Here is a 72,089-nt window from a genome sequence, read left to right as displayed (position 1 = left end):
CGGTGTTCCAACTTGCATCGGTGTAACTTGTTACAACGAGCTCTTGGTCACCTCCATAACAAAGAAACATATCCTTAGTTCTTTTCAAGTACTTCGAGGATATTCTTGACCGCTGTCCGATGTTCCATTCCTGGATCACTTTGATATCTGCTAGTCAAACTAACGACATGCGCTATATCCGGTCTTGTACATAGCATGGCATACATAATAGAGCCTACTCGCCGAAGCATAGGGGATCCGACTCATCCTTTCTCTTTCTTACTGCCGTAGCCGGTCCTTGAGTCTTACTCAAGACCTTGCACAGTAACATAGGTAAAAATCCTTTCTTATTTTCGTCCATTCTAAACTTCTTTAGAATCTTGTCCGAGTATGTACTCTGTGATAGCCCTATTAGGCGTCTTGATCTATCTCTATAAATCTTGATGCCTAATATATATGATGCTTCACCAAGGTCTTTCATTGAAAAACTGTTATTCAAATAACCTTTTACATTGCTTAATAGTTCTATATCATTCCCGATCAATAATATGTCATCTACATATAATATCAGGAATGCTACGAAGCTCCCACTCACTTTCTTGTAAATACGAGGCCTCTCCATGACACCTTGTATAAACCCGAAGTCTTTGATCACCTTATCAAAGCGTCGGTTCCAACTTCTCGATGCTTGCTTCAGTCCATAGATTGAACGCTGAAGTTTGCATACTTTGTCGGCATTTTTAGGATCGACAAAACCTTTGGGTTGTACCATATACAACTCTTTCTCAATGTCTCCATTAAGGAATGCCGTTTTGACATCCATACGCCAAATCTCATAATCGAAAAATGCAGCTATTGCTAACAAAATCCTCACAGATTTTAGCTTCGCTACGAGTGAGAAAGTCTCATCGTAGTCAACTCCTTGAATTTGTCGGAAATCCTTTGCGACAAGTCGAGCTTTATAGACAGTAATATTACCATCGAGCATCTGTTTTTCTCTTGAAGATCCATTTATTCTCGACAGACCTTTCGGCTATCGGGTAAGTCTACCAAAGTCCATACTTTGTTATCATACATGGATCCCATTTCGGATTTCATGGCTTCTTGCCATTTGTTGGAATCTGAGCTCATCATCGCTTCTTCATACGTCGCAAGGTCCTCATCATTGTTATCCACAATCATGACATTTAGACAAGGATCATACCAATCAGGAGTGGCACGTTCCCTTGTCGATCTGCGAGGTTCAGTAATTTCCTCGTTCGAAGTTTCACGATCATTATCATTAGCTTCCTCTGTTGCCGGTGTAGGCGGTACAGGTACAACTTCCGTCATTGCGCTACTCGATCAACGAGTATAGATTCATCAATCTCATCGAGTTCTACTTTTTCTTCCGAGTCACTTCTTTAGTGAGAAATTCTTTCTCAAGAAAGGTTCCGTTCTTAGCAACAAAGATTTTGCCTTCGGATCTGTGATAGAAAGTGTACCCTATAGTTTCCTTAGGGTATCCTATGAAGACGCATTTCTCTGCTTTGGGTTCTAGCTTGTCCGGTTGTAACTTTTTTACATAGGCTTCGCAACCCCAAACTTTAAAGGAACGACAGCTTAGGTTTCTTATTAAACCATAATTCATACGGTGTCGTTTCTACGGATTTTGATGGTGCTCTATTTAAAGTGAATGCGGCTGTCTCTAATGCATAACTCCAAAATGATAACGGCAAATCAGTAAGAGACATCATAGAACGAACCATATCTAAGAGAGTTCGATTACGACGTTCGGACACACCGTTTCGTTGTGGTGTTCCCGGCGGTGTCAATTGTGAAAGTATTCCGCATTTCTTTAAATGCATGCCAAACTCATAACTCGAGATATTCACCTCCACGATCGGATCGTAGAAATTTGATCTTCTTGTTACGTTGATTTTCTACTTCACTTTGGAATTCCTTAAACTTCTCAAAAGTTTCGGATTTATGTTTCATGAAATAGATATACCCATATCTACTCGGATCATCTGTGAAGGTTAGAACATAACGATAACCACCGCGCGATGCTACACTCATTGGTCCGCACACATCGGTATGTATGATTTCCAATAAGTCGGTAGCTCGCTCCATCATACCGAGAAAATGGAGTCTTAGTCATTTTTCCCATTAGACATGCTTCGCATCTATCAAGTGACTCAAAGTCAAGTGATTCAAGTAATCCATCGGTATGGAGTTTCTTCATGCGTTTCACTCCAATATGACCAAGACGACGAGTGCCACATATAAGTAGAATTATCATTCAATTTAATTCGCTTAGCATCAATGTTATGTATATGCGTATCACTACTATCGAGATCTAATAGAAATAAGCCATTCTTTTGTGGTGCTCGACCATAAAAGATATTATTCATAAAAATAGAACAACCATTATTCTCGAGACTTGAATGAATAACCGTCTTGCATTAAACAAGATCCGGATATAATGTTCATGCTCAACGCAGGTACATAATAGCAATTATTTAGGCTTAAAACTAATCCCGAAGGTAGATGTAGAGGAATTGTGCCGATTGCGATCACATTGACCTTGGATCCGTTTCCAACGCGCATCGTCACTTCATCTTTCGGCGGTTGTCGTTTATTCTTTAGTTCTCGTTTCGAGTTACAAATATGAGCAACCGAACCGAGTATCAAATACCCAGGTACTAGAACGAGAACCGAGTGAAATGAACATCTATAACATGTATATCGAGATATACCTTCTTTCTTCTTCTTGACAAGGCCGCTTTCGAGATCAGCCCGGATACTTGGAGCAATTACGCTTCCGGTGTCCCTTCTCCTTGCGAGTAATAGCACTCGGCATCGGGCTTAGGGCCGTTCTTAGGTTTCATAGGAGGCGTGGCAGCTTTCTTGCCACCCTTCTTGAATTTACCCTTAGACTTGCCCTGTTTCTTGAAGCCGGTGGTCTTGTTGACCATCAACACTTGGTGCTCTTTCTTGATCTCAATCTCAGCGACTTTTAGCATGCCAAAGAGTTCGAGGTAACTCCTTGTTCATGTTCTGCATATTGTAGTTCATCACAAAGTTCTTGTAACTTGGTGGCGGTGATTGAAGGACACGATTAATCCCCGGTCCGTTAGGAATCACTATTCCCAAGTCATCGAGTTTCTTCGCATGCCCGGTCATGGCGAGCATGTGCTCACTAACGGAGCTGCCTTCTTCCATCATGCAGGTGAAGAATTGTTTCGATGCTTCATAGCATTCCACGGCCGCATGAGTCTTAAAAATAGCTTTCGGCTCTTTCATCAACTCATGAGGATCGTGGTGCTCAAAACGTTTTTGAAGATCGGATTCCGGACTGCACGGGATGGCACACCGAACTTGAGAGTACCGAATTTTCCGAGTCTCGTAAACATCTTTTACTTCATCGGTTTCGGTTCTGCAGGAGGGTCACCTAGCGGTGCATCAAGCACATATTGCGGATTTCCGCCGGAGAGGAAGATCCTCACATGACGGAACCGATCGGTGAAGTTGCTACCGTTGCTCTTAAGTTTCTCTTTCTCTAGGAAGCTGATTAAAATTGATTGGGGACGCCATCTCTACAACATATATTTGCAATAGTTTAGACTAAGTTTATGACAAATTGAGTTCAAATTTTAATTCAACATAATTAAAAACCTAAGTGAACTCCCACTCAAAACAATATCCCTCGCATTGTCTTAGTGATCACACGAACCAAATCCACCGCACCTAAACCCGATCATCACGAGAAAAGGTGTGATTTCAATGGCGAACACTCAAAGTGTTCATCATATCAATCATATGATTCATGCTCTACCTTTCGGTATCATGTGTTCCGAGACCATGTACGTACATGCTAGGCTCGTCAAGGCCACCTTAGTATCCGCATGTGCAAAGCTGTCTTGCACCCGTTGTATGTACTTATTGAATCTATCACACCCGATCATCACGAGATGCTTCGAAACGACAAGACTTGATAACGGTGCTACTAAGGATGAACACTTTATTATCTTGAGATTTTAGTGAGGGATCATCTTATAATGCTACCGTCGCGATCTAAGCAAAATAAGATGCATAAAAGGATTAACATCACATGCAGTTCATATGTGATATGATATGGCCCTTATGTCTTTGCGCCTTTGATCTTCATCTCCAAAGCACGGACATGATCTCCATCATCTTCGGGCATGATCTCCATCATCGTCGGCGTAGCGTCAAGGTCAATGGCGCCGTCTCCATGATTGTCCTCCATGTAGCAACTATTACAACTACTTTGAAATACTACTCAACATGAAATATAAAGACAACCATAAGGCTCCTGCCGATTGCCACAATACAATAATGATCATCTCATACATATTCATCATCACATTATGGCCATATCACATCACCAAACCCTGCAAAAACAAGTTAGACGCTCTCTAATTTGGTTTGCATATTTTACGTGGTTTAGGGTTTTCGATATAGATCTAATCTACCTACGAACATGAACCACAACGTTGATACTAATGTTGTCAATAGAAGAGTAAATTGAATCTTTACTATAGTAGGAGAGACAGACACCCGCAAAGCCTCTTATGCAATACAAGTTGCATGTCGAACGAGGAACAAGTCTCATGAACGCGGTCATGTAAAGTTAGTCCGAGCCGCTTCATCCCATTATGCCATAAAGATGCAAAGTACTCAACTAAAGATAACAAGAGCATCAACGCCCACAAAACCATTGTGTTCTACTCGTGCAACCATCTATGCATAGACACGGCTCTGATACCACCTTGTAGGATAACGTTGCATAGAAAACAAAAATTTTCCTACCGCGAACACGCAATCCAAGCCAAGATGCAATCTAGAAGACGGTAGCAACGAGGGGGTATCGAGTCTCACCCTTGAAGAGATTCCAAAGCCTACAAGATGAGGCTCTTGTTGATGCGGTAGACGTTCACTTGCCGCTTGCAAAAGCGCGTAGAAGATCTTGATCACGATCGGTTCCGGCGCCACGAGCGGGCAGCACCTCCGTACTCGGTCACACGTTCGGTTGTTGATGAAGACGACGTCCACCTCCCCGTTCCGGCGGGCAGCGGAAGTAGTAGCTCCTCTTGAATCCGACGGACACGACGGCGTGGTGTCGGTGGTGGTGGAGAAGTCCGGCGGAGCTTCGCTAAGCGTGCGGGAAGTGGAGGAGCGGGGCGGCTAGGGTTTGGGGAGAGGGGGCGCCGGCCACTATGGGGTGCGGCCACCTTGGTGGTGTTTGAGGTGGCCGGCCCCCTCCCCTTGGCCCTCATTATATAGGTGGAACCCCAAGAGTTGGTGTCCAAGTCTTCGAATAAGACCCGAACCAAAAACCTTCCAAAGGGAGGGAAACCTAGCCAAGCTAGGACTCCCACCAAAGGTGGGAGTTCCACCTCCCATATGGGGGGTGGCCGGCCCCCTAAGGGGAGTCCACTTGGGACTCCTCCCCCACTAGGGTTGGCCGGCCATGGAGGTGGAGTCCCATGTGGACTCCACCTTCCTTGGTGGTTTCTTCCGGACTTTTCTAGAACCTTCTAGAACCTTCCATAGAACCTTCCGCGACATTTTAATTCACATAAAATGACATCCTATATATGAATCTTATTCTCCGGACCATTCCGGAACTCCTCGTGATGTCCGGGATCTTATCCGGGACTCCGAACAAATATTCGAACTCCATTCCATATTCAAGTACTACCATTTCAACATCCAACTTTAAGTGTGTCACCCTACGGTTCGTGAACTATGCGGACATGGTTTGAGTACTTACTCCGACCAATAACCAATAGCGGGATCTGGAGATCCATAATGGCTCCCACATATTCAACGATGACTTTAGTGATCGAATGAACCATTCACATACAATACCAATTCCCTTTGTCTCGCGATATTTTACTTGTCCGAGGTTTGATCTTCGGTATCACACTATACCTTGTTCAACCTCGTCTCCTGACAAGTACTCTTTACTCGTACCGTGGTATGTGGTCTCTTATGAATTTATTCATATGCTTGCAAGACATTAGACGACATTCCACCGAGAGGGCCCAGAGTATATCTATCCGTCATCGGGATGGACAAATCCCATCTGTTGATCCATATGCCTCAACTCATACTTTCCGGATACTTAATCCCACCTTTATAACCACCCATTTACGCGAGTGGCGTTTGGTGTAATCAAAGTACCTTTCCAGGTATAAGTGATTTACATGATCTCATGGTCATAAGGACTAGGTAACTATGTATTGAAAGCTTATAGCAAATAACTTAATGACGAGATCTTATGCTACGCTTAATTGGGTGTGTCCATTACATCATTCATATAATGATATAACCTTGTTATTAATAACATCCAATGTTCATGATTATGAAACTAATCATCCATTAATCAACAAGCTAGTTAAGAGGCATACTAGGGACTCTTTGTTGTTTATATATCACACATGTATCAATGTTTCGGTTAATACAATTATAGCATGGTATATAAACATTTATCATAAACATAAAGATATATAATAACCACTTTTATTATTGCCTCTTGGGCATATCTCCATCAAGTTATTACTTTCTAGTGATTTTTTTACATTTGTTCTTCCTATATCCGCCATTTGGCTGCAAGCTAGTCCGTCGTCTGCCACGGGCTGGTGCCTTCGTCTGACTCGATTGGTGCAAGCCAACACCAACGTGGTCCACGACAATGTTGTCAGGCCGTATTCAGGAATTCAGCTCGCTAGATCCCTATTTCTTTTCCATGGTTCCTTCGAGTTTGTTATGGACCATCCGGGATGATGTTACATCAATGCTTTCTCATGACTTTTTTATGTTGCATACTTGTGTTAAAATTGTAACGAACTCGTATAAGGTTTGTTGTAAAGGTAGTTCCCATATGTTGCAATTTTATATGGGCGCTTCCTAGAACTTTTGCTTTCCTCATATTTTCAATGGTGCACACGTGTTTTCAAAATGTAACAACATAGTACAATTTTTTGTTGTGAAAGCAGACTCGAGATGTTACGATGTTTTTATGTGAGTTTGCTAACACTAGTGTTTTTCTCAAATTTTTGAAAATGATACAAACATATGATTTTTTGTTGTAAATGTTTGTGATTTTTGGTAAAATAGTTGGTGGTTTTTGTTGTAAATAAATGTGCAGAAAAATTTGTTGTTTAACAATTCTTTTATTATTAAAAACACATGATTTTTTGTTGTAAAAACTTATGATTTTTGGTAAAATAGTTGGTGGTTTTTGTTGTAAATAAATATGCAATTTTTTTTGTTGTTTAACAATTCTTTTATTATTAAAAACACATGATTTTTTGTTGTAAAAACTTATGTTTTTTGTTAAAATAGTTGATGGTTTTTGTTGTAAATAAATGTGCAGAAAAATTGTTGTTTAACAATTTTTATTATTATAAACACATGATTTTTGTTGTAATTGTTTGTGGTTTTTATTAAAATCTTTGATGATTTATGTTGCAAATCAATCTCTACCCAAAAATGTTGTTTAGCCAAAATTTGCTTTTGTAGTATTACTTTCTTCAAATGATGATTTTTGTTACAAATGGTGAAGCAAGGTCTACTTATTTTCTAATTTTTACCTATGCCTTTGAGTTACGTGTGTGCATATGTACAGTTTGTATAGCAATGGGATTCTCTTAATGCATTGTCTGGCCAGCTAGCTAGTAGCAACTAGAGTCTAGGATTCGTGCGAGGCATGCAATAGCTAGCAGCTTCACGCCTTCACATGACTGCATGCGAAGAAAAGGTCAGCAGCATGGCACGTCGTGGGCTAGCAGCGGCACGATGTCCACAGGATCGAAGGCCGGCATGGCAGAAAGCAGCTCACTTTGCGCGGTACCTCCTGAGCAGCAGTACGATGGAAGAAAACGTGCATGCTTTTCTATCCGCAAGATGCTCATTAGACGTGCCATCTTGTTCACTTATCCCAATCACACCTACCGTGCTCTGCCGCTCAAAGTGCCACTGATTAAAAAATATATCGTGCAAAGAACCAAGTTGCAACCAAAAACCGCGCGGACAAGGTGAAAATAGATACAAATTCAATCTGCAATAGACTTTCCCATAAACATGTTATATATATAACCAGACGTACTACACCATAAGTGTTTTAATAAAGGTAAACACTATACACCGGAGGCCGATGGGAAACAAATCATCGGACCATTCCAACACCATCCATCTCTATTGTAATCCTATGGTCCACATGCGATTTTAATTTTACCGGAAAAAAATCGCTGCCTAATTCCCCAGACGTTTGACCACCTCGGTCCCAAAATCATGGGCAGTTATTGCTCCACAGATCTTTTTCCCCACCTCACGATTCCCCCACCACGCCACCACTCCTCGCGATTCAGCCACTGCGGCACTGCGTCGCGATGCAGCTCCTCTCTCCACCGCGTGAACACTCCTACTCCGGCCCTGACCCGCGCGTCCACTTGGATCAGTTTCTCAGCTGCCACCCATGGTGTTCATCTGCCCTGAATCGCTACCGGAGCATCCCTGATCGCCAGTGGTTGGCGCATTAGATTGGAGGCGGTTTACTGGATCATCAGCGCCACGGAGGATGCTTCCGCTCGTCCTTGGCACCGTCTCTATCCCTGTAACCAACACAAATCGACAGAAGGTAACTGTCACAATCTTCTCATATCAGCAACACACCACGAAGGATGCTTCTATTGATCTCTGTTTGTGGCTAGCTAATATTTGCTCCCCCACGTAATGTTTGTTATGCTTTGTGATCATGATATCTCTATGTTTCGTTCTGAACATGCTTCCGAAGCCTTTATAAATTGATGATGAATGTGGTTACAAGATAATTTTTTTACTATGCTTCCAGGATGGATGAGTTATGTTGAGATGAGACTAATATCATGCTTCCTAAGTATACTATGTGTTTCTTTGGTCTACAAAATTGTTTTCTACTTCCAACCATGACAGTGACCATTGTGTGTGCTTCTTTTCTCGTATAGGCATTTTGCTTCAACTTCTAGTAGTGTGTGCTTCAACCACGACCAGTATTGCTTCTTTACTGAAATTATGGTACATACATTTTCCTTGTTTCAACAATATTGGTGTGTGATTCACTTTTTCTCTTTGATATTTCCATGAAAAAATTGCTTCCTAACTTAATTTCTTGCATATGTTTGGTAGTGAATTTGTGCTTCAGCCATTCAAGTGTGTGTGCTTATTCTATTAGATAAACAAATTACTTCAACAAATACTAGTGTGTGCTTAAACCAACACTAGTGTTGCTTCTATGTGCTTCTTGTTTTGTTGCTTTCCATGATCTGCTAGGCTACCATGTGAAATAAGTTTAACCAGCCTTGTCCCTATATATTTTCATATTGCTTCCATGAGATGCTTGTTTTGTTGTGTGGAGTTTATACTCATGCCTCAAGTATACAATGTTTCTCAAGAATTATGCACCGGTGATGGTGGAGTTGGGAGCACATCCAGATAAATTGGTGGCGACCATTGTATATAGTACATTTCAAAATTGAGTGCTTCTACATAGCTTGTAGTATGCGGCGCACAAATAAACTGATACTTCTATTTTTTCATGCTTCATATTTATAGTTCATATATTTCATAACTACTAAACTTTTGCTTCTATAAGCTGCCCGTAAATAAAAAAAAAATTGCTTCTATGGATATATTGCTTCTACATAATTTTCTTGCAGCTAACATTCTCGCATGCTTCCGAGCTCTAGTTGCAGCACATCTCCAACATGGTGAAGGATGTCGAACCAGATTGCATAGTGAAGAGTCGTTTTGTGATGGCTGATCCTTGATTCTAAATTACTCCACTACATATGTACATTGTATTTTTTTTCTTTGATCCAGATACTTTGCTGCATGTAACCATATTTCTCACTTTTCTTAAATATAAACCATTGTTTCTTCCTTTTTCATTCTTGACATTTTCATTTTCATAAACTATGTAATTTAAATATTGTCTTGTGGTGCTAGTTTCAGGTTTATGTTTCAGGTTTCAAAACTTCTACATGGTACTAGTTTATGTTGAGATAGCATAACACTAATGCTTCCAAAGCATGTATGTGTTTCTTCCTATAAGTTTGCATAAATAGAAATAATCTTCTATCTTTCTTTGTATTTGTTGTTAAAATTTTCAGTAACATTGTATTTTTAACAATGCCTCATGCTTCATACATTTCTCATATATGTGCTCATGATTCAAGTTGAGACATTACATGTTTCCTTTTTTCCAATGGCTGTTATCGCCAGGCTACAATGATGTTAACAATGAGGATGCAGAGATCGACATTACGTTGTTGGATGTCTTTTGTTTGAAGCACCACTAGTGGAGCGAGCAACTTCATGTTGGCAGAAGCAGGCCGGTGTGCCAGTTGGAGTAGGCACCGACAGGCAGGGAGGGTTGCCAGTGGTTGCATGAGGTCGCTATTGCAGGTCATCAACGAGCTTCTGATGTTCCCTGTCCACATGGATGAGACATTGCTATGAAAGCTGGAGGGCGGGCAGCCCGATAACACACACCCTATGACCGAATTGTGATATTACTTGAAGCAAAAGCTACTATTTTATTTGGAAGAAAAGTATGTCCTGTACGAAGGACTGATGATAGAAACAGATACTTGTTTCATTTAAAGCATATACTTTCCTTTAGGAAGAAAAATTTATGCTTATTTGGAACCAATGTTGATAGAAACAATTTTTTATTTGGAAGCAAGCAATATTTACTTTGTAAGAAAATCATATTATCTATGGAAGCAATGCATCTTTTGTATGGTAGAAATAAATGGCTAGAATATGACAACCTGCAATTATTTTTGAATCAATCGAGCTGGCCAAGGTAATCAAAATATTCTCCGTAGGAAGCAAAGTTTGCTACTGAAAAAAAAAATTCCCGAGGATTAGAAACAAAATTTGGATATGCCATGATTATTCCATGGAAACAGAAATAATATTTTCCTAAAAAAAAAGACGCTTCCAATGTTGAACAGCAATGTTTCGTATTTATTACCTTGTAGAATTTTATTAGTCAGAAACAACACGTAGTTTCCCAAATTTATCTCTAAATTTAGGAGATTTTCTTTGGTAGACCTAATGTGCATCAGGGAAGCACAGATTAGACCGAAGCATGTAATGCGAATCTGTTACTTTAATCACGGACGAGGCACACAGACAGCACTTCGGAGAGGCTGGCATATTAATGATACGGGAATCGTTTACGGAAGCATTAAATCAGTCCTCAATCAGGCCTGGTCGCCAGGATGAGATCGTACAGTCGTGTTGCTTCCAATCCTACGGCCTTATCCTGGTCCGATGGGAAGAAACAAATCGGCGTCCGATTCCTAGTACTGCCCTTTAATAAATTAGTTTCGGAAGTACATGCCATAATTATCAGCGAACTATTCTTGGTACACAATAAAACCACGTCTCCTGGGGCTGAAAATATCTATATGAGATATGCAAGCTAATCAACTTCCGATAAATCTACATATACACTACTAGAAATCCCTTTCTTCCCGACGATGCATTCTAATAGCCAACGGCCCGTCGGATAATACGCTAATAGTCGACGGCACCATTAAAGACCGACTGTTATTGGTAACCTCGGGTATGGACACTAATAACCGATGGTATAGTTTATTGCCAGAGATGAAGAAACTAACTCTCGGTTATTTAACTCCATGCCCGAAGGTGCAGACTAATAGCCAACGGTTCAAATTTCACGGTCGGGTATTATGGTTTATAATCGACGGTAAACGTATACCATCGGCTATTCACGGGAATGGTCGACGGTCAAATTGTAACTATCGGTTATAAGCACAAATAGTTGACGGGGATAGGTAATAACCGACAGTTTAACCCTCGGTAATATGTTTCAATGGTCGACTCAACTAAGCATGAGAGATGACAATGTCAACTGCAATTGAATCATGCTGCCCATATTGAGAAATTGAAGTGCTGGAACTGATTCCTAACCGGTGGAGGATGATATATATGTTCAGGAATCCATATAGAAAGTAAAGACGACTCGTAGAGGAGGTTGTTTGTTAGTAAGTACTAGTAATGAGGAATTGTACAAAAGTACTACACGTGAGAAACATAAGAAGAACTTCAATGATCTTTTAAAGAAAATGGCACCACAACGGGTAAAAAAATGTGCTTTGCCTAGTTTGAGCACTTGGTAAAGGACTATTCGTTTCTTTTAGATTTGTATTGAGAATTTACATTGCCACATGTTAAGCAATAAGTTTTTTTCTAATTTTTTAATAAGTAAATAAGGGACTCTTCTAAATTAAATTGCAAAGAAATCTTAATTGCCTCAAAATCTGAATTATAAAATATGATAAACAATCGAGATTTAGATACAAGTTCATTTGACATTCAAAATTTTCGTCCATGTTTGTAACATAAACTAATACTCCTATTTTCGGATATGTGCATAAATTCGGAAGGATGGAGAGCTCCTACAGATACATCCAAATTTGAACAAACCTTCAACATTTTCTTGTGGGACGGAGGGAGTAGTATATATATACTAAAAATACGAGCAGCATCTTTTCGTACTAATTTATTTCGTGAACATCATTTTGTAAGTCTCCTCACCTCACCTGTGCTCAAATTTCTCTTTGCCACGCGCGGAGGCCTGACCCAGTTGCTGGCCCCGCGCGGGTACTCAAATTATCTCGATGTATCCCTTTCTTCGACACCACGCCCAGAAATCAGCGCCGGCTCCCCCGCCCTCGGACTCTTCGTCTCTCCTTCCCCCCACGACCGACCACGAACTCCGAGATTACTGGAAACACTAGCGCCGCCATGGATTTGGCTCCTTCCCTCGGTGGTGCATTGCCTAACTTCCCCTGCCGAGCTCTCCTCTTCCCTCTCCACTTCATATGCTTTGATCTCGATCTATTTCGTGCTCCTGCAGTTGACTGCCGTGATCTTGGTGAGACCTGGCGCGGTCTGATCTTGGTGAGTTTATCCGGACATTGGTCGCTGACTCAAGATCGGAGGAGAAAGGACCTGACGGTATTCGGTGCTGCTATGCCATTGCTCTATTTCGAGGCTTCCATGTTCAAAAAGATAGGGTCTACCTCGTTGGCCATGCGTTGGTATGTTCTCCCACAGTCGCACTCATATAGTATGTAGGCCGTAAATCTGATTTCTGGATCCAGTTATGAACTACTGATTGAACAGGTCACGGATCTAACTGGTATTCTGCCTACAGGTTGATGAAGGAGGCACGGCGCCCGGTAGTGTGCGACATGTGCATGGACAAACTTATTTAGGTCAGTGGCTTCTCTGCATTTTTGTTTGTTTCCGCTCGGTGGTGTTCTAACCGGAAAAGGCATCTGATTTTTAAGTCGTTCTGGTTACTACCCACGAGTTGTTGATATAATATACTACATCGGTGGTATCCAGAAACCTGTACAAGTTACTATTCACGGGTTGTTGATAGATTATGCAACTATTTTATCGGCAGTATCCAGAAGCCCGTTCAACAATTATAAACAGTAAACGTTTTTTTTTTCGTGGGAGCGATTCAGCCATCTAAATATAATTGCAATCCCATGTGCACCAACAATCGCCATAGATCTCTTGTTTGCTGCCGTGAGTACATGGCAATCATCATGTATGATGTTTCTACAGTGCCCAACTTTTAGAACTATTGCGACATGCATATAACCATTCATTAACAAATCTTGCCATAAGTCAAGATCTAAGAAAGTAATAATCGAGAAATTGCTGCGGATTAAATAATCTACATACCTCCCTGATTTTTTCATGTTACTACTGCAGTATTAGACTCAAAGACATATTAATTTGCTAAACTTTGACTGCAAAGTATGAATATTCTGTCTGCCATAACAGTACACGCCTAAGCATGTTTTACTTTTATTGTCCCTTTCGCAAATGCACAACTGACTAGAAATAATATTTTGGCTTGTTCTTTGGCAGTGGCATTTAGCATTATGGTAAGATGATCTATGGCGATGAGCATTATGATCAAGATGGCGATGGGCATTATGATCAAGATGGCGATGGAATTGGTGATTAATGTGGTGATGATGGTGAAGATTACTGAAGGTCTAACGACTTTTAAGTCACTCAACAAACAGATGTGCTGCAAAATATTTGGACCATTAGTTGTTGTTATCTTTGTATTCCACAGTTCCTAGATGAACATATACTTTGTGAGGTTACGCTGAATATAATATATGTTCCTCATTCATGTGTCATTGTCTAATTATGAGATGTTTTTGAAATGCTAATATTTTTAAATATTCTTGCCTGGATCACATTTCTCTCTTGTACGACACCCCTCCTTGTAAGCAAATATATGAAAGTCCAATGGTATACCATATGCAAATGTTGACTTATGACCGTCATTATATTCATAAAGCAACAGCGTAGACTGGCCTAGCTCTCAGTTATAAGAACACCAAAGGGATGTAATAATACTAACCGACGGTTTGGTTCTATTCTCGGTTATAACTATGAATGGCGGGTCAAATATACCGTGGACTATTAGAAAAATCGACGGGATGTAATGATCGTCGTAGGAAAACCTAATCGACGGGGTTCACCGTCGGCTTATTACCGCATGTAAATATGTTATCCGACCATACCGTCAGCTAGTATTGTAATGACCGACCGAGCAAAGCCGACGAGAGATAGCCGATGGTGAACCGTCGGTTAAATGGGTATCCGACGGTAAACTTTGATAGCCGACGGTGATTTGGCCCTCGGTTAAAATGACACCTAGTAGTGATATGAAAGTCACAATAATTGGGATGAAATTTAGTGGGTTGATAGTGGGTTGATATATACTAAGTAAATTCCTACATAGACATCCAAAGGTGATGCTACAATTCCATGGAGGTTAAAATGGCTTTCAACTATTTATACTAATTTTTTTCACTTCTCCTAATGTATTTGGCTGGTATATTTTTCATCGTATATAACATTTCACAAAATTTATTATACCTAACTAATTAAGTATGATTTATCGCAGATGTATGGCGTTTGATTCGGTACTAAGACATGCTAACTTATATTCCATTGCAATATTTTAAGGGTCCAAATGATTATTATTTTGTGGTGAACTAAGAAGCTATTTGTTTTTATAAATTTAGTTTTGGTTGTTCAAAATAAAGTTGTTCTCCCCAAATCTTTGAAATTGTCAAATCACCTCAAGTGACAAATAAATATGTCAGGTAGTGTATCGATATATGCTAACAAGTATTCAAACACAAATATCATAAATGTATTGGTAGAGTATTCTAGGACAATGCAAATATCTTGACAAACTTTATTCAAGTACATGCATGAGTATTAACCATAGAAGAGAAATAAAGAAAAAATACTTCTTTTGTAGCCAATTGATCTGGTTTGTCGGGTTATCATCAACAATGGTGGACCTATGAATTAGGGTCGAGAAAATCTCAGTTGGCCTCTCTAGTCATTTAAACGATTTCATCTTTATTGGGCCGGCGAAACTTCCTTTCATCTTAGCCAGATATCTTCTTCTCATTAGGTCACAAAGTCCCTAGTAATGCTGTTTTGATATACAGTATCAAAGATATAAATGTGACCACTATATGAATATGTTGCTAAGTATTATCATATTGCCTAATGACAATATATTTTTCATGAAAAATATATAACAACATTGTTTTCTTTTCACCAATACCAAACATGTGTATAAACAACACCAGTCAAATCCATGTCTACATAAGTAATTAATTAGGGGTTCTAATATGCCAGATAAGTTATATCACTTTTACAATCTTTTACTCTCTCGTTATTACCTCACTATTTAATTTATTTCTCCAAATAGTATTATACATTAAATATTAATAATGAGGAATTTCACATTTGATCTTGGGTGCATATGCTATTGCCATTGGAAAAAACATTTTAACATGTCAAAATAAAATCCCATGAAAAATTTCACACGTATACATGATAAACCTCACTCATACTAGATGTATTTCTCCACCGAGGACTCGTTATTTGTCCTCGGCAGCTACAGGGCACCAGGGTGACAAGGCGCTGCATGTTGACCTTTGAAGTGTTTACATATTTTTGAAGGATATCCGCGGCAGAAAACAAAAAAATTCCTTGGAAGCGTGAATACCGATGCCCCAGGATCTATCTACTAGCACATATGTACGGTATAAAGGTGGTGAGCATCGTATTCATACCTCCGTTGAAGACCGAAGCTCAGCGTTACGTTACGTTCTTCCCTACAAAATTACAACCACAACACCGGCTAAACAATTGTCTCTATGACACCCCTCTCAGGGTCCTCTTTGCAAAAGTCACAACTACTACCACGGAGATAAGTACACCCCCGAAGCCGCATATACGGTACAAGCCGTATGTCAAGTGCGGAACCGGTCTCGCCGAAGCGTAAAGTTGGTAGGGGGCAGCTTCATCCATGATGCCGCAGTGTAGAGCAAGTGCGCAAAGGGTAACAATTGTAAATTGGATGCCCGCATCTTGTGATGCGTTCTACTCATATATATACACCTACGCATAGACGGCTCTAATACCACTGAAGGGAATCGTAGCGAAAAACAATAATTTTTCCTATCGATATTACATATCCCAAGCTACGCTATGCGGATGTACAGTAACAAATACGACAATGAATACAGTATTCATACCTTTGAAGACCGAACACGGGGATTACGGTCCCGCACAAGCGTTGTCGATGTAGTCGTACGTCGATGCCGGCCTCAGGGTCGCGTAGTCGCGTACAGCCTGATGAGGAGTACCACACGTGCAACACCTCAAGGCTCCACAGGCTTGCGGCGAAAAAGACTTCCCCTCCGTCGTCTGGATCAGTGGAGCGGAAGAGGGCGATGCAGATCACGGACCGCTCCACGGCGCAACAGAAGTGCATCGAAGCAACTATCTTACAAGAGAGGAGAGCCAGTACCGCATCAGCATACGGTCCAGGCGAACTCAACCCCGAGCCTGCTCCATTCGAGGGAGCTCTCGAGCAGAAGAGAATAGGGAGAGGAGAAGGCAACCAAAGGCCAAGGTGTGTTTATTCCTTTATTTTCAATAACTTCTCAAATGCCTTGTCACATATACCAACCTCTGCCTTCCATTGCAGCAACTCTAGTGTGGTACAGAGCTTTGTGTTGCCATCTTCGCAATTTAGGTATAATTTTTTCTGTGATCCTCTAACATGCTATTTAACTTCCGCTTCTTGTTTGCACTTTCTGCTTCTCTGTGTGCATCAGCGATGGTCCGACGAAGATCATCAGTGGGCTCATCTCGATGCCTCCTCATCTTCAGCTTCCCTTGGCTCTTCATCTTCAGCCTGCCCCGTTGCAGTATCACCGTATTTAGGGTACATATTATCATTCTCTTATTCTTCTTCATTGTCTTCCATCATAACCCATATTTCTCCATGCTTGGTCCAACAATTATAGCTGGGCATGAAACCTTTTCAAAGCAGGTGGGAGTGAAGGACTTGCCATCTAGAGTATTGTTTTAAGTTCAGACATTTAAAACATGGGCAACACATAAAACCATCCACCTGTGGGTTTTCCTCAGCCACACGGAGAAAATCTTTCAGGCCCACAGTGAACTCGGGTAGGCGTGTACATCCATTGCCGCCGGTTCATCTGCATCATATAATTAAGTTTATCAAAAAAACTATTACAGAACATCATAAATTATAACCTATATAAAAGACAATCAGTTTACCACGTCTCATATTAATTTTGCTTGTGATAAGTTGTTCGGTGGTGTAAGGCTTCATATTAATTATACCACGTCTCATATTAATTTTACCACGTCTCATATTAATTATAACCTATATAAGTTGTTCGGTTGTTCGGTGGAGACGACGAAAACGAAAAGGATGGGTAAGTTGTTCGGTGGTGTAAGGCTTGTGATATCTTAGCAGTGCTACGTAGAATAAATGCTGAGGTGGAGGAAAGAGAAAGATAAAAAAAAGACTTTGCCTTCTCTTAGCTAAGAGATCATCTCTTAGCACAATCTCTCTCGCCACAAATTTAGGATGTCTGTTACTAAAGATAAGACTGAAAAATAACTCATTGTACATCATATTCTATTGCTATATCTAGATTACGTGGCAGGATTAAGATAAGACGGTCTTATCAACCATTGCACATGTCCTAACATACCATCACCGCTTTGACCGAGGAAGACTCCAGAAAAACCAAGAAATAACCTGTTCGATGGAGTTGAAATTTTTATCCACAACCGGTAACAAAAATAACGCAGATTGGATACTGTAGATAGGCTACAGTTTCAAAAAAAAAAACTTGGATAGCTCTCCTTTCAGCAAAAGGGGTCAGTTTTGATATAGTTAATTATTATATTGATCAGAATGTAGACTCTAGGAAAGAGGAATTTTACATGCACTTCAACCAGACATGATGGAGCTACCACCGTATATTTCTGCCTTATATATGCACGCCACTCTCAGAAAAACACCAGTCTCGATATAGAACATTGTCGTGCCTTGTTGGTTTTTATTTTCAAGAAGCTGATAAATTGTGACGGACAAGTTGTACAGAAGATGGGTGACATGGCGATGAGCTGTTCAGGTCCGTCGCATCTCCTCTCATCTCTTTGTTTATCATTCCTGGTTGTCAATCTATCAAGCATTCATACATACATACAGCTTTCCTTGATACCCCACAGCGGAAAGTGGAGCACATGATGATGCATCATCATAGTGCCATACGCATGGGAAGAAGAGGTTACTGTACAAGACAGAGCTAAGTGTATTATGCTAACTATATATCAGTAAATTCAGTTTGGGTGCTGAAATCCAGATGGCGCATTTGAGCGGCGTCTTGCCGGGGAAAATGTAATGATACTCTTTCGGGATAATAACCTGCTACAGTAATCATAATCAGCAACGATAATCAGCACGAACGGTCAGAACTCAGAAGGTGGGCGGTGCTGTTTGGAAGGAATTAATGAGGTGAGGTGAGCACGACGGCTAAAGAAAAAGTCGGCCAAAGCAAAGAATCCTAGAAGGAAAAAAGGCAGGGAGGCAGTGCAGCACCCTGTCTCCGACCTGTCTCTTTCCTTGGACTTCCTTGCTTTCCCCTTCCGCTCTTCCTCCACCTTCACCTGCCTCACGCAGCTGCTGGGGGTTTCGGACTTCCTGGTTCTTGACGTCGCCGGCTCACCGCAGCCGCTGCCGCAGGTGCGTGCTTCTCGCTGAGCTCTGCAGCTAACATGTTCTTGGGCCAAAGTGCCATTGCTCGCCTTCCTAGTTTGATCTGCTCCTCCACCGTCCATAGATTCCCTAAGCATTTGGTCTTGCCATCAGAGTAGATTTGTAGCTTGATTCTTTATTGCCCGCTCTCTCTTTTGGGCTAAAATTATTGCTGGCAAATAACAGTGGATTCAGAAATATCTGACCCAATTAGCATTTGCTGAATTTTACACGATTGGAGATGAACTGTACTGTTTTTCTTGATCTGTAACTAATATAATGCTGGCATAGTCACCTTAGTTACATATTCGCCTTAGCATGCTTCAACTAGCTGTTCTAAGTCACCACTCACCATAGAAATGACCTGCTTCTCACATTCCTGTTGTTACCAGGACCAGGCTTGTGTCTAGGTGGTAGATCCAAGGAGATAAAATCATGGCTTCTGATACCAACAATCTTGTGCTGCACATCAGAAGACTAGTGCGTTCCCCTATCAGACTTGCGTACCATTGTGCTTGCGACCATCCCGAGGTACTCGGTGCCGCAATTGTGTTGCTGCTTCTACATGGACTGTGTCCTACTCTGTTCGCCTTCATGCTGTCTTCCTCTCCGGTCATCGTTTTAACCGCTCTTCTTCTCGGAGCACTATTGAGTTATGGTGAAGCCAATGTACCCTTGGATGGACAGGAGACACTGGAGGAGCATGAATTTCTCCCCCTTAAATCCAACATTTATATTAGCGACTGTTTAATCAAAGAGGTTCAGAATGTTGCTATCAAGGCACAGTTAAAGAAGCGAACTGATATTGACAGTTGTGAAGTATATGTCAGGGAGAGAGCTTCTGATGAAGATTTTACATGTGAAGCTCCGTGTGAAGAAAAAAATATCGCATACATTGCCTCTGATGCTGCTGTTCTTAGTGGAGAAGAACTTATTGAGGAGGAGAGAACTCCCAATGATAATTTGCAAGGTACTCACTGTGAAGAGAAAAATGTCACATTTGTGGCAGATCATACCGTTCTAAGTGCAGAGCCTTTTAACCATACCAAAATCGATGTCACTGCGGAGTGCGAAGAGCTCACTAAGGAAATCAACGAGAAGGCCGAGCTGCAAGAGCTTGAAAGCACTTGTACTGGAAGCTGTAACGACGGAGTACCCGGCCAGTATCAGTTTGGTGAATTCATGAGATCATGTTGGCAACCTGTCATGAGGCCGGATCCTCCTTGCTATGACTCTGAATCTGACCTGACTGATGAGAGCTCTTCTGCAGACGCGTCCATGACCGACATTATCCCAATGATTGAGGAGCTGCACTCAATGATAAACTCAGGGACTGGTCAGCTTTCTTTGGCCTCCAGAGACACCTTGAATTCCTCATCCGATGATAATGAAGATGACCTTGGGGAGGAGGAGGAGGATGTTAGCTCAGGTGACGAGGAAGGAGCAGAATGGGAGCAAGATAACCAAAATAATTGGAAAGATGTTGTTCATCTAAATTGTGTGGATATGGAGCAAACTAGTCAGTTGGAGAACCTGGCGGACCTTCAAAGAGCAAAAAACATTCTGAAGTTTGAGCTTGACATGAGGTCATTTGACCTGCAAGCTGCTGATACAACTAGGAAAATGAAGGGTGCATCAAGCTTCCATGTTCAGGTCCCTTCCATTTCCACACCAAGACATAACCCATTCGATCTTTCAAGAGATTCAGAGGAAACTATAGATTTACCACAGTTTCCCGGTTCAGCACCATCCCTTTACCGTCCAGGGCGAAACCTATTTGACCTTCCGTTCGACCGAGCCATGCACCATCACAGTCGATTGCAGGAAAGTTGGACTCCTCGCTCGCGCTTTCGATCAGCGCAAAATATGAAGCACATGAGCTCTCATGGACAAACTCACTCCACTTGTCTGCAACATCACAATGGTGTCAAACTGGACAATGGTGAAGTGTGGGATAATCACTCGGACCACGATGTTGCGCAAGAAGGGAACAATGGCAAGTTATTTGGTTCACTGGAAGCACATTTAGGTGAAGAGATGAAAATACTAAGCGCCGCAATTTCAGATGTGGGTGTGTTAGGTGAGGTAAACCATGAAACAAATGAAGGCAACAAAACTACTAGTGTCAGAGATGAAACGAGTTCTTTACCACAAGTAAATATTTCTGAGCCACATGTTGTGGAAGCAGACTCCATGAGTGAAGTAAACTCTCTGTTCAAGAGCCGTATGCAGGAGGTGCTGGTGCAGTCCATTTCAGAGCGCAGTGTCTGTCAGCCCTTGGAAGTTAAACCTGAAAACATACCAAGTGTCTCGTTATCTTCAGACTTATGGATGCATGTCGACGAAGCAATTTCAGTTCAGGAATTACAGTTTGCACGACTCGCTGGGGAAGCCCTGACCTATGCTGTTTCTGACCTCGATTGTCACAGCGGGTCAATTCGAGACAAATCGAAGGAAGCATCACCTGTGGTAGACGAGCTGAGTTCGGAGCTGCCAATTGAGTTAGATGTGTCTACAGAGGTGTCAACTGCAGGAAATCCGCAGACCGCAGATACTTTTGAACGAAATGAGCTTCCTGTCCTAGAAGCAAGCTCAGTCGAGGAGATGAACTCGTTGTTCAAGCAACTCGAAGAAGAGGTGCTGTTAGGCAATGGTCGTAGCAAAATCAACATCCCTCAACATAGATTACATGAATTGGAAGTGGACAATGTGGATCTTAACTCTGGATCACGGGTAATTTATCCTGGAACTACGGATGATGCATCTGACTGTCATCTGACAATGGTTTAAACGCTACTGAGCTTAGAAAGGTCGGCTGAACAGGCTGAAGTTACGGATGTTACAGTACAGCCAACTGAAGGTGCTTCATTCAACTACTACTAGTACTTGGCTTCATTTTTTTTGAGAGCTTTCAAAAAGCTTTGATTAGAGACACTACACTGAGGCAGAACAGTGGATGTACATGGCCATAGTTCTTTCTGTTTACATGGTTCTTTTTTTTTCTACTAGTGTTTACTTGTTGTGTGCCCCTGCCGCTATAGTTTTTCTTCGATAGAGGGCGATTTATTACTTAAAAGGTCTATTACGTCTAAGCCTCTGCATAACTGAGATGCACACACCCGCTCCAATTGTAAAGTTACATAAAAAATAAGACTGAGGCTCTGAACAAATAAATATGAAAGACACTATCAGAGAGTCTAAGACGAATGAGGGCCAACCTGTAGATTACGGATTACACTGCCATCCATTTTGAATAAAAATATTCCTCGTTGTATCCTCCGTTCATGAGACACCTCCATAAACAGGTCGCTATGCTCCATACGCTATATAGACGGCCATGAATGAAGCTAGTTGTGCACCGGTAGATGACTTGCATAAGACAAGCATTTTACCAATAAAAAACTTATCATTTCTACATAGCCATAGGGACCAAATATCGGCAAACCCTAATAAGTAACTTGAACCTAGGATCCACACCATTAAGTAAATTTTCGAATATATTTGCAACGTTTTATGGTGGATATAAGGTAGAACCTATCTCGATAGCTGACCATATAGATCTAGCAAATTTGCATTGAAAGAATACTATTTTATAGTCTTTTCATGATGATAGAAGACATACTTTTTTACTTCCGTGTCAATTACATTTTGCAAGGCTGCCTTTTGTAAGAGTTATCCCTTGACTAAGATAACACGCAAAAATCTTTATTTTATGCGGGGTCTGCATTTTTACATTTTTCTTACTATTATTATCAACTCGAAAATCAGGTTGGATCAAAGCTTTGTATATAGAATCCACCAAGAATTTACCCATGCAGATTCCATCGAAATACATCGAATCCCTGCGTCAATTAGACCATAGCCAGACTGCAACAAAGCATTCCAAGATGCTTGTCTAGGACCAAATAGATTCTTCTAAAAGACACAATAGTCAAGTCTGTAGTATTGACATGGAGCACTAATATACAAGTATGGAAAGGTTTTACTAACAAAGCATGTTAAAGACAGTAATAATCATGCAAAGAAAGGAAGATGTTGCTTTGTTTTCCTGAAAGAATGAACTGATATGGACTTAGGCTGATAAGTTAGTGATTTGCCAAGACTAAGATGGGTGATGGTGACCATAGAGACCAGAAACAAAGCATATGATGCATCTAGGAGTGGAAATTGTTAGTGGATAGTTCATATTATCCTACATTGGTATTCGAGAAACAGAAAGTGAAAGTGGTAATATCCGAATCTGGATGTACGTGGAAATAGATATGGTAAACATCCGGATTCATTTTACAAAAAGCAAATACAAATATGGTATTGAATTTTGAGGCAAATTTGGATACAAAAATGGATATATCGGTATCCGAATAAGATTATGTTATCTAATTTTAGTAATCCGGCCCTAACATGCCAATTACCTAACCTAGAGAAACTAACAAATTGGTTAAATGTTAGTTTATGTGATTCAACTTGAAACTACTGTGTAGTATATCAATATATTTATCTCTCTACCATCTAATAGTTAGCTACTTATAAGACATGAATCTGTTATTTTCTTATATTTGTATCCACTCCAAATTGAGAAAACATCCGATCTGTATTCGTATTCGAGTAACAACCGCTCCGAATTCGTATTCGGCAACCTCCATATTCGCATCTGCATTCGCTTTGAAAATATGGAAACGGATATGGGGAGGGCACTATCCGATCCGTTTCCACCCCTAGATGCATCCTCTCCCTAGTGTGCTTGCTTGCTCTTCCTATAATTTTGACGGTGGGCAATAGGGCTGGACTAATGAGCTCGTTTATACTCGTGATTTTTAAGGCTTGATTCATTAAGATCAGTGGAGCATACTAGGAATGTCGAATGCTCGCTCAGTGAGGGAGCTCTGTTGGAGAAGAGTGGGACTAGAAAGAGGGAATACACATGTCAGGCCATGTAAGGCCAATAGTTGAGGTACCTACAAAACTCCAAACATGTAAGAATCTACTCTTAGTTAGAAAGAATCGGTTATCGCAATATCAGCTGTCGCATAATCAGCAGCTATGGGGATTATCGCAATATCCGCTGCTATTGATATTGAATACGGTTTTATCTGGTTAATGGTTGGTGCCTCTCCTTTCGGTTCGACTCTGACTGAAGGAGATATGCCCTAGAGGCAATAATAAAGTGGTTATTATTTATATCTTTATGTTTATGATAAATGTTTATATATCATGCTAGAATTGTATTAACCGAAACATTAGTACATGTGTGATATGTAGACAACAAGAAGTCCCTAGTATGCCTCTTAAACTAGCTTGTTGATTAATGGATGATTAGTTTCATAATCATGAACATTGGATGTTATTAATAACAAGGTTATATCATTATATGAATGATGTAATGGACACACCCAATTAAGCGTAGCATAAGATCTCGTCATTAAGTTATTTGCTATAAGCTTTCGATACATAGTTACCTAGTCCTTATGACCATGAGATCATGTAAATCACTTATACCGGAAAGGTACTTTGATTACACCAAACACCACTGCGTAAATGGGTGGCTATAAAGGTGGGATTAAGTATCCGGAAAGTATGAGTTGAGGCATATGGATCAATAGTGGGATTTGTCCATCCCGATGACGGATAGATATACTCCGGGCCCTCTCGGTGGAATGTCGTCTAATGTCTTGCAAGCATATGAATGAGTTCATAAGAGACCACATACCACGGTACGTAGTAAAAGAGTACTTGTCGGGAGACGAGGTTGAACAAGGTATAGAGTGATACCGAAGATCAAACCTCGGACAAGTAAAATATCGCGAGACAAAGGGAATTGGTAATGTATGTGAATGGTTCATTCGATCACTAAAGTCATCGTTGAATATGTGGGAGCCATTATGGATCTCCAGATCCCGCTATTGGTTATTGGTCGGAGTGAGTACTCAACCATGTCCGCATAGTTCTCGAACCGTAGGGTGACACACTTAAAGTTGGATGTTGAAATGGTAGTTCTTGAATATGGAATGAAGTTGGAATATTTGTTCGGAGTCCCGGATGTGATCCCGGACATCACGAGGAGTCCCGGAATGGTCCGGAGAATAAGATTCATATATAGGATGTCATTTTATGTGAATAAAATGTCGCGGAAGGTTCTATGGAAGGTTCTAGAAGGTTCTAGAAAAGTCCGGAAGAAACCACCAAGGAAGGTGGAGTCCACAAGGGACTCCACCCCCATGGCCGGCCAACCCTCGTGGGGGAGGAGTCCCAAGTGGACTCCCCCTAGGGGCCGGCCACCCCCCCACATGGGAGGTGGGAATCCCACCTTTGGGTGGGAGTCCTAGTTGGGCTAGGATTGCCCCTCCTATGGAAGGATTTGGTTCGGGTCTTATTCGAAGACTTGGACACCACCTCTTGGGGTTCCACCTATATAATGAGGGACAAGGGGGAGGGGGCCGGCCACCTCAAACACCACCAAGGTGGCCGCACCCCTATAGTGGCCGGCGCCCCCTCTCCCCAAACCCTAGCCGCCTCGCTCCTCCACTTCCCGCACGCTTAGCGAAGCTCCGCCGGACTTCTCCACCACCACCGACACCACGCCGTCGTGCTGTCGGATTCAAGAGGAGCTACTACTTCCGCTGCCCGCTGGAACGGGGAGGTGGACGTCGTCTTCATCAACAAACGAACGTGTGACCGAGTACGGAGGTGCTGCCCGTTCGTGGCGCCGGAACCGATCGTGATCAAGATCTTCTACGCGCTTTGCAAGCGGCAAGTGAACGTCCACCGCAGCAACAAGAGCCTCATCTTGTAGGCTTTGGAATCTCTTCAAGGGTGAGACTCGATACCCCCTCGTTGCTACCGTCTTCTAGATTGCATCTTGGCTTGGATTGCGTGTTCGCGGTAGGAAAATTTTTGTTTTCTATGCTACGTTATCCTACGGTGGTATCGCAGCCGTGTCTATGCATAGATGGTTGCACGAGTAGAACACAATGGTTTGTGGGCGTTGATGCTCTTGTTATCTTTAGTTGAGTACTTTGCATCTTTATGGCATAGTGGGATGAAGCGGCTCGGACTAACTTTACATGACCGCGTTCATGAGACTTGTTCCTCGTTCGACATGCAACTTGTATTGCATAAGAGGCTTTGCGGGTGTCTCGTCTCTCCTACTATAGTAAAGATTCAATTTACTCTTCTATTGACAACATTAGTATCAACGTTGTGGTTCATGTTCGTAGGTAGATTAGATCTATATCGAAAAACCCTAAACCACGTAAAATATGCAAACCAAATTAGAGAGCGTCTAACTTGTTTTTGCAGGGTTTGGTGATGTGATATGGCCATAATGTGATGATGAATATGTATGAGATGATCATTATTGTATTGTGGCAACCGGCAGGAGCCTTATGGTTGTCTTTAAATTTCATGTTGAGTAGTATTTCAAAGTAGTTGTAATAGTTGCTACATGGAGGACAATCATGAAGACGGCGCCATTGACCTTGGTGCTTCGCCGACGATGATGGAGATCATGCCCGAAGATGATGGAGATCATGTCCGTGCTTTGGAGATGAAGATCAAAGGCGCAAAGACAAAAGGGCCATATCATATCACATATGAACTGCATGTGATGTTAATCCTTTTATGCATCTTATTTTGCTTAGATCGCGACGGTAGCATTATAAGATGATCCCTCACTAAAATCTCAAGATAATAAAGTGTTCATCCTTAGTAGCACCGTTATCAAGTCTTGTCGTTTCGAAGCATCTCGTGATGATCGGGTGTGATAGATTCAATAAGTACATACAAACGGGTGCAAGACAGCTTTTGCACATGCAGATACTAAGGTGGCCTTGACGAGCCTAGCATGTACAGACATGGTCTCGGAACACATGATACCGAAAGGTAGAGCATGAATCATATGGTTGATATGATGAACACTTTGAGTGTTCACCAAAGAAATCACACCTTTTCTCGTGATGATCGGGTTTTGGTGCGGTGGATTTGGTTCGTGTGATCACTAAGACAAAGCGAGGGATATTGTTTTGAGTGGGAGTTCATCTAGATTTTTAATTATGTAGAATTAAAATTTGAACTCAATTTGTCATAAACTTAGTCTAAACTATTGCAAATATATGTTGTAGAGATGGCGTCCCCAATCAATTTTAACCAGTTCCTAGAGAAAGAAAAGCTTAAGAGCAACGGTAGCAACTTCACCGACCGGTTCCGTCATGTGAGGATCTTCCTCTCCGGCGGAAATCCGCAATATGTGCTTGATGCACCGCTAGGTGACCCTCCTGCGTAAACCGAAACCGATGAAGTAAAAGCTGTTTACGCGACTCGGAAAACTCGGTACTCTCAAGTTCGAGTGTGCCATCTTATGCAGCTCCGGAATCCGATCTTCAAAAACGTTTTGAGCACCACGATCCTCATGAGTTGATGAAAGAGTTGAAGACTATTTTTGAGACTCATGCGGCCGTGGAATGCTATGAAGCATCGAAACAATTTTTCAACTGTATGATGGAAGAAGGCAGCTCCGTTAGTGAGCACATGCTCGCCATGACCGGCATGCGAAGAAACTCGGTGACTTGGGAATAGTGATTCCTAACGGACCGGGGATTAATCGTGTCCTTCAATCACCGCCACCAAGTTACAAGAACTTTGTGATGAACTACAATATGCAGAACATGAACAAGGAGTTACCCGAACTCTTTGGCATGCTAAAAGCCGCTGAGATTGAGATCAAGAAAGAGCACCAAGTGTTGATGGTCAACAAGACCACCGGTTTCAAGAAACAGGGCAAGTCTAAGGGAAAATTCAAGAAGGGTGGCAAGAAAGCTGCCACGCCTCCCGTGAAACCTAAGAACGGCCCTAAGCCCGATGCTGAGTGCTATTACCGCAAGGAGAAGGGACACCGGAAGCGTAATTGCTCCAAGTATCCGGCTGATCCGAAGAGCGGCCTTGTCAAGAAGAAGAAAGAAGGTATATATGATATACATGTTATAGATGTTCATTTCACCGGTTCTCGTTCTAGTACCCGGGTATTTGATACTGGTTCGGTTGCTCATATTTGTAACTCGAAACAGGAACTAAAGAATAAACGACAACCGCCGAAGGATGAAGTGACGATGCGCGTTGGAAACGGATCCAAGGTCAATGTGATCGCAGTCGGCACACTTCCTCTACATCTACCTTCGGGATTAGTTTTAAGCCTAAATAATTGTTATTATGTACCTGCGTTGAGCATGAACATTATATCCGGATCTTGTTTAATGCAAGACGGTTATTCATTCAAGTCCGAGAATAATGGTTGTTCTATTTTTATGAATAATATCTTTTATGGTCGAGCACCACAAAAGAATGGCTTATTTCTCGTTAGATCTCGATAGTAGTGATACGCATATACATAACATTGATGCTAAGCGAATTAAATTGAATGATAATTCTACTTATATGTGGCACTCGTCGTCTTGGTCATATTGGAGTGAAACGCATGAAGAAACTCCATACCGATGGATTACTAGAATCACTTGACTTTGAGTCACTTGATAGATGCGAAGCATGTCCGATGGGAAAAATGACTAAGACTCCATTTTCTGGTATGATGGAGCGAGCTACCGACTTATTGGAAATCATACATACCGATGTGTGCGGACCAATGAGCGTAGCATCGCGCGGTGGTTATCGTTATGTTCTAACCTTCACGGATGATCCGAGTAGATATGGGTATATCTATTTCATGAAACATAAATCCGAAACTTTCGAGAAGTTTAAGGAGTTCCAAAGTGAAGTAGAAAATCAACGTAACAAGAAGATTAAATTTCTACGATCTGATCGTGGAGGTGAATATCTGAGTTATGAGTTTGGCATGCATTTAAAGAAATGCGGAATACTTTCACAATTGACACCGCCGGGAACACCACAACGAAACGGTGTGTCCGAACGTCGTAATCGAACTCTCTTAGATATGGTTCGTTCTATGATGTCTCTTACCGATTTGCCGTTATCTTTTTGGAGTTATGCATTAGAGACAGCCGCATTCACTTTAAATAGAGCACCATCAAAATCCGTAGAAACGACACCGTATGAATTATGGTTTAATAAGAAACCTAAGTCGTCGTTCTCGAAAGTTTGGGGTTGCGAAGCCTATGTAAAAAGGTTACAACCGGACAAGCTAGAACCCAAAGCGGAGAAATGCGTCTTCATAGGATACCCTAAGGAAACTATAGGGTACACTTTCTATCACAGATCCGAAGGCAAAATCTTTGTTGCTAAGAACGGAACCTTTCTTGAGAAAGAATTTCTCACTAAAGAAGTGATCGGAAGAAAAGTAGAACTCGATGAGATTGATGAATCTATACTCGTTGATCGAGTAGCGCAAGATCGGAAGTTGTACCTGTACCGCCTACACCGGCAACAGAGGAAGCAAATGATAATGATCATGAAACTTCGAACGAGGAAACTATCGAACCTCGCAGATCGACAAGGGAACGTACCACTCCCGATTGGTTTGATCCTTGTCTAAATGTCATGATTGTGGATAACAATGATGAGGACCCCGTGACGTATGAAGAAGCGATGATGAGCCCGTATTCCAACAAATGGCAAGAAGCCATGAAATCCGAAATGGGATCCATGTATGATAACAAAGTATGGACTTTGGTAGACTTACCCGAGAGCCGAAAGGCCGTCGAGAATAAATGGATCTTCAAGAGAAAAACAGATGCTCGATGGTAATATTACCGTCTATAAAGCTCGACTTGTCGCAAAGGGTTTCCGACAACTTCAAGGAGTTGACTACGATGAGACTTTCTCACCGGTAGCGAAGCTAAAATCCGTGAGGATTTTGTTAGCAATAGCTGCATTTTTCGATTATGAGATTTGGCGAGATGGATGTCAAAACGGCGTTCCTTAATGGAGACATTGAGGAAGAGTTGTATATGGTACAACCCAAAGGTTTTGTCGATCCTAAAAATGCTCGACAAAGTATGCAAACTTCGGTGTTCAATCTATGGACCGAAGCAAGCATCAAGAAGTTGGAACCGACGCTTTGATAAGGTGATCAAAGACTTCGGGTTTATACGGTGTCATGGAGAGGCCTCGTATTTACAAGAAAGTGAGTGGGAGCTCCGTAGCATTCCCGATATTATATGTAGATGACATATTATTGATCGGGAATGATATAGAACTATTAAGCAGTGTTAAGGGTTATTTGAATAATAGTTTTTCAATGAAAGACCTTGGTGAAGCATCATATATATTAGGCATCAAGATTTATAGAGATAGATCAAGACGCCTAATAGGGCTATCACAGAGTACATATCCGGACAAGATTCTAAAGAAATTTAGAATGGACGAAAGTAAGAAAGGGTTCTTACCTATGTTACTGGGCAAGGTATTGAGTAAGACTCAAGGACCGGCTACGGCAGAAGAAAGAGAAAGGATGAATAATATCCCCTATGCCTCGGCGATAGGATCTATCATGTATGCCATGCTATGTACTAGACCGGATATAGCACATGTCGTTAGTTTGACTAGCGAGATATCAAAGTGATCCAGGAATGGAACATCTGGACAGCGGTCAAGAATATCCTGAAGTACTTGAAAAGAACTAAGGATATGTTTCTTTGTTATGGAGGTGACCAAGAGCTCGTTGTAAACGGTTACACCGATGCAAGTTGGAACACCGATCCCGATGACTCTAAGTCACAATCTCGGGTACGTGTTTATATTGAATGGTGTCTGCAGAAGCTGGGCAAGCTCGAAGCAAGGTGCACGGTGGCGAAGTCTTCAACAGAATCGGAGTACATAGCGGCTTCGCAGGCTTCATCGAAGCGGTATGGATGAAGAGGTTCATTGTAGAGCTCGGTGTGGTTCCTAGTGCATTGGACCCATTAATCATTTACCGTGATAACATGGGTGCCATCGCCAATGCACAAGAACCAAGGTCACACAAGAGGCCGAAGCATATCAAGCTGCGTTACCACTCGATTCGCGAGTACATCGAAGATGGAGAAGTAAAGATTTGCAAAGTACACACCGATCCGAATGTAGCAGATCCGTTGACTAAAGCTCTCCCTAGGGCAAAGCATGACCAACACCCGAATGCCATGGGTGTTAGGTATATTACTATGTAATCTAGATTATTGACTCTAGTGCAAGTGGGAGATCGAAGGAGATATGCCCTAGAGGCAATAATAAAGTGGTTATTATTTATATCTTTATGTTTATGATAAATGTTTATATATCATGCTAGAATTGTATTAACCGAAACATTAGTACATATGTGATATGTAGACAACAAGAAGTCCCTAGTATGCCTCTTAAACTAGCTTGTTGATTAATGGATGATTAGTTTCATAATCATGAACATTGGATGTTATTAATAACAAGGTTATATCATTATATGAATGATGTAATGGACACACCCAATTAAGCGTAGCATAAGATCTCGTCATTAAGTTATTTGCTATAAGCTTTCGATACATAGTTACCTAGTCCTTATGACCATGAGATCATGTAAATCACTTATACCGGAAAGGTACTTTGATTACACCAAACACCACTCGCGTAAATGGGTGGCTATAAAGGTGGGATTAAGTATCCGGAAAGTATGAGTTGAGGCATATGGATCAATAGTGGGATTTGTCCATCCCGATGACGGATAGATATACTCGGGCCCTCTCGGTGGAATGTCGTCTAATGTCTTGCAAGCATATGAATGAGTTCATAAGAGACCACATACCACGGTACGAGTAAAAGAGTACTTGTCGGAGACGAGGTTGAACAAGGTATAGAGTGATACCGAAGATCAAACCTCGGACAAGTAAAATATCGCGAGACAAAGGGAATTGGTAATGTATGTGAATGGTTCATTCGATCACTAAAGTCATCGTTGAATATGTGGGAGCCATTATGGATCTCCGGATCCCGCTATTGGTTATTGGTCGGAGTGAGTACTCAACCATGTCCGCATAGTTCTCGAACCGTAGGGTGACACACTTAAAGTTGGATGTTGAAATGGTAGTTCTTGAATATGGAATGAAGTTGGAATATTTGTTCGGAGTCCCGGATGTGATCCCGGACATCACGAGGAGTCCCGGAATGGTCCGGAGAATAAGATTCATATATAGGATGTCATTTTATGTGAATAAAATGTCGCGGAAGGTTCTATGGAAGGTTCTAGAAGGTTCTAGAAAAGTCCGGAAGAAACCACCAAGGAAGGTGGAGTCCACAAGGGACTCCACCCCCCATGGCCGGCCAACCCTAGTGGGGGAGGAGTCCCAAGTGGACTCCCCTTAGGGGCCGGCCACCCCCCACATGGGAGGTGGGAATCCCACCTTTGGGTGGGAGTCCTAGTTGGGCTAGGATTGCCCCCTCCTATGGAAGGATTTGGTTCGGGTCTTATTCGAAGACTTGGACACCACCTCTTGGGGTTCCACCTATATAATGAGGGACAAGGGGGAGGGGGCCGGCCACCTCAAACACCACCAAGGTGGCCGCACCCCTATAGTGGCCGGCGCCCCCTCTCCCCAAACCCTAGCCGCCTCGCTCCTCCACTTCCCGCACGCTTAGCGAAGCTCCGCCGGACTTCTCCACCACCACCGACACCACGCCGTCGTGCTGTCGGATTCAAGAGGAGCTACTACTTCCGCTGCCCGCCGGAACGGGGAGGTGGACGTCGTCTTCATCAACAACCGAACGTGTGACCGAGTACGGAGGTGCTGCCCGTTCGTGGCGCCGGAACCGATCGTGATCAAGATCTTCTACGCGCTTTTGCAAGCGGCAAGTGAACGTCTACCGCAGCAACAAGAGCCTCATCTTGTAGGCTTTGGAATCTCTTCAAGGGTGAGACTCGATACCCCCTCGTTGCTACCGTCTTCTAGATTGCATCTTGGCTTGGATTGCGTGTTCGCGGTAGGAAAATTTTTGTTTTCTATGCTACGTTATCCTACACCGACTGCTTTAATGACTGACTCGGTCTCGGTCTACCCTTAACGAACAAAAATGAAAGATTGGCTTGATTTATTACATTCTCATGAGCGCTCGTGAGCTGCTAGATAAGCTCGTTAAGAAGTTGGACACATGCCAAAATTCTAGGCACCTTTGCTGCATGTCTTTAAGAAGTCGATGAGACAAGAGTTAGCGATGAGATTTGGTGATTTCGCTCATTAGATCGCTCAAATACGCCAATAGGGCAGTCTCAATCAAGCTCGGGAAATATTGGGTTGTTTTGGCCGGCTCAATAAGATGGACTTTAAATTAATAAGCTTATTGACCAACTCGTGAGACCAACTTTAACTCATTAACGAGTCAAAAAGAAATACCCGGCCTGTTTTGTTATTAAAACGAGTCGAGCAAACCAGCGCTCATTGAGCACATCAAGGTTTGAGCTTTATCCCCAACACTACCGGTGCAGGTAGCCCCCTTGTTTGCTCGCATCCTAGGTTTCCCTTTCCCTGCGTTCGAAGGGTTTCTTTTCAAGTGATGGCAACTCCTCTAGCGGTTGGTGTGTGAACGTCCCAAGATTCCCTCCTTCCTCCCGGATATAAGGGAAGAAAGCTCGAATTACTAATTAAGTTGGCCGTGGTTTGTATTTGACTTTGCATACCTGCTGCCCACAGCATATATATAATGCATGCATGCTGGTTTGTTGCAATATTGAGAGGGACCGACGGTTTCTTGTCACGTCAAGGCAAGGCTCTAGCGGAGCATTTTACAATTGATGATATATGTTCCACCAAAGATGCGCGCGTGTTTGTTTGGTGCAACTTTACATGGTCAAGAATGCTATGTTCGTAGCATGCATGCTCATGCTCATGCTCACACGTTTTTTCTACTTTAGTCGGGTTTCCCTTTGGTTGTTTTTGAACGCGTAGCTTGCACACAAGGATCTAGCAACTACGCTCATCTTTAAAAATAAGGACCTACTACGTTGTGTATCTAGCCATGGGTGGTTGTTTCCTTTAGCACGTACGAAATTCCTCGTCTGTTGGCAAAATCCCACGAGGACCACGACCGATCGATTCTATCATATAGTATTTTCTAAAATCACGACACTTATTATAAATCGGAAGGAGTATATCTCATTGTGTTCCTGCTACACTAGTGCTTTTTCTCCTGCAGGGATACCAACCATTTATGTGCAAACAACCTACTTAGCCTGATAATATATTTTCATCGGGATGCATGCGCGTTGGAATTGTGCTAAAGAGTTGTCAACGGCGTTTTTCACTTTGGTGCATATGACAAAAATCTTACGCATGCATCTCTACATCAAGTGCTCATGAAGTTGTTCCGAGAAAAAAACAAAATAAAAAAATCGGTGGCATGTGCAAAGAAAAAGGAGCCAAAATTCATGCTAAAATAAAGACATAAAGCTTGTTGCGATGCATTTCTTTTGTTTCAGTACCCCTTCTTCTTCGGGAACTTTCTACCTCCCTCTGTTGCGAAGCTTTTTCCCACATAACAATGTCCGATGAAAACCTTTGGTCATCATTGTGCTTCCATCGTTTGCAATTGTAAAATGTCTTGGCAATTCAATTTAAACTGGCAATCTTTGACCATTAGATTTCTGAACTTTATATCGGGCAAACGATTAAAATTTAAGTCTTGTGAATAGAACATATCCTGAATTGTTACAACATACGATGGATGGCAACTTCCATTTCTTTGGTTCCACGTGGCAAGTTGTCCGGGCCCACATCGAATTTTCCCCAGCAACTTTTATCGACAGCCTTAGATTTTTGTACAAGATGATGGATGTATGTAAAATTGTGAACACGACACAAGCTCCTCATCGATCACTAGACACAAGGACCAAACTTACTACAAGCAGTACAGGACAAGATGAGACATAGAGTAGAGTGGAGGCACCGTCGCACACTAGTAAAATCACTTCACGTTTTGGAACATTGGTCAAATTCCCCTCTGAATATTCAGGTCTCTGTCCGGGCTCCAAAATTTTACCCCAAGTTTACCCATATTTTCGCTTATTTTTTTTACAACTCCGGACGCTTCCTTCCGTGCCAATTAATTAGTGGATCGAGTATCACATGGCGCGAGTTAAACAAGATGACGCGTCACTTTGCATTCAGAACCTTGATCAAGTATACCCATGTTTTAATTTCTGACGCTGTCTTCTTACATGACGACGATCGACGACGACTATGCATAGCTTAACGTACCGATCAAATGTTGCGCGTTAGTTGATGAAAAGCGAAGTTGTTTCGCGCGCCAGGGAAAAAGAAAACGAAATCAAACGGCCCCACGCCGCCAACTCCAACTTCTTTCCGTCGTCTCGTCTCAAAAGTGGCGCGAAGGAGAAGCTAAAATAACAGCGTCAGGTTTGAACTGCGTGAGGCGACCGTTTCCCACGTGTCCCTTTCGTCCCCAACGCGCTCTCCCTCCGACCTATACATAGCTAGCTAGACCCAGCAAGCAGCTCAGCTCACACTCCGCCTGCTCCCCGTACATCTTCCTCAGCTCGAGCTCACAGCGACCGACCGACCAAGCTCCACCACCCATGGCAGACCGCGTCCACCCCGCGCCGCTGCTCCCGGTCTCCACCCCTCCGCCGGACACCAACCCCGACGCGTCCGCGGAGACCGCGCCGCTGCGGCGCCCGCCATCGCCACCGCTGGCGCCGCCGCCGGGCACGTCGTACATCGTGCACGTGCCCAAGGACCAGGTGCTCCGCGTGCCGCCCCCGGACCGCGCGAGCAGGTACAGCAAGCTCGCCGCGCGCCCGGCGCGGCGCCGCCTCCTCCGCCGCGCCTGCTGCTGTGCCTGCTGCGCGCTCCTCCTCCTGCTGGTCCTCGCCGCGGCCTTCGTCGGCGCGGCCTACCTCGTCTTCCGGCCCCGGGCGCCCGCCTTCTCCGTCGCCTCCCTCTCCCTCGACGCCGCCGCCCTCCTCCTCGGCGGCGGCGCCTCCCCGCCCGTGCGGATCGACGCCGCCGTGCGCGCGGACAACGGCGCCAACCGCAAGGTCGGGGTCGACTACCGCGGCGGCGGCGAGGTCGCCGTCTCCTACTCCGGCGTCCGGCTCGCCGAGGGCCGCTGGCCGGCCTTCTACCAGGCGCCGCGGAACGTGACGGTGGTGGCGATGCCGCTGGCGGGCGGGGGGAGCGGCGGCGTGGCGCTGCTCACGGAGCAGCAGAGGGCGAGCCTGCTGGTGGAGGCGGAGGCGGGCGCCGTGCCGCTCACGGTGGAGGCGCGGGTGCCCGTAAGGGTCAGGCTCGGCAAGGTGCTGCGGACGTGGACGGTCGACGTCTGGGCGCGCTGCGAGGTGACGGTCGACAAGCTGGCCGGCCAGGCGGCGGCCGCCAACAAGGGCTGCACGGTCAAGGTCAAGCCGCTCTGGTGGTGGTGGTGATACCGCCTCACTGGCTGGCGATCCATCGCCTATTCGCCGGCGCTGAATCAGGCCATTTGCCGAGATTTTACTGTTCGGTCGTCACTACTTGTACATGTGAACTGAATTGATTCGTGTGATCTGGAGGCACTTCTTGGATGGATCATGGATGTAAAATGCAATTGGAGACTTGGAGTTGTACATAAGAATTGAGTACGTATATATCAGCAGATCGAGCATTCCGATCAGTTGCAGATGCATCTGACCTTTGAAATTTACTTCATTGCAAAGTACCTTTCTCCTCTGCATAAAGAAATACTACTGTACTGTAGAAAAAATAAAATATGATCGGAAGTTTGTTGTGGCCACAACTCAGGATGTCTTGATGTAATTAACTGGGGTAGCTGAAACTTCTAAATACTCCACTTGTTTGTCGTCAGAAGTAGTGGACGACTAAAACCTCTTTCTGACGGCTAAAACCTCACCAACGACGTGGAAAAACTGATTACTCTGTACGTACGTTCCGCTGCTGGAGAATAGAGGAGCCCGACCAAGTTTGGTCTTATGCAAAAAAGTAAACAGAGGGTCGTTGTTAACCATGGCCGAGTATCACCTGACATCACTCATCCGCTGGTTTCTCAGGTCTAAATACACTCAACGCGCGTGCGCGGCGTAGCTGTATGCATGCTAATTCAGAATTTTGGGGGCCAACGCAGCAGTCCGTTTATTAAAGATGGAAGAAAATTGCACTTTCCATCGACCTCAGTATAAAACGATGCGCATAGTCAATAGACCAAATTTTAGATTCTTTATTTATTTTTTATTTAAAATGCAGCCGCATATCAGACACGAGCAAGTAGAAAACGCCAGACCTAGTCGAGCGCAGTCACCTTCATTTACAGCATATAGGTTCAGCATTTTTTCATATTGGTAAAAATACTCGTATTTACCTAACAATTTACCTAACCTCATTGGGTTCAGCTCATCCCAATGTCAACCTTGTTGGCTTTGTCCCTCCTCGTTGAGAAGGTAACCCGACAAAATTACTTCCTTCGTTCAAAATTACTTTGTGTTTTAGATCTTGTCAAAGTAAGTATATTTTCATATTATATGTATATGTATAGGTATAATGTATATTGATACTTTTTATATTAATATTTGAAACATTGTAAAGTTTGACTTTAACTAAACCTAAAACGCGAAGTGAATAAAAATAGAGGGAGTAGCTAAGATCGGCTCGAGTAGATGACAACGACATGACACGCCTCTTAAGTATGATTTTAAAATCATAGGAGAAATAGGAAACTGCGGGATATTCATAAAAATGCATGTACGAAACATAGGATTGAAAAATATATGAACTCTACTAACTTGGTTGTTTGGTTTATAGTAACAGGAAAGGACACATGATTCCTAACGAACATGGTTGAATCAAGGTCAAATCACATGAGAAAGTATAATTCGGATGTTAGTATGCCACTTGAGACCTCGGTATAATTCTACTTGCGTAGAAATTTGAAAAGGAGGTACAAGTGAATTCTAAAATTTCTGCATTTTTTCTTTAATACTGAGATCAAAGGATTTTTTTTCGGTTTCCTTTGTTTCCTTTGCTCAATTATTTCAAACCAAACAAATAAATAGTGCCACCGAATGAAAGTTTCTTATTTTTAGGTTATTCCTCCACTTTTCATTTGAACCAAGGATAACACATGAATAGAAAAATAGAGAAATCCCATAGGTTTCGCTATGCAAAACAAAGGGTAGTTGTTTGGATGAAATACACACGAAAAACATCCCAATCCTACGCACATGAATCAAATTCCTATGAAATTGGGATGTTTGGTACCACCATAATCCATGAAAAAATCCTAAGAATGAAATCCTAGAAAATTCGTATGAAATTTCTACAATCCAAAGAGGGCTCTAGAGTTTTTTCTGTACAAGAAACTAAATCGTTAGCAAAAGGTTGACTTTCACGAATGTCTCTTTTAGCGGACCCTACTCATGACAAGTGTCGTGTTCTCCTACACCAACGCTCTTTGTCCACCACTTAACATAAGGTTAATGCAAAGTGAGGATAATGAATGAGTGTGAGAGAAGACACAAGAGGGTCGGAGGTCTTAGTTTTTGTGGGTTTTAGAGAAACAGAATTTGAAAATAAAATATTTTAAGAACCATCCATCCAAATTACGAACCGTTTGCACTTGGCATCTTCTCGCGTCGAGATCATCAAAACTATATCCCATATTAATAGTTTTCAGAAAACTTTTTATATTTTGAAAACCACTGTAGTTTTAGTTAGATTTTTGTGCACGTGTACTAGAGTTTTAGTATAGTTGTACTCCGCCTTTTAGGGTATTTTGTACTCTCGTATGTAGTGCACTTGTACTTTTGTACTTTGTCGAACTTGTAAGTGCGCCCACAATGCATTTACAAATGTGCATTTGCTGATACTTTGAGGTACGCCCGCAGTGAACTTCGAAATACATTGGTGCGGCACTTGAAAGTATGCTGCTATGTATTCTCAAGTACGCTCATGTTGCATTTGGAAGTATGCATGCCAGCGCGTTGCAAATTGGAAGCACGCTCACGCTGAGAACGCTACGCTGCAACACGTGTTAGCACGACAGCTCTCTATGCTGTATGAACAGATCTTTGGGAGGATCGACCTTTTACTAGTGGTATCTTATAAGAAAGACGGGTGTCCCTCCCTATTCTCCGCTTATAAGCGACGCTTCCTTGCATGTAGCAGTTCTGCTTTATGGGCTGCACCAATGCGGCCTAATAACAAGTAAGGTTTTTCTTTTTTTCTCTTTAGATTTAAAAATGATTAAATATAAAATGGTTGAATCTAAAGAAAGTTTAAACTTAAAAAGTGTTCAGGTTATAAAAGGTTAAAATTTTAAAGATGTTACGAGTAATTTTTTTGAAAAAAAAATCAAAACTGAAAATTTTTGAACTTGAAAAAGATCAGGTAAGAAAGTTAAAGCACTTACCATTAGAAACTGAAGAAGAAAAAAAATAAGAAAACGGCACCACCTCGCTAACAAGCCGGTCCAGTAGATATTTTTGCTGTTTACATCTTTTTTCTTGTTTTTCAAACGAGTACACCTTTGTGTGGTTGACCAGCGACGGCACCGCCGTCCACACATGCCCACGGGCTCACTGTTGTGCCGTGACACGACGAACCTCTGTTCCTTTCCACGGCGGTGGTGCCCGCTCACTCCGGCCGCCTCCGCCATGTACGCCCTGGCGCCGCCGCCTCGCGCGCCCACGGGATCGCCCGCCGCGGCGGCGTACTCCGTTCGCCCACACATCCTCCACCGCCTCCACCGCCGTCGCCGAGGCGCCGACCTGCGCTGCCGCCGGCGCCTCCTCACTGCTCGGGGCGAGCGCCCGTCTCCCGATGACGAGGACGAGGACGAGCAGGAGCCGGCCGGGTTCGACGCGGCGGTGGCGCTGTTCAACGGCGGGGAGTACTACGCGTGCCACGACGTGGTGGAGGAGCTCTGGTACAGCGCCGAGGACCCCGCGCGGACGCTCCTCCACGGCGTCCTCCAGTGCGCCGTCGGCTTCCACCACCTCTTCAACCGGAACCACCGCGGCGCCATGATGGAGCTCGGGGAGGGCCTCTGCAAGCTCCGCCGCCTGCGCCTCGAGGACGACGACCAAGGCCCCTTCTCTCGATTCCGGGACGAGGTCGCCGCCGTGCTCAGCTTCATCTACCGCACCCAGAAGGAGCTCGCCGCATGTACGCCAGCCACACCCATCCACCCACCATGAACCATTCATTTCCAGTTCTGAAGCCATTCCGTATCCGTTTGTCTCTGCAGGCACGGACGAGCTGTGCTTGGCCATGGACGGCTCCGCGACCTCGTACCAGCTGCTCGGCGACTTCGCCGCCGGGCAACGCCTGTACCGGCTGGGAGCCGACGCCAACGGCGTCCCAAGCATCGTCTTCTCCGGCGGGGCGTCCAGCGACCAGAGTACCCCGCAGGCCGCCGCGGCAATCGTGAAACTCCCGGCGCTGCATGCCACGGAGAAGCATCTCACGGCGTTGCAGCGCGCGCACGAATACTAGTGGCGAGTCGCACGCACCAGATTGACTCGACGGCAACATGTACACGAATCAGTTCCACGAAAATTTGTATACACAAAATCGATAGCTTAATATAGTCACGAATCAGTTCGACCAGAATTTGTATAGACAAAATCGATAGCTTAATATAGTGATTTTTCTCTGGAATCATAACCAAAATAATATAGAACCAACCTATAATTGTATGGTTAGGAGGACACGTTTTATCACAAATCAAACTCTAGATTTGACACTTTGATGTCTTAAAAAAGATGAAATATTCGACCCGGACGTTTGGAACCTGGGTGTGCGTGCACCCGTTTACGAAAAGTTCAAAAAATGTTATTTAAAATTTTTCAAAAAAATGTGAAGTAAATTTTTGCATGTACATATTATGTTGATACTTACTCGTGTAAGTTTTCACAAAAAATACCATTGTGTGTGACCTGCATAAAAATGATAAAATGTCCAAATGAGAATAGTGAACAGGAATTTGTACTATTCACAGGAATAGGAATTTGCATTTTGTCATTTTTGTGTAGGTCACATACAATGGTATTTTTCCGTGAAAACACACACGAGTAAGTATCAACATAGTATATACATGCAAAATTTTACTTCACATTTTTTGAAACTTTTAAATAGCATTATTTTGAACTTTACGTAAATGGGTGCGCGCGTACCCAGGTTCCATTCACCATTTCCGATGAAATATTCTGTTATAAAAGGTAACGTTCCCGTTGATAGAAAGACGAATGTGGTAACTTGGTCAATCTTAAGACCCTCAAGGTTAATTCTTAAACTTGGTCTTTCAAAGGTAGGGTAAGATGTGTGTGCGTTCATAGGGAGAAATATATGCACATATTATGAGCGTCTGTGGTACATAAAAAAAATTGTACATCAGGCCAATTCACCACTTCTTCAATCACCTCCCCTAATCCATGTCGATATCATCCAAACTTTACATTTGACGATTCAAATATAATATGAAAACTCCACGGTGGCTCCCTCTTGAGTATCCCAAGCACCGTACGCACATTGTATATTTGTATACCACTGCCCCGGAATACAAAATTCATTTTAAAGGAATACAAATGTTATGTTCAAATGAGTCCTCAACATGGCAACATCGGTTCCTTTGTTTCACCATCTCGTGGAAATTACCAGCAAAGTCCATGTGATTGCTTCTCGATCCGGGACCAAATAATCGTATTTGCATCTTCTTATAATGATAAATTAATAATCTTTCACTTGATCTACTATGCATGTTGACGAGAGTGCTCCTCGGCAATACTCACTTTTAGGGGCTTAGGGTTGACGGAATCCTGCAGGCTAACACGAGACATCGGATACCAAACAAACGGGGAGAGAGATTTACCCAGGTTTGGGACCCTCGATGAGGTAAAACCCTTACTTCATGCTTATCTGATCTTGATTATTGAAACTATCGGGTTACAATGGGGTAGCCGAAGACTTCGACTATGATCTCGTCGAGAGACTAAGATTTCTGATGACCTAACTCTAGACTTGCGGTGGTTATGGCTACGGTGATTGTGTGTCCCTCGGCAGACCCTCTCCTGGCCCTTATATTGCGAGCCAGGTCTCAAGAGTTCTATCCGGGTTCGACTAGGTTACAAAGAGTTCTACATCTAAACTTTCCTTGTTTCTTCGTCTTCTTGCCTTGTTCGTCAAGAATCCTTCTTTGGAACCGACATAACGGCCACCTTGGTCGGTGGACAATCTTCATGGGCCCCTAGTTGGGCCGTAGGAGGTAGCTTTTAATCCTAGTTACCCGAAGGGTAATGCCACATCAGTAGCCCCGAGTGACTGGTCGAAGAAGCTTCGGGCAGGGACTAAAATTGTCTTTTGTTGATCATTCACAATTGTCGGAAGATCTTGACTTCTTTGAAACAGAAACATCCTTTTTATCGGGTGCGCTTCCAGCGCTCCCGATGGGAGTAGCTCCCGAGTCTAGGGACGGGTGCTTGCAACCGTGCGTAGACTCAAGTTGTACTACTCGAATGTTTTTATGATGTCGATGTTTTCTGCAAACTGTCGTGGTCATCCAATACCTTGTTTATATCGGGTCTTCAATACCTTCGATAATAGGTCATGCCTGTTGATAGTACGTAAAGGATTTTAAGTAGCGTGCCTAGTTTTACTCGATAAATCGATGCTGGTTAACTACCGATGGCAAAAACAACGTTACTCTACTCAGAATCAAGTCCCCGGGCATGATTCTGGAGATAACTTGAAATCTTCGAGTCCTTATCCTTTTATCGGGTGCGCGTCCAGCGCTCCCGTTGGGAGTAGCCCCCGAGTCTAGGAACGGATGCTTGCAAACGTGCGTAGACTCAAGTCAAGCAACTCGACGTTTTAATTTCCTTCGGATGCTTCATGACGAGTCGATACCTTCTATGACATCATCAATGACATTGCCACTGTGGCGGTTCGATTGACGGGACGTGACCTGATGGGCCCACCCTATTTCTGCGCGGTCAGTTAGGAAATGACTAGTCCTTGTGCATTGACCGAGGTGCCTCCTCGATTTCTGCGCGTAGTGAAAGTAATGGGCCGCCGGTTTTAACTCTCCTTCCGGACACGTGTACGACTGGATCCTTGCCCATCTTCCCACGATTGTCAAAGTAACAGCCACGATCTCTAGTCATTCCCTGTTATAAATAGGGGACCTTTTCCTGTTTTCACTTTTTACGCCTCCATACTGCTCATCTTCTTCCTTGCCTCCTGTTTGCCATTGCCTCTGCCTTCACGAGTTCAACGACCATGGGCAAGAAGAAGGGAACCGCCGGCTCTAGCGCTACTGCAAGCGCGGCCAAGGTCGGTCTTGACTGGTCTGCTTCCACCATCTCCAAGCGTGAGGAGAACAAGATGAGGTCGCACCGCCTCATCTCATCTGTCGAATCTGACTTTGTTCATCCAGGTTCTGCCTCTCGCCATACGCCTCCAAAAGGCTTTATTGTTATGTTTGCTGCTTTTCTGTTTCGCGGGCTTTCTCTCCCTGCCCACGAATTTCTCTATTCTCTCATCTTCTTCTACGGGATTCAACTTTGGCAGCTGACTCCCAATCTGAAAACTCTACGGTGGCTCCCTCTTGAGTACCCCAAGCACCGTACGCACATTGTATACCACTGACCGGAATACAAAATTCATTTTGAAGGAAATACAAATGTTATGTTCAAATGAGTCCTCAACATGGAAACATCGGTTCCTTTGTTTCACCATCTCGTGGAAATTGCCAGCAAAGTCCAAGTAATTGCTTCTCGGGACCAAATAATTGTATTTGAATCTTCTTATATATAGTGATATAAATTAATAATCTTTCACTTGATCTACTATGCATGTAATGTCCCTCCTCTTCATAGACTTCATCAAAGTTGATGAAGTTCTTTCTCGCATATTGTTCAGTAGTAACAACTAGTTCAATGCATGTGCTTCACCACGGCATCTAAGGGTGTGTTTGGTAGCCCGGGGCAACCGAGAATTACTATCTCCTCTGGCACATGATGACCCTAGATAAGTTGGAATGAGATAAGATATTGTTTGGTAGCACATGTATGAGTTGAGATGAGTTGAGGTGAGATGTTGTTTGGTAGCACATGTATGAGTTGAGATAAGATTTTAGCACTAACTCAATATTTAAACAAAGTAGAGACTATATCTAAATATAAAATACACATATTACAAAACACACATTGATCCAATATTTCAAAAAAAAATCAGTTATTCAATATTCACAAGGTGCAGGTTTTTTGAAAAAAGACCCTAAAATAGTGTCAAAAAAATTGATCGGGTCCTCCTAGATCCTGGAGCTCGATCCGCAAACCATGGAGCAGCATCGGCCGGGTCGGCGGCGGCCAAGGGCGGGGCGGGGCAGGGCGGCCGGCCAAGGTAGGGGCGGGTGCGGCCGGCGGCCGCCGCGACTAGGGGAGGGGTGGCAAGCAGGGCGGGGCTGCGGCCAGGGAGGCCTAGGCCGGCGAGCCAGGGGATGGGCTATTGGAGATTTCTGTCGGCGAGCTCACTGTTCCGGTGGCCAGGGGAGGGGCGGTGGGAGGTAGGCCGCGTCAAGGAGATCCGATTCCCGGGGCCATGGTTCGCCGGTGAGGATATCTACGTCGAGGCGGTCATGTCGACGAGATCCGCGTTGGTCCCCGGCGAGCATCCAGGGGAGGAGCACCAGATGAAGAGCGGTGGTCTGCACCATGGGAGGGGCGCCAGGGGAGAGGCGGCGGCCTGCGCCAGGGGAGTGGTGCGGCCTGCGCCGGTGAAGTGCTCAAGTGCGGCGGTTGTGTGCAGGAAAGGGGTTGTGAAGCTCGATTTGAGCTTCACAACCCGGCTTGGCTGAGGGGCGATTTTTGTACGAGGTGGGCTATGCTCAGACGTACTCACCAGGGCTAACAAACACATAACAAACACATGTATGTCTAAAAATCTCGGTTGAGATGAAATTTTCTGAGTGGCTCCGCGCTACCAAACACGCCCTAATTTTTTTTCATTATCAGACATGTACATGATGCACAAAAATATTCAATGATATAAATATACATATGTGATTTTTGAAGCAACATAATCATGTAATCCTTAGACTCATGTCTCAGTGAATCATATTACAACTACTTATATTTTCAGACGGGTAAAAAAATTCTAACCATAACATGTCTTTGAATAAAATATTAATGTGAAATACACCAATATTAGTACATGTACATGCAATTGAAGCTCTAGTTAAAATATCGGGCTATTGCGGATAGCTGCGGCGATTTCTGAAGCTACGAAAGGCTATAGATGGGCTATAGCACAGCTAAGGCCGCCGTACAACCGATTTTCTAAATACTGAGAAAAATTATGTGTTCAGATGTTTGAAGGATATAAAATTCATTGAAAAAAGTGTAGAAGAATTGAGGGTATTGTAAAAAAAAGGACCTTGAGTGCCAATATCAGCCTGTCTCATTTTCTCTTTAATCTAGTTGTTGAAGTATTGAGTAAGATGATTCAACAAGATTACATAGCTAGGGTGATTGTTGGCTCTTCACATTCTGGCATCTAGTGTTTCTATTCTCGAACATGCTAACGACTTATCTTATACATACAAGACATGGTATATACCACTCATCTTAAACTTACTAGATATAAATGTGCGCCTTGGCGCACGACCCCGTGGAGCTCATGCCAATGTCTATCTCTAATAACGATGATGAAGGAGCTACCAACATATGACACCATTCAACTGTTTTTGTATTGAAATTCCAAACATATTAGATTCGGTGCAAAATAATATGATGATTAGATCCCAGGCGTAATAATACAGTGCAATGAGGAAACAGTCTATATAAAGTAGACCACCACAGGATCAGCCGACAATTTATACATACCCCTGGGCACATTCCAAGATTATTAGCACGTTTTAAAATGCTATATTGAACAAATATAGAAATCAATCATGTGCAAACAGCAAATGAAGAATAAGCAACTATCCATTTCTAAAACTTCTTTGTATCAAATACATGGAAATGATATACAGTTAATATTACATGGTATCCTTGCATTTAATTCTCGACACCAGAATAGGAACATCTACCTAAAAACTTGCAATTGGAGACATGTTTCCGAGGTGTCCTGCTGCAGCGACGTAAAACACCAGAACTGGAACATCTACCAGACATTTAGCACCACATATGCTGGCAATACCACGTGGTCGAAGATTGATCCCCTGCGAATGCTGATATTTAAGAATAGTCTAGCCATAAACATAATCAAAGTGGAATCCTACACAGATAATAACCCGTAGAAAGGAACATTCTCGAATAAAAAAGTCTCCAAACAATATCTTCAGCTATTTATAGTCTGGAATATCCTCATAATTATACTTGTAGCTTAATTATCATCCTACTTACCACCCAGATACCAAACACGCATATCCAAAAAAGCAAAGAAAGGGGAGTGTCATGTGTTACCTGGTACTACTCTCGTCAGAGTGGGTCTCAAGATGGAGTGCAGGCCTTAATGAGGCAAGGGAGGTGATCACACAAGTGTGTGGTATATGCTGTGTATTCACTGTCCACAACCAAATTCAGTTGGCTAACAGCTGTTCTAGATGATCTGACCCACAAAATAAAAAATTGAACCTCCAGAAATACCAGAAGCTGGGTGGAAGTCGCCAATGCAGTGATAGTAGATAAAATAGCACTCGCTTGGTCGCTCAGCTGTCTTTCCACCCAACCCAAGAGCTTGTTCATACGCGCACAACATCGCAATGGTTGGGCGAGGCACTGGCCTTCCAACCCGCCCAAGTTGGACACCCCGCGGAGCGAATTTCTGGGTGTCTCACCGGGGTCTTGTCCCCTAGTAAAATTTTGCAGGTGCCTCATTTTCCGTCCACAAGCCACAAGAGAGTACGACGTGCCCGTCGTTCCTGAAGCACTGCTTCAGAAGTCTCTTAGGACGTGTTGGGTGCTGGTCCTGAAACTTGGCTCCGCTAATGATGGCAGCATACGCAAGATGAGGGACAGTGGTCACAGTGACATAGGCATCCCCAATGGGCCTGCCGAAGATGGTACCCGGGGTTTATTGAAGGCCCAAGACTCGAAGGATAAGAAGATTCGGAAGCCCAATTAGTGTTAAGGAAAGATAGAGTTGTATTAGGAAATATAAACTTGTAATCTTGCGGGAGGAGTACGAAACCCTCCCGGACTCTGTAAACTTGTGTATTACGAAAACCCTTGGCTCCACCTCCTATATAAGGGGGAGTCGAGGGAGGAAGAGAGGATCGAATCTATTGTCAACAGAACCCTAGTTTTTACAATCAGCGAGTACTTTTCGGCTGAAAACTTCGAGATCTACTTGCCCTCTACTTCCAGCAAAACCCTAGTCTACAATCTGTAGGCATTGACAAGTTAATCCTTTGTCACACATGCAAGGGAGAAGAGAACACATCCCAACCTGTATATCCATGAATTTCAGTGAGTGAGCAAATAATTTGGGATGGCGGCATCCGCAAGATAACAAAATGAATGTGAATAAAGTAAACATGTTTATCATGTGCTTTTAACAATATCTCAAAGTAAAATAATTAGGGAAATATTGTGCCGCACAATAACTCCAATGTATAGTTGCTCTGCAAGGTCATTGGTCTAACTGAACTACATACTCCAGTTTTCGTGGACACATCTGTACACCTCTAATCAAAACACTGACTAACTCTACATTGCTGACTAACATTATTTTATCGATTGTTTCAAGTTTTATAAATCAAAAGGCCAAACGGACATGATCTAGTGCAAGTAAATGTTGACAGCCACAGTTATTCTCTGGTACCTACAAACATGGATATGTTCAATGTAACCGCAAAAATAACATTTGTCGGTGAAAAATATCCAGTACTTACTGAAACCCATAGGTAATGAAACAAATAGTAGACGAAACTTCTTAAATTTCTAACATGTTTTATGATTGATAAATGAATTGCACGTGCAGTCAGATGCTCACCATGTCTTCGTTCTTCTCTACATCGGCGACCGAAGCGGGCATGGGCAGTCAGTTGCTCACCCTGTCTTGATGTATTCGTCCTTCTCTACTCCGGCGGCAGAGACATCGTCCTCTGATATGGCTAGGAGGCAGCTTGGGCTCCTCCTGTTGAATGCCAGAGAGGACAAAGAGGCGGAGCAGCAACATTGTGAGCCTTCCCTGCAGATTAATTCAGAGCACAAACTGGATATCGATTGCAAAAATACCAAAATATTTGGATGTTATCTCTGGGAGAAATTTCAGTTTTCCTATGTTATCTACATTACTTTCTTTATTTATAAGGAAAATTTACAGAGACAAGCGTGTAACCTGCTCAGCTCTCTCCAATTGCTCTATTATCTCTAACTACATCAAAGATGTGTCATCCTTATATTCTGTAACCTACATGCATTTTCATTAACCACATAAAATGCAGATGCAAGGAGAGTGAACACAGAACAACATATGCAACTTCCTGGAAAACATATTTGAGCATTCATGAAAGCTAGCTCTAAGATGAATTAGATTATAAGCATCGATTCAGTCATTTTAGAAAGTTTCTAAATGGTCCATGCCAACAATCAAATTAGTAGTGTCATTCTTATGACAAAGAACAACATTGCTTGCGCAACTCGAAACGTCACTGTCACTACAAGCCTACAAATGACTGTTATAAGAGCCAACACAAACCACCTTTTTTTATTAGAAATAGACATGCATATTCAAGCTTTCACAATTTATACTTTTTAGGAAGCTGATATTTGTTGTGTTATTGAGAAGTTTAGTTCCGCAAGGCCTGAAACAGAAAATGCAATTTAGCACCAACAAAATGCTTTACCTTTTCTCAAAGCACTGAGCATGATCAGGCTTACACTTCAAGATACATTCCAAGTTCTTTAGTTATGAACAAATCCCAGTAAAGTGTAAATATAAAACTGAGGTGAATGCAATTATCTGATAACTATATAAGGATATAGATATGGGTAATATCTATTTGGAATTGACTTTCTTAAGCCCGTATAAGGACAACAATATCATATAAGCTAAACTCTCTCTCCAAAATCAGGAGCTCTGATCTCACCAACGTACTTTCCATCTTGAATAAGATGAACTGATTATGTCAACTATTAGGCATAAGGAAAAAAGATATTCAGCACTGACCATGGCCTGCACGAAGCTTATTAGAAATTATGGTGCTCAATGCTTCACTGTCTACATATTCAGCAACAATAGGCAGAAGCTTCTTCTCCTGTTTAAGAAGAAATATGGGTTGATGCTTAGCAATAGACGAATCCATAACAAACAGAATCCAATATGAACAACACAAGCAGCTACCTTATAATCCAATAAGAACCAATGGTCATCATGTATTAAAAAGAGGTGCAAAGAAGAGAAGCAATCTTACAGGAAATAAACAATGGGTTTTCCTGTAGAACAGAAGGCTCCACATGTCATCATTGTCACCCTTGTCATACAACCTGCAATTTAAAGTATTAAATTTCAGGTATGCGCACTCCCTCTAGGCATAAGATACATCTCAATATGGTATACAAATATCAGTGCCAAAAGGAACTTGACTACCTCCCATAACAAAATTACCAGGGAGAGCATATACATTTTTTTTTTTGCTATTTTGCTTCAATGTCTTCCCCCACCTGAATAGATTAGCAAGGATCCTATACACCTTCCTAAATAGTTTTTCCACTGTTAGTTGTAAAATAACAGGAATCATATATCCACCTTACAAATCAAGCCATGAATATATCGTATATAGACCAAACCTATGCCACAAAGTGGAGTTGTACAAATCTCATCAGGTGGGATCAATAACAAAAGAAGAAGCTCATCTGCACCTTGAAACTGTTCGCCACCATCCCGCGCCATGTCAAAACACCAACGAGTAAATAACGCATATACAGACTGAAGTATATATGCTGAAACAAAAATTGTCCCTAAGGGCATCAACCAGTTCTGCAAAGGAGGATGACGACCAGTAAATACATGGAGTAACTTATGCAACACTGTATTCTAAAGATCTAATAAAGAAAAAGTATGAACTAACAAACGAAAAGGAAAATTATGAACTACGACCAGAAAGGCTGCTTGCTCTCACTTCATCCACATTGCATTCTTCAACACATGAATAGATTCTAGCCAAAGCAACAAACAGTCGTAACTAAAAAAATGGTTATACCGAGTGTACAATATTTATGCAAAAGCTTGGAATGCATTAGAGCCATTTTTACAGAGAAGAACGAAACTATTGAGCAATCAATAGAGCAAAGATATGAAATGGATTAATCTTGGCCTGCATGAATTATGTCAAACACCTTCTGAGCATAGATAAAATAGAATCTGGAGAGAAAGAGAGATGACAAAGGAGAGAGGATCCTTGGGGCTTCTCATGGAGAGATATGCCAGGGATGAACGAGGCTGACGGCAGCGCCATGCTCCACCGCGCTGAGGACAACGCCATCGAGCACATGCCCTTGAGCCATCGCCCAGCTGCCTCCTTCTCCTGTGTGCCGGCCGGCGCACAGAGGCGACGAGAAGGCGGAGATGGAGGACGGTGGGGGAAGCAAAGCGTCTCCGGTGGTCTCTGCTGCTGCTCCGCCCGCTTCTTCTCATCCTCCTACGTCGCTGCCCCCTACTGAGCGCCGCTGCTCCTCGCGCTGCAAGACAACTGCTTCCCTAGAGATGGGATGCGGTGCGAGCGGCGGCCTGTGGCTCATCCCGCGATGGCTTGCCCATGCTCCTTCTCCCGGCGAGGACGAACGTCGCAAAGGAGAAGAAGATGGTGGAGGTGGCGGCGATTGGAGAGAGGGGATTGGGGACGCAGAGGCTGCAGAGATTAATTAGGGACGAGATTGGTAGGGTTTGACCGGGGCGCTGGCATTTTGTCTCTCAGGCACGACGTCTGCGCCGTCCGTTGCCTGCGCGCCGGCGGCCCAGATTGGGGGTAATTTTGCTAGGTGGTGGCGAGGCTGGGGGCGCGCGAGGAGGACGGAGACGATGGCGGACGGCGGCGGCTGCGAGGGATTCAGGGGAGCGCGATTGGCGCTAGGGTTTCAGTACCGAGGGCTGGTTTTGTCTCTCACGGGTGCGGGTGGAGATCTTTCCAAGGGCCGACGGCGCGGCCGACCGAGCGGAATCCCACCCGCAGTGACTGATACGTCCAATTTGCATCACTATTTTGTATCATAATTTGCTGTTATTCATTGATATATTTCATATTGGGACACAATACTTATGTTATTTCATCTATTTTGCATGTTTCATCATTATTGGAGGACCAAGCACCGGAGCCGAGATTCTGCCGGAAAAAGCACCGTCGTAACGCAATATTTCGGAAGATCAACTGTGGAAGGGAATTTCACGTAAATTCCTATTTTTCCAGATGACGGAGGGAGCCAGAAGGGGAAGAAGAGAGAAGCCACTGTGGGCCCAGACCATAGGGCGGCGCGGCCCATGGCCTGGTCGCGCCACCCTATGCTTTGGGGGCCCCACAGCCCCTTTCGCCTCCTTTTCTTCGCGTACTCCTTCGTCCCGAAAACCTAAGCCACAGAGAGGACCTCACGAGGGGTTACAGCCGCCTCTGCGGGGCGGAGAACACCAGAGAGAAAATAGCTCTCCAGCGGGCAGGAATCCGCCGGGGAAATTCCCTCCCGGAGGGGGAAATCGACGCCATCGCCATCGTCATCGAGCGGGACATCATCTCCATCATCATCATCATCATCTCCACCATCTACACCGCCATCACCACCGCTGCACCTCGTCACCGCTGTAACAATTTGGGTTAAATCTTGATTGTATGATAGGGGAAACTCTCCCGGCATTATTCTCTACTTGTTATAGATGCTATTGAGTGAAACCATTGAACCAAGGTTTATGTTCAGATTGTTATTCATCATCATATCACCTCTGATTGTATTCCATATGATGTCTCGTGAGTAGTTCGTTTAGTTCTTGAGGACATGGGTGAAGTCTAAATGCTAGTAGTGAATTATGGTTGAGTAATATTCAATGTTATGATATTTAAGTTGTGGTGTCATTCTTCTAGTGGTGTCGTGTGAACGTCGACTACACGACACTTCACCATTTATGGGCCTAGGGGAGTGCATCTTGTATTCGGTTGCTAATTGCGGGGTTGCCGGAGTGACGAAACCTAAGCCCCCGTTAGTATATCGATGCAGGAGGGATCGCAGGATCTCGCAGTTTAAGGCTGTGGTTAGATTTATCTTAATTACTTTCTTGTAGTTGCGGATGCTTGCAAGGGGTATAATCATAAGTATGTATTAGTCCTAGGAAGGGCGGTGCATTAGCATAGGTTCACCCACACAACACTTATCAAAACAATGAAGATTATTAAACCACATGAAGCGAAAGTACTAGACTAAAATCCCCGTGTGTCCTCGGGAACGTTAGGTCATTATAAGTAAACAAACCGGCTTGTCCTTTGTGCTAAAAAGGATTGGGCCACTCGCTGCAATTATTTCTCTCGCATTTTACTTACTCGTACTTTATTCATTTGTTACATCAAAACCCCTCGAATACTTGTTTGTGAGCATTTACGAGTGAATCCTTCATCGAAACCGCTGCCAACACCTTCTTGCTCCTCGTTGGGATCGACATTCTTACTTATCGAAGATACTACGATACACCCCCTATACTTGTGGGTCATCAAGACTATTTTCTGGCGCCGTTGCCGGGGAGTGAAGCGCTATTGGTAAGCGGAATTGGTAAGGAAAACCTTTACTGTTTGTGCTGATTTTATTTCTGCTCGCTGCTATAAATCATTATGGAGAGATCTTCTCTTCAATTTCTATTTGGGAAATCTACTACTACCGCAACGGTAGTGGATGAAGCGCCAGGTGAGGAAGTAGTACCATATAAAATACCTATGAAAATTATTGAACGTGTTATGGATAACCGCTATGAAGGGGATGGAACTGTCCATCCTGGTGATCATTTATTGTTTTTGCATGAATTATGTGGGTTATTCAAATGTGCAGGTATTTCTATGAATGAAGTTAGAAAGAAACTATTCACTATATCGCTGTCTGGTAAAGCGGCGCACTGGTATAAATTGCTGAAGAATGGTGATTCTATTGATTGGGAGGACATTGTGCCATTATTTTATTCCAAATTTTATCCTCCAAGTGAAATTCACAAAGATCGGAAGCGCATATATAATTTCTGGCCTCATGATGGAGAGAGTATTGCCCAAGCTTGGGGGAGATTGAAGTCTTTAATGCTCAAATGCCCCATTCATGAGCTTCCTGGTAATGTTATTATTGATAATTTCTATGCAAGACTTTCTTTTCAAGATAAGACCTTGCTGGATACTTCTTGTTCCGGATCATTTACACGCAACAAAGAAGAGTTTAAAAGGGACCTTCTTGATCGGATCCAAGAAAATACCGAAGGATGGGAGAACGACAAAGATAGAGAATCGGTATAATTTATGATTATAAATGCATTGAAGCTTTTATGGATACTGATAAATTTCGTAATATGAGTGCTACATATGGTCTTGATTCCCAAGTTGTTGCAAATCTTAATAAAGCTTTTGCTTCTCATTATGAACTGCCTAAGAAGAATTTTGATAAGTATCATGAACCGTATAAAGATAAAGTTGATTCATCTGTACACAAATGTGCAGTGATTGAAACTGTTGATAATGTTATTCCTGAAGCGTATATTGAAAAAACTCCTTTCCCTGCTAAAATGAAGGAGTACTCTGTCATATCTAGTGCGGTTAATAAAAGTGAAAAGAAACCTAAAGAACCTGAAGAACAAATTAAAATTGAACTTCGTCGTTGCAATAGTTAAAGATCTTGTGACTCGAAAATGTGGAGGATGGTCATATTATTTTCTCGTGAAGATGCTTCTAATATTGTTTCACATCCTAATAAATCCAAACAAGTTAGTGTTCCTATGCTATCTCGTTAGAATTGGTGATCATTGCTATTATGGTTTATGTGATATTGGTGCAAGTGTTAGTGCTATTCCTTATGAGCTTTACACGGAGATTATGCACGTAATTGGTTCTTGTGAACTTGAAGATATTGATGTGGTTATTCATCTAGCTAATAGAGAAACTATTTCTCCAATTGGTATTGTTCGAGATGTGGAAGTTCTATGTGGTAAGATTAAATATCCTGCTGACTTTTTGGTACTTGGTTCTGCTCGCTAGTGATCATTGTCCTATCATTTTTGGTAGACCTTTTCTAAATACTTGTGGAGCTATTATAGATTGTAATAAAGAGAAAATTTTGACTAGATTTGCTCGGTGAACCTTATGAATTTAACTTTTCTAAATTTACCAAAACTCCTTATAAAGCTGACTTGCCTAGTAATGATTTTAAAATGGAGCAAGTGTGCATCTATTGTTCTTGTTCCTAATAATCCTTTGCAGCAACATTTGGAGAATAGTGAAAGTGAAGCTTTTCGGAAAGAAAGAGATGAGCTTGAGGAAATTTTTCTTCGCCAACCTATTCTCAAGCATGATTTACCTGGTGGAAGATTTGGGTACAACACCGCCACCAAAGGAAGATCCTGTTTTTGATTTAAAGCCTTTACCCGATAATCTTAAATATGCTCATATTGATGATAAGAAAATATATCCCGTTATTATTAGTTCTAAGCTTTCGGAGATTGAGGAAGAAAGGTTATTGGAAATATTGAAGAAACACCGAGGAGCTATTGGCTATACTCTTGATGATTTGAAAGGGATTTCTCCCTCTATTTGCCAACATGCTATTAATATGGAAGAAGATGCAAAGCCTCGTTGTTGAACATCAACGTCGTCTAATTCCGAAGATGAAAGAGGTGGTAAGGAACGAGGTATTAAAACTTCTTGAAGCTGGTATTATATATCCTATTGCCGATAGTAGATGGGTTAGTCCCGTGCATTGTGTTCCTAAGAAAGGAGGAATGACTCGTTGTGCCTAATGATAATGATGAGCTTATTCCTCAAAGAATAGTTGTAGGGTATAGAATGTGCATTGATTTTCGAAAAGTTAATAAAGTTACTAAGAAAGATCACTACCCTTTACCCTTTATTGATCAAATGCTAGAAAGGTTATCTAAAAATACTCATTTTTGCTTTCTTGATGGTTATTCTGGGTTTTCACAAATTGCTGTTAAAGCTAAAGATCAAGAGAAAACCACGTTTACTTGTCCTTATGGAACTTATGCTTATAGGCGTATGCCTTTTGGTTTATGTAATGCTCCTGCTACTTTTCAAAGATGCATGTCTGCTATTTTTCATGGTTTTTGCGAAAGTATTGTAGAAGTATTCATGGATGATTTTTCCGTCTATGGGAATTCCTTTGATAATTGCCTGCGAAACCTCGATAAAGTTTTGCGTAGATGTGAAGAAACTAACCTTGTTCTTAATTGGGAGAAATGCCACTTTATGGTTAATGAAGGAATTGTATTGGGACATAAAATTTCCGAGAGAGGTATTGAAGTTGATAGAGCTAAAGTTGAAGCAATTGAGAAGATGCCCTATCCGAGGGATGTTAAAGGTATTCGTAGTGTTCTTGGTCACGCTCGGGTTTTATAGGAGATTTATTAAAGATTTCTCTAAAATTTCAAAGCCTCTTACTAATCTTCTTCAAAAAGATGTACCTTTTGTTTTTGATGATGATTGTAAGGAAGCTTTTGAAACTCTAAAGAAAGCCTTAACAACTCGCTCCCGTAGTCGAACCTCCTGATTGGAATTTGCCTTTTGAAATTATGTGTGATGCTAGTGATTTTGCTGTAGGCGCTGTTCTTGGACAGCGGGTAGATAAAAAATTAAATGTTATTCATTATGCAAGTAAGACTCTTGATGCTGCTCAAAGAAATTATCTACAACTAAAAAAGAATTGTTAGCTGTAGTCTTTGCTTGTGACAAGTTTAGACCCTATATTGTTGATTAGAAAGTTACAATTCATACTGATCATGCTGCAATTAGATACCTTATGACAAAGAAAGATGCTAAGCCAAGGCTTATTAGATGGGTACTTCAGTTGCAAGAATTTGATTTACATATTATAGATAGGAAAGGTGCCTGATAATCCTGTTGCTCGATAATTTGTCTAGATTGGAAAATATTGCTTATGATCCCGTTCCCGTTAATGATAGTTTTCCAAATGAACAATTGGCTGTAATAAAGGTGAGCTCGCGAGAGAGCCCTTGGTATGCAGATTACGCTAACTTTATTGTTTCGAAGTATTTGCCTCCAACCTTTTCAGCTCAGCAAAGAGGAAATTCTTTTATGACTTGAGGCATTATTTTTGGGATGACCCACACTTATATAAAGAAGGAGCGGACGGTATTATGCGAAGATGTGTTCCTGAATATGAACAACAGGAGATATTGAGTAAATGTCATGGTAGTGTTTATGGAGGACATCACGCTGGAGATAGAACCGCGCAAAAGGTTCTACAATCAGGTTTTTATTGGCCAACACTCTTCAAAGATGCAAGGAAATTTATTTTATCTTGTGATGAATGTCAAAGAGTTGGTAATATCTCTAGACGCAATGAAATGCCTATGAATTATACTCTTGTTATTGAACCATTCGATTGTTGGGGATTCGACTTCATGGGTCCTTTCCCTTCTTCAGACGGTAACACTCATATACTTGTCGCCGTTGATTATGTTACTAAATGGGTAGAAGCTATACCTACAAAAAGTGCTGATGGTGAGACCTCTATAAAAATGCTTGTAGATGTTATATTTCCTAGATTTGGAGTACCTAAATATATTATGACTGATGGAGGTTCTCATTTTATTCATGGAGGTTTTAGAAAAACTCTTGCTAAGTATGGTATTAATCATAGAATTGCTTCGCTTATCACCCTCAAACTAGTGGTCAAGTAGAATTATCAAATAGAGAGATTAAAGCTATCTTGGGTAAGACTCGTTAATAAATCTAGGAAGAATTGGGCTAGCAAATTGAAAGAAGCACTATGGGCTTATAGAACTGCTTATAAAAATCCTATGGGAATGTCACCTTATAAAATGGTTTATGGAAAAGCTTGTCATTTACCTTTAGAACTAGAGCATAAATCTTATTGGGCTGTTAGAGAACTAAATAAAGATCCTAAATTAGCCGGGAACAAAAGATTGCTGCAATTAAGTTCTCTAGATGAATGGAGAAGTGAAGCTTATGAAAATGCTAAACTCTTTAAAGAAAAAGTTAAGAAATGGCATGATAGAAGGATTATCAAAAGAGAGTTTAATATTGGGGATAAAGTCCTATTGTATCGGTCTCGTCTCAGATTCTTTGCAGGGAAATTACTCTCGAAGTGGGAAGGACCATATGTTGTTGAGGAGGTGTATCGTTCAGGAGCAATTAAAATTAGCTCTCTCCAAGGCAATGCCACACAAGTGGTGAATGGACAAAGACTCAAGCATTATATCTCGGGTGATTCTTATAATGTTGATGTTGATATTATTCAAGTGGAAACACCGGAGGCTTTCATCAAAGGACAAATTGACAGTCCGCCAGAACTCGACTTTGAATAGGTAACAGTACAGGTAATAAAAAGTCCGCGTTTACCTTTCCGAACATTATTTCTGCTGTTTTTAGGAAATATGAAAAATTACGAGTTCGAAACGGAGTGGAAAGGACGCACGAGGGCGTGCCACCATAGGCCGGCGCGGCCTGACCTGGGCCCGCGCCGACCTATGGTCTGGCCGCCCCGTTGCCCCTTTCCGACTCTGGTTCGATCTGGAACCTTCCTTTTGTCGTAAAAATATTTGCTATATAATCCCTCGGACCCCTGGAGGTCCGTAATATCGTTTTCTCGTCGTGTTTTGTTTCGAGCTGTTTTCCGCCGATTTGTTTTGATCTAGAAGCACCATGGTCTCCAACAACAAAGACAAGGGGCCTTGGAGGGAAGAGATGGATGAAAGGATCAATAAGGAGAAGGAGAAGATAGCATCAGCAAAAGGAGAGTGGGAAACTACGAGGAGTAAGCCAATCTTGGTGGGATCGGTTAACACTGGGCGTTCTTTTTCTCATAACTTGCAGGGAGCTCTTCCGCCTTCTCTGGACCTCGACTCTTTCCCTTGTGTGGAGGAAGCAATACGGGTTGCTGATGAGTTTTGTGATCAATATCGTGCTCTCAAAAGGGAAGTGGAGATACTTCAGGAGGAGAACCAGCGACTTCGCAGAATGCTGGAATATTACTCAATTCCCAGCACAAGGCCGTCACCTCCACCCTCGGATAACAATAAGTCTTTTCAAATTTTGGTGCAGAATTGCAAAATTGAAAACCTGAAGCTGAAGGAGATCCTTATGAAGCGCGAGAAGAATCCATCACCATCATCACTGAAGGAGTAATTCGTCATCGGTATTGGCACCCCCTTGGTTTGTTCCAAGCTTGGGGGAGTGCCGCGGTATCACATCATCACCACCTTTATCTTTTACTATCAAGTAGTGTCATATCATGAGTAGGGAAGTTATCATATGGAATAGTATGCAATGTGGAAGTATCTCTCTTAGTTAGTTATCTATGTATCCGTTGGTGTGAGTTATCGTTATGGAATATTAATGAGAAGTTTTATCATTTACTTTTTGCACACTTTATTTTAGTTTGCAATCTCCATTATATGATTACTCTTGACATGAGTATTGATATCACTTTGGGAGCATCAAGTAAATCTATTTGGTTTTGGCAAACTTAGCATTGGTCAATAGCAACAACATCTTGATGTTTAAATAGAAGAGAGAAATATACTTAAATATATTACTCTATTATCTCTATGCTTATGAGCTTAGTATTCTTAAGTTAAAATTGCTTGTGCTTATGAGAAAGATGCATGATTGTTCTATCATATGTATATTTGTTTGTTTCCCTCAACCTTTATGCTTGCTATCAAACCTTGCTAGCCAAAGACCTGTATCGAGAGGGAATGCTTCTCATACATCCATAACCTTAGACCAAACCTATGCCATTTGTGTCCACCATATCTACCTACTACATGGTATTTTCTGCCATTCCAAGTAAATACTTCATGTGCTACCTTTAAATAATTCAAACTACTACTCCTCATTTGTGTCAATGTTTTATAGCTCATGAGGAAGTATGTGGTGTTTTATCTTTCAATCTTGTTGGGTGGACTTTCACCAATGGACTAGCGGCACATCCGCTTATCCAATAATTTTGCAAAAAGAGCTGGCAATGGGATTCCCAGTCCCGAATTAATTAACTTAAATAGACACTCCTCCATGGTATGTGAATGTTGGAAGGCACCCGAGGATTCGGTTAGCCATGGATTGAGAAAGCCAAGGTTGGGGGAGTGTCATCATAATAAAACTAAAATAAAAAGGCACTCCTTCATGGTATGAGATTGTTGGCAGTGCACCCGAGGATTCGGTTAGCCATGGTTTGTGAAAGAAAGGTTGGAAGGAGTGCCACCCAAAAATAAAATAAAATGGGAGCCGCTCTTTGAAGGTTTGTCTGGCAAGGGGGTTAGAGTGCCCACTACCATTCGTTGACAACAACAAACACCGCTCAAAATCTTACTTTTATGCTCTTTATATGATTTCAAAACTTGAAAAGCTCTAGCACATGATTTAATCCCTGCTTCCCTCTGCGAAGGGCCTGTCTTTTACTTTTATGTCGAGTCAGTAAACCTATTTCCCTCTATCTCAAGCAAGCAATTGAGTTGTTGTGAACCAATCATTTATGCTATGATTCAGTTAATCATGTATTTTATACTTTCTTGTTTAGTACTAATTTTATCTGGATGAATATGACTTTGAAGTTATCAATGATTATGAAGAGATTGTCATGCTTAAATGTGAAGGCTCAGCTATAAATTCTAATATGAAAGCTTTGCTTAGAAGTACAATCCGTTAGTAGTTCTCTGACCAAGAACAAAGTTTGCCATCACCAACTATGATTTCTTATGCACCTTTACTTGTGATTTCTCTTTACTTATTTCGAGATGAGTTATATGAGGAAGTTGTTTACTAGAATATCTTGTGTGAATGAATATGATGCTTCTTGTCCGTATTTTATTTATCGACTCTTCACTCCATAAACATGTGGTCTTCTTTATCGAGCTCAGTTTTCGCTTGGGGACAAGCGAGGTCTAAGCTTGGGGGGAGTTGATACGTCCAATTTGCATCACTATTTTGTATCATAATTTGCTGTTATTCATTGATATATTTCATATTGGGACACAATACTTATGTTATTTCATCTATTTTGCATGTTTCATCATTATTGGAGGACCAAGCACCGGAGCCAGGATTCTCGCTGGAAAAAGCACCGTCGTAACGCAATATTTCGGAAGATCAACCGTGGAAGGGAATTTCACGTAAATTCCTATTTTTCCGGATGACGGAGGGAGCCGAAGGGGAAGAAGAGAGGAGCCACCGTGGGCCCAGACCATAGGGCGGCGCGGCCCATGGCCTGGCCGCGCCACCCTATGCTCTGGGGGCCCCACAGCCCCTTTCGCCTCCTTTTCTTCGCGTACTCCTTCGTCCCGAAAACCTAAGCCACAGAGAGGACCTCACGAGGGGTTACAGCCGCCTCTGCGGGGCGGAGAACACCAGAGAGAAAAGAGCTCTCCGGCGGGCAGGAATCCGCCGGGGAAATTCCCCCCCGGAGGGGGAAATCGACGCCATCGCCATCGTCATCGAGCGGGACATCATCTCCATCATCATCATCATCATCTCCACCATCTACACCGCCATCACCACCGCTGCACCTCGTCACCGCTGTAACAATTTGGGTTAAATCTTGATTGTATGATAGGGGAAACTCTTCCGGCATTATTCTCTACTTGTTATAGATGCTATTGAGTGAAACCATTGAACCAAGGTTTATGTTCAGATTGTTATTCATCATCATATCACCTCTGATTGTATTCCATATGATGTCTCGTGAGTAGTTCGTTTAGTTCTTGAGGACATGGGTGAAGTCTAAATGCTAGTAGTGAATTATGGTTGAGTAATATTCAATGTTATGATATTTAAGTTGTGGTGTCATTCTTCTAGTGGTGTCGTGTGAACGTCGACTACACGACACTTCACCATTTATGGGCCTAGGGGAGTGCATCTTGTATTCGGTTGCTAATTGCGGGGTTGCCGGAGTGACGAAACCTAAGCCCCCGTTAGTATATCGATGCGGGAGGGATCGCAGGATCTCGCAGTTTAAGGCCGTGGTTAGATTTATCTTAATTACTTTCTTGTAGTTGCGGATGCTTGCAAGGGGTATAATCATAAGTATGTATTAGTCCTAGGAAGGGCGGTGCATTAGCATAGGTTCACCCACACAACACTTATCAAAACAATGAAGATTATTAAACCACATGAAGCGAAAGTACTAGACTAAAATCCCCGTGTGTCCTCAGAAACGTTAGGTCATTATAAGTAAACAAACCGGCTTGTCCTTTGTGCTAAAAAGGATTGGGCCACTCGCTGCAATTATTTCTCTCGCATTTTACTTACTCGTACTTTATTCATTTGTTACATCAAAACCCCTCGAATACTTGTTTGTGAGCATTTACAGTGAATCCTTCATCGAAACTGCTGCCAACACCTTCTGCTCCTCGTTGGGATCGACATTCTTACTTATCGAAGATACTACGATACACCCCCTATACTTGTGGGTCATCAGTGACCGACGTGCGGGACCGACTAACAGTGGGACCCACTTGTAGCCAGAGGCGGGTAAGAAACGGCTGTCGCATGGGGTTATCTAGTGGGAGAAACAGCAGGGACTGTCCAGAATAAACGGCTGAGATGCACAGATGAGTTGATCCGACGGCCAAGAAGCTCTAATCTATGTGAGGTCCCCGTGGGGGGCATCATATATACCCCTGGATTTTCTATTTGTTTGAGGCAATGTCTAGGTTGAAGACCAACTTTATGAAAAGTGAGGTGCTAATGGTTTTGTATGGTGTTGATCAAAATCTTTCTTTGCTAACATTTAGGGAAATGGCCAATCAAATATCTCCTCATCCTTGTCTATGGCTCCAAATTACATGTATTGGCATGGGTCCTTTGTTTGAAAAAATAAGGAAAAGGCTAGATGCATAGATTGGTAGTACTTCCTCTACTGGGGGCTTATTAGTGCTACTCCTTCTTCGAATAGTATACTAATATATCATATGCCAGTGTATATGTTGCATGACATTGTTTGGGAACATATGAACAAAATCATGAGAAAAATCTTTTGGCAAGGTGGTGGCACAAAGAAAAAATATAATAAGGTTAATTGGGGTATAGTTTGCAAACATAATTCCAAATTTTGTCCAGGAGTTGAGAATGTGAAACTCTTTAATATTAATCTTATGTGTGAGTGATGGTGGAAGCATGGCATTTGCAAAGCATTCCTAAATGCAAAGTATGGGATTAATGGTGGAATCTCAAAATTAAGCACAAACAATATGATTCGGTTGCTTGGAATGATTTGTTTCAAATCAAGTCACTACAACAAGACCCCTCCTACAACAACGCATATATCTGTATCTAAATATTCATTTGAGCGTTGCTAAGGCATATACCAACGGATAAAAATGCGTTGCGTTTTTGGGTGTTGCAAGGGTACAAGGCAACGCATACAGGTCCGTTGGTAACCAATGTGGCAAGCGTTGCAAAGTAGCTACGGTGTACGAACAACAGTTGTATCCGTTGGTAGAGACATCTCACGCGGATGTGATTTTTTTTTAGAAAATTTTATTTTCTTGCCTGGATTGTTTGATCACTCTAGTAGTTGATATATTTTTTTCTCAGCGAGGTGACAAAATTTATATACGGCATACAAAATGAAACTCAGAAACTCAAGGAATATGAATGTATTGCATGACAAGGAATTCAATATTTATTATTGCATGTAACCACAATCTGATACATGAAAATGGCCTGAAAAGTAGAAAATTTACAATCTTTCATCAACATATATATGATATTGTATCAAGTCCTATATATTCTTTCTAATATTTTGCGTAGCACGCTCGACGCTGCTATCCGGATTTAACAAGTCCTACTGATGATGGGATCTTGTATGGCACCTGCAAGTACAAAGTATCGATTTCAGTAAAAAGAGTAGCAGAAAATTGTGAATTATACTAAATTCTTCCTTACAAATTTGTATGTACACTCACGTTCGATGGATGCCAAAGCTATGTCAGTATGCAATAAACTTTTGCTATCCTTTTCAGTTAAAATAGGTCATCAAACACACAAGCCATAGCGGCTACCACACAAATGGAAATTCATGATGAAATGCGGATAAGAAATAAACTCGATGGGATCTGAATGAATGAATCTACGGAAGATCGGCCAATAATTTTTCATTAACTGATCATGCATGTAAGAGCATATATATATGGGGTCTCGCTAAAAAAATCCAACCATTTTTTTCTGTGTAGTATTTCAGGTGAACATACATCTTTGTACGGCCACAAAGCCTTTTACCGTCCCTTTGCCTAATTCCTGTAAAAAAAAAGGAGTGCTTGGGAATCAAAAAAATATAATAAAACAGGGAAGTATAAAAACAATTTCCAACTTTGATGATATTTTTATCCACCATACCTGAAGAGACTCTGAACGACCATGATTAGCGACGGGATTGTATCTCCTAAATCCTAGACTGCATTAATCTGTCAGCTGTACCTCATGTGGTTCTGCATCACCACATCCGAAGGATAATCTTACCTTAACGATCAGAACACAATCCTTCTTAACAGATCTCACATCGCAAGGAACCAAGAACGAGTGGTCTGGATTTCTTGTCTGGTTCGCCCTTGCCTGCATCAGACGTGTAACATGAAGGATATTACTGCGGCAACAAGAAATACTACAACCTGAACTTCACGCAAATTCGTCGCCACCAAAATCAGAAAGCCTCCTAGCTCCCACATGAATCGGTAACTCACCCGCAAGTAACGGGAAAAGAACTCAATCCCGAATCACTTCATCTCCACGTCGTCTCCATAGCTGTTTGCACCATCGCAGGATAGGCCACATCGACATTCATCGACACGCCCTAGAGATCCGGCACGCCGCCACCATGGCAGTAAGGGATCGTACAAGTTACTACGCCAGGGAACCCTTGGCGCCTCCAGAACGTCCTGTTAGAGATATGCCCAAGAGGCAATAATAAATTAGTTATTGTTATATCTTAATATTCATGATAAATATTTACATCCCATGCTATAATTGTATTAACCGAAATATTGATACATGTGTGTTATGTAAACAATAAGGAGTCTCTAGTAAGCCTCTTGTATAACTAGCTTGTTGATTAATGGATGATCATGGTTTCGTGATCATGAACATTGGATGTTATTAATAACAAGGTTATGTCATTAGGTGAATGATATAATGGACACACCCCCAAATGAGCGTAGCATAAGATCAAGTCACCAAGTTCAATTTGCTATAAGTTTTCGATACATAGTTGCCTAAGTCCTTCGACCATGAGATCATGTAAATCACTTACACCGGAAGGGTACTTTGATTACATCAAACGCCATTGCGTAAATGGGTGGTTATAAAGATGGGATTAAGTATTCGGAAAGTGTGAGTTGAGGCATATGGATCAATAGTGGGATTTGTCCATCCTGATAACGGATAGATATACTCTGGGCCCTCTCGGTGGAATGTCGTCTGATTAGCTTGCAAGCATATGATTGGATCATAATAGATGACATACCACGGTACGAGTAAAGAGTACTTATCGGTAACGAGGTTGAACAAGGTATGGAGATACCGATGATCGAACCTCGGACAAGTAAAATATCGCGTGACAAAGGGAATTGGCATCGTATGTAAATGGTTCAATCGATCACTAAGTCATCGTTGAATATGTGGGAGCCATTATGGATCTCCAGATCCCGCTATTGGTTATTACTCGGAGAGGAGTCTCGACCATGTCTGCATAGTTCACGAATCGTAGGGTGACGCGCTTAAGGTTCGATGTCGCATAAGTAGATTCGGAATATGAGATGGAGACCGAAGTGTGTTCGGAGTCTCGGATGGGATCCAGGACATCACGAGGAGGTTCGGAATGGTCCGGAGAATAAGATTCATATAAGGGAAGTTATTTTCCGGGGTTCGGAAAAAGTTTCGGTGTTTGACCGGAGCTTCTAGAAGGTTCTAGAGGGCCACCGGTGGGCCCACCACCCCGGGAGGGACCACATGGGCCAAGGGAGTGCAGCCTGGCCTAATGGGCCAGGGACACCAAGCCCTCAAGGCCCAGCCGGCCAGCCCCCTAGGGATAAGATCAAATCCCGGAGGATAAGATCAAATCCCTAAAATCGAGGGAGCAACTTTGGAAAGGGAAGCAAACTTGGAAGGGGATGATTTCTGATCACCCCTTTCCTTCTGTGCGCTGGTGGGTGATACGTCTCAAACGTATCTATAATTTCTTATGTTCCATGCTACTTTTATAACAATACTTGAATGTTTTATACATACTTTACAGCATTATTATACATTTTCCGGCACTAACCTATTAACAAGATGCCGAAGTGTCAGTTGTTGTTTTCTGCTGTTTTTGGTTTCAGAAATCCTACAAAGGAAATATTCTCGGAATTGGACGAAATCAACGCCCAGGGTCCTATTTTTCCACGAAGCTTCCAGAAGACCGAAGAGTACACGAAGTGGGGCCACGAGGGGCCGAGACCATAAGGCGGCGCGGCTCGGCCCCGGCCGCGCCGGCCTATGGTGTGGGGCCCCCGTGCCCCCTCCCGACCTACCCTTCCGCCTACAAATAGCCTTCGTCGCGAAACCCCACGTACCGAGAGCCACGATACGGAAAACATTACCGAGAGGCCGCCGCCGCGTCCCATCTCGGGGATTCAGGAGATCGCCTCCAGACACCTCGCCGGAGAGGGGAATCATCACCGGAGGGGCTCTACATCATCATGCCCGCCTCCGGATTGATGCGTGAGTAGTTCATCCTTGGACTATGGGTCCATAGCAAGTAGCTAGATGGTTGTCTTCTCCGCTTGTGCTATCATTGTTTAGATCTTGTGAGCTGCCTAACATGATCAAGATCATCTATTTGTAATGCTACATGTTGTGTTTGGCGGGATCCGATGAATATAGAATATTATGTCAAGTTGATTATTAATCTATCATATATGTGTTGTTTATGTTCTTGCATGCTCTCCGTTGCTAGTAGAGGCTCTGGCCAAGTTGATACTTGTAACTCCAAGAGGGAGTAATTATGCTCGATAGTGGGTTCATGCCTCCATTGAATATGGGATCGTGACAATAGGTTCTAAGGTTGTGGATGTGCTGTTGCTACTAGGGATAAAACATCGATGCTTTGTCTAAGGATATTTGTGTTGATTACATTACGCGCCATACTTAATGCAATTATTTGTTATTTATAACTTAATACTGGAAGGGGTTCGGATGATAACCTGAAGGTGGATTATTTAGGCATAGATGCATGCTGGATAGCGGTCTATGTACTTTGTCGTAATGCCCTGATTAAATCACATAGTAATCATCATTGATATGTATTGAATCTTTATTTGTCAATTGCCCGCCTGTAATTTGTTCACCCCAGCATGTTAGTTATCTTATTGGAGAGACACCTCTAGTGAACTGTGGACCCCGGTCCATTCTTTTACATCTGAATACATTCTACTGTTCTTTACTGTTCTTTGCAAACAAACACCATCTTCCACTCGATACGCTTAATCCTTTGTTTTCAGCAAGCCGGTGAGATTGACAACCTCACTGTTACGTTGGGGCAAAGTACTTTGATTGTGTTGTGCATGTTCCACGTTGGCGCCGGTTTCACTGGTGTTGCGCCGCACTACATTCCTCCACCAACAACCTTCACGTGCTTCTTGGCTCCTACTGGTTCGATAACCTTGGTTTCATACTGAGGGAAACTTGCTGTTGTGCGCATCATACCTTCCTCTTGGGGTTCCCAACGGACGTGTACATCTACGCGCATCAAGCTAAATTTCTGGCGCCGTTGCCGGGGACCTGAATAAAAGTTACACCCCAGAGACTTCTAACTCCCACGTCAACTACACGCCAGCAGCTAAATTTCTGGCGCCGTTGCCGGGGAGATCAAGACACGTGATGTCTACGGGTGCTTCTATTCTTGTAGACAGTGTTGGGCCTCCAAGAGCAGAGGTTTGTAGAACAGCAGCAAGTTTTCCCTTAAGTGGATCACCCAAGGTTTATCGAACTCAGGGAGGAAGAGGTCAAAGATATCCCTCTCAAGCAACCCTGCAACCACAAAGCAAGAAGTCTCTTGTGTCCCCAACACACCTAATAGGTGCACTAGTTCGGCGAAGAGATAGTGAAATACAAGTGGTATGAATGAATATGAGCAAGTAGTACGGCGCCGTAAGAATAGCTTGTCGGCATACAGTTGATGGTAGTAATATTGTAGGAAGTAAACAAGCGTAGTAACGCAGCAGTAGTAATTCGAAGAAACAAGTAACAAGCAGCGATAGCGGTATTTTGGAACAAAGCCTAGGGATTAGACTTTCACTAGTGGACACTCTCAACATTGATCACATAACAGAATAAATAAATGCATACTCTACACTCTCTTGTTGGATGATGAACACATTGCATAGGATTACACGAACCCTCAATGCCGGAGTTAACAAGCTCCACAATTCAATGTTCATATTTAAATAACCTTAGAGTGCATGAAAGATCGATACGACTAAACCAAGTACTAACATAGCATGCACACTGTCACCTTCACACCAATTAGGAGGAATAGATCACATCAATACCATCATAGTAATAGTTAACTTCATAATCTACAAGAGATCATAATCATAGCATACGCCAAGTACTAACACGGATGCACACACTGTCACCATTACACCGTGCGAGGAGGAATAAAACTACTTTAATAACATCACTAGAGTAGCACATGGATAAATTGTGATACAAAACACATTGCAATCATAAAGGGATATAAATAAGCACTTCACTATGCCATTCATAACAGTGAATAAGTATTCTCGTGAAATATAGCCTAAGAGACCCACACGGTGCACACACTCGTCACCTTTACACACGTGGGACAAGGAGTCTCTGGAGATCACATAAGTAAAACTCACTTGACTAGCACAATGACATCTAGATTACAAACATCATCATATGAATCTCAATCATGTAAGGCAGCTCATGAGATTATTGTATTGAAGTACATAGGAGAGAGATGAACCACATAGCTACCGGTACAGCCCCGAGCCTCGATGGAGAACTACTCCCTCTTCATGGGAGCAGCAGCGTTGATGAAGATGGCGGTGGAGATGGCAGCGGGTGTCGATGGAGAAGCCTTCCGGGGCACTTCCCCGCTCCGGCAGGGTGCCGGAACAGAGACTCCTGTCCCCCGCATCTTGGCCTCGCGATGGCGGCGGCTCCGGAAGGTTTTTGTGGGTTTCGTCCTCCGTAATAGGGTTTTCGCGACGGAGGCTTTAAATAGGCGGAAGGGCAGCCTCGGAGGGGCTCGGGGCCACCACACCATAGGGCGGCGCGGCCCCCTCTCGGCCGCGCCGGGGTGTGGTGTGGGGCCCCCGTGGCTTCCTCCGGCGGCTCTCGGGTGTTCTGGATGGTTCCGGGAAAAATAGGAACCCGGGCGTTGATTTCGTCCGATTCCGAGAATATTTCGTTACTAGGATTTCTGAAACCAAAAACAGCAGAAAACAGAACTGGCACTTCGGCATCTTGTTAATAGGTTAGTTCCAGAAAATGCACGAATATGACATAAAGTGTGCATAAAACATGTAGATATCATCAATAATGTGGCATGGAACATAAGAAATTATAGATACGTTTGAGACGTATCAACACGCTGCAAGGGGAGTCTCCACATCCAATCTCTTTACTTTGTTTTTGTCTTGCTTTATTTTATTTACTGTCTTGTTTGCTACATATTAAAAACACAAAAAAATTAGGTACTTTATTTACTATCTTATTTACTAGCTCTATATCAAAAACACAAAAAAAATTAGTTACTTGTCTTTACTTTATTTGCTTAGTTTACTTTATTACTGCTATAATGGATACTCCTGAAAATACTAAGTTGTGTGATTTCACTAGCACAAATAATAATGATTTTATATGTACTCCTATTGCTCCACCTGCTACTACAGCAGAATTCTATGAAATTAAACCTCGCTTTACTAAATCTTGTTATGAGAGAGCAATTTTCCGGTGTTAGTACCGATGATGCTGCTGCCCATCTTAATAATTTTGTTGAACTTTGTGAAATGCAAAAGTATAAGGATGTAGATGGTGATATTATAAAACTGAAATTGTTTCCTTTCTCATTAAGAGGAAGAGCTAAAGATTGGTTGCTATTCTTTGCCTAAGAATAGTATTGATTCATGGACTAAATGTAAAGATGCTTTTATTAGTAGATATTATCCTCCCGCTAAGATTATATCTTTGAGAAGTAGCATTATGAATTTTAAACAATTTGATAATGAACATGTTGCTCAAGCATGGGAGAGAATGAAATCTTTGGTAAAGAATTGCCCTACCCATGGACTGACTACTTGGATGATCATCCAAACCTTCTATGCAGGATTGAATTTTTCTTCGCGGAACCTATTGGATTCAGCTGCTGGAGGTACCTTTATGTCCATTACTTTGGGTGCCGCGACTAAAGCTTACTTGATGATATGATGATCAAATTACTCTGAATGGCACACTGAAAGAGCTCCACAAGGTAAGAAGGTAAATTCCGTTGAAGAAACCTCATCCTTGAGTGATAAGATTGATGCTATTATGTCTATGCTTGTGAATGGTAGATCTAATGTTGATCCTAATAATGTTCCTTTAGCTTCATTGGTTGCCCAAGAAGAACATGTTGATGTGAACTTCATTAAAAATAATATATTCAACAACAATGCTTATAGGAATAATTCTGGCAATAACTATAGGCCATATCCTTCTGCTAATGGTAATGGTTATGGTAATTCTTATGGGAATTCTTACAACAATAATAGGAGTGTACCCTCTGGTCTTGAAGCCATGCTTAAAGAATTTATTAGTACACAAACTGCTTTTAACAAATCTGTTGAGGAAAAGCTTGATAAAATTGATATTCTTGCTTCTAAGGTTGATAGTCTTGCCTCTGATGTTGATCTTTTAAAATTGAAAGTTATGCCTAATAAGGATAATGATAATAAAAATTTTACTACAGCAAATGCCATCCAAGTTCGAATTAATGAGAAAATTAGATTGATGGCTGAATTGCATGCTAGGTGGGAAAGAGAAGAAAACGAAAAACTAGCTAAAGAGAACAATGTAGCTAAAGTTTGGACTATTACCACCACTAGTAATGATAATGCTTCACATGTTGGTACACCCCCTACTATCAATGGTAAAATAATTGGTGTTGGCAATGTTTCCACTCCTAGTGCAAAGCGTGCAAAATTGCCTGAAACTGCTAAAACTGCTAAGCTTGTGATAAAACCGCTGAAATTTTTCAAAATATTGGGGACAATGATCCCATTGCTGTAGATCATAATGGTTTATATTTTGATGATTGTCACATCTACTGAAGTTATAAAGTTCTTACAAAAACTTGCTAAAAGTCCCAATGCTAGTGCTATAAATTTGGCCTTTACAAAACATATTACAAATGCTCTCATAAAAGCTAGAGAGGAGAAACTAAAACTTGAAACTTCTATTCCTAGGAAGTTAGAAGATGGTTGGGAGCCCATCATTAATATTAGGGTCAATGATTTTGATTGTAATGCTTTATGTGATCTTGGTGCAAGTATTTATGTTATGTCTAAGAAAATTTATGATATGCTTGACTTGCCACCATTGAAAAATTGTTATTTGGATGTTAATCTTGCTGATAATGCTATAAAGAAACCTTTGGGGAGGATTGATAATGTTCGCATTATGATTAACTATAACCTTGTCCCCGTTGATTTTGTTGTCTTGGATATTGAATGCAATGCATCTTGTCCGATTATATTGGGAAGACCTTTCTTCGAACTGTTGGTGCTACCATTGATATGAAGGAAGGTAATATTAAATATCAATTTCCTCTTAAGAAAGAGATGGAACACTTCCCTAGAAAGATAATGAAGTTACCTTATGATTCTATTATTAGAAAAAATTATGATGTTGATGCTTCGTCTCTCGACAATACTTGATTCACACTTTCTGCGTCTAGCTGAAAGGCGTTAAAGAAAAGCGCTTATGGGAGACAAACCATTATTTTACTTCTGCACTTTATTTTATATTTGAGTCTTGGAAGTTTTTACTACTGTAGCAACCTCTCCTTATCTTTATTTTATTGCATTGTTGTGGCACGTAAAGTCTTTGATAGTAAAGTCAATACTAGATTTGGATTACTGCGCAGGAACAGATTTCTTGCTGTCACGAAATTGAGCCGCCCCTGCTGTAGAAAATTTACAAAAATATGCCAATTTACGTGCGTGATCCTCAGATATTTACGAAACTTTCATTCAATTTGAGCATTTTCATCTGAGCAAGTTAAGTTCCCCTGAAAAATTCGTCTTTACGGACTGTTCTGTTTTGACAGATTCTGCCTTTTATCTCGCATTGCCTGTTTTGCTATGTTTGATGGATTTCTTTGTTACATTAACTTTCAGTAGCTTTGTGCAATGTCCAGAAGTGTTAAGAATGATTATCTCACCTCTGAATACATGAATTTTAAATTATGCACTAACTCTCTAATGAGATTGTTTTGAGTTTGGTGTGGAGGAAGTTTTCAAGGGTCAAGAGAGGAGGATGATACACTATGATCAAGAAGAGTGAAAATTCTAAGCTTGGGGATGCCCCCATGGTTCATCCCTGCATATTTTAAGAAGACTCAAGCATCTAAGCTTGGGGATGCCCAAGGCATCCCTTCTTCATCGACAACTTATCAGGTCACCTCTAGTGAAACTATATTTTTATTCCGTCACATCTTATCTGCTTTACTTGGAGCGTCTGTTTGTTTTTATTTTTT

At 42.3% G+C, this 72,089-nt stretch overlaps 3 protein-coding genes across 3 annotated transcripts; all 3 read left to right on the top strand.

The window, feature by feature from the left end:
* The first annotated feature begins 16,730 nt into the window (after positions 1 to 16,730).
* On the top strand, positions 16,731 to 22,003 carry LOC124696332. Its single transcript, XM_047229064.1, has 3 exons — positions 16,731 to 17,047; positions 19,042 to 19,201; positions 19,631 to 22,003. The coding sequence occupies exons 1-3, from the start codon at positions 16,731 to 16,733 to the stop codon at positions 22,001 to 22,003; spliced, it is 2,850 nt and encodes a 949-aa protein (XP_047085020.1).
* A 13,708-nt stretch (positions 22,004 to 35,711) lies between these two features.
* Positions 35,712 to 36,560, top strand: LOC124699799 (NDR1/HIN1-like protein 13). The gene has a single exon (XM_047232043.1). It carries the CDS (start codon positions 35,712 to 35,714, stop codon positions 36,558 to 36,560), a length of 849 nt encoding a protein of 282 aa, XP_047087999.1.
* A 3,155-nt stretch (positions 36,561 to 39,715) lies between these two features.
* LOC124699280 lies at positions 39,716 to 40,785 on the top strand. Its single transcript, XM_047231605.1, has 2 exons — positions 39,716 to 40,290; positions 40,373 to 40,785. Exons 1-2 carry the CDS (start codon positions 39,780 to 39,782, stop codon positions 40,618 to 40,620), a joined length of 759 nt encoding a protein of 252 aa, XP_047087561.1. The 5' UTR covers positions 39,716 to 39,779; the 3' UTR covers positions 40,621 to 40,785.
* The last annotated feature ends 31,304 nt before the right edge of the window (positions 40,786 to 72,089 follow it).

This window comes from Lolium rigidum, chromosome 3 (genome assembly GCF_022539505.1).
Source record: "Lolium rigidum isolate FL_2022 chromosome 3, APGP_CSIRO_Lrig_0.1, whole genome shotgun sequence".
Classification (NCBI taxonomy): Eukaryota; Viridiplantae; Streptophyta; class Magnoliopsida; order Poales; family Poaceae; genus Lolium; species Lolium rigidum.
Note: the sequence above shows the minus strand (reverse complement) of the source record. Positions and strands in the feature narration are given on the sequence as shown.

What these genes read in the sequence shown, in the direction of transcription:
- LOC124699280 (XM_047231605.1), top strand. Translation starts at nt 39,780, where the DNA reads ATGTACGCCCTGGCGCCGCCGCCTCGCGCGCCCACGGGATCGCCCGCC. An exon ending in CCAGAAGGAGCTCGCCGCAT is followed by an intron (nt 40,291 to 40,372) that starts GTACGCCAGCCA and finishes TTGTCTCTGCAG; the next exon opens with GCACGGACGAGCTGTGCTTG.
- LOC124696332 (XM_047229064.1), top strand. Translation starts at nt 16,731, where the DNA reads ATGCCGGCCTCAGGGTCGCGTAGTCGCGTACAGCCTGATGAGGAGTAC. An exon ending in GAAGGCAACCAAAGGCCAAG is followed by an intron (nt 17,048 to 19,041) that starts GTGTGTTTATTC and finishes GAAAAAAGGCAG; the next exon opens with GGAGGCAGTGCAGCACCCTG. An exon ending in CACCGCAGCCGCTGCCGCAG is followed by an intron (nt 19,202 to 19,630) that starts GTGCGTGCTTCT and finishes TCTAGGTGGTAG; the next exon opens with ATCCAAGGAGATAAAATCAT.
- LOC124699799 (XM_047232043.1), top strand. Translation starts at nt 35,712, where the DNA reads ATGGCAGACCGCGTCCACCCCGCGCCGCTGCTCCCGGTCTCCACCCCT.